This window comes from Quercus lobata, chromosome 11 (assembly GCF_001633185.2).
Source record: "Quercus lobata isolate SW786 chromosome 11, ValleyOak3.0 Primary Assembly, whole genome shotgun sequence".
Lineage (NCBI taxonomy): Eukaryota > Viridiplantae > Streptophyta > Magnoliopsida > Fagales > Fagaceae > Quercus > Quercus lobata.
In genome coordinates this window covers 3,483,867-3,535,752 of record NC_044914.1, presented here as the reverse complement: position 1 = coordinate 3,535,752, position 51,886 = coordinate 3,483,867, and the positions used below count along the sequence as shown (strand labels likewise).

The 51,886-nt window shown below is 34.1% G+C and overlaps 3 protein-coding genes and 1 pseudogene across 3 annotated transcripts; all 4 read left to right on the top strand.

Moving 5' to 3' along the window:
* Positions 1–15,820: 15,820 nt before the first annotated feature.
* LOC115969586 (ankyrin repeat domain-containing protein 54) lies at positions 15,821–23,706 on the top strand. Its single transcript, XM_031089262.1, has 10 exons — positions 15,821–16,083; positions 16,985–17,041; positions 17,159–17,226; positions 19,872–20,079; positions 20,158–20,255; positions 22,273–22,348; positions 22,458–22,517; positions 22,581–22,631; positions 22,754–22,832; positions 23,443–23,706. Exons 1-10 carry the CDS (start codon positions 16,003–16,005, stop codon positions 23,538–23,540), a joined length of 876 nt encoding a protein of 291 aa, XP_030945122.1. The 5' UTR covers positions 15,821–16,002; the 3' UTR covers positions 23,541–23,706.
* A 3,087-nt stretch (positions 23,707–26,793) lies between these two features.
* On the top strand, positions 26,794–29,232 carry LOC115966251 (NAC transcription factor 32-like). The gene is made up of 3 exons (XM_031085504.1): positions 26,794–27,335; positions 28,013–28,299; positions 28,413–29,232. The coding sequence occupies exons 1-3, from the start codon at positions 26,849–26,851 to the stop codon at positions 28,530–28,532; spliced, it is 894 nt and encodes a 297-aa protein (XP_030941364.1). The 5' UTR covers positions 26,794–26,848; the 3' UTR covers positions 28,533–29,232.
* Positions 29,233–33,951: 4,719 nt separating this feature from the next.
* On the top strand, positions 33,952–34,875 carry LOC115968993 (E3 ubiquitin-protein ligase RHA2A-like). The gene has a single exon (XM_031088549.1). The coding sequence runs from the start codon at positions 34,123–34,125 to the stop codon at positions 34,639–34,641; it is 519 nt and encodes a 172-aa protein (XP_030944409.1). The 5' UTR covers positions 33,952–34,122; the 3' UTR covers positions 34,642–34,875.
* Positions 34,876–38,250: 3,375 nt separating this feature from the next.
* Positions 38,251–50,281, top strand: LOC115967650 (annotated as a pseudogene).
* Positions 50,282–51,886: the final 1,605 nt, after the last annotated feature.

Genomic DNA, 51,886 nt, shown 5'->3' with positions numbered 1-51,886 from the left:
GAGTTTCTAACTTAAGGCTTTCAAACTTTTATCAAAATCTTAAAAATTAAGACACTATCTCTATCTTACTTTTAAACATTATTTCCCTAAACTTAAAATATAAAATAAAAAACAGTCTTATTGCACGTGCAAAACGCATGTGATGAGTCTAGTATATATATAAAACCTTGAAATGATACGCTAGTAATTTCTGGAATTAGAATTTTTTGTTCTCCTGATCAAACCAAAACGGTCTCTAATACTGTATTGACTACTTTGGTTTAAAGGAAGTTAAAGTAATGGGAGCAGCCCTAACTCTATTACACCTTATGTGTGCCAATGAGCTTCTTATCATACTCTTAATGCAAAAGAGAAAGAACTAATTACTGTGTTAAAATCCTGGAGCATTGATAGGTCTTTTATAAATTTGTTATTTTCTTAGGTTCAAATGTAGATGCAAATTTGAAAATCGAACATGGCAAGGATTCTTATCCTCAAGGAAAGCAGATCGAAAGCCAAATAATAAGGCATTCAACTAGTGTATTAGAATGGCAGATTAAAAAAGCAGTTTTTGAAGAAGTCTTGTCCAAAATCAAAGGCAAAACAGAAGGGTGGAAAGCTGTACAGGAGAATAGCCCAAGATCCTGACCTCCTAATTTCCGAAACCTTAAAACAAAGATACTCCCCTCATACAAGGCTAAACCAAATGCCTCATGTCATGGCCATGGGTCTGGAGAAATATAAGTACAGTTTAAAGACTTGTCCATTTATCATGCTAAGTGGAGGGACATCCCACTTGATCACCTCCTCTAGTTCCCAGAGTCAGCAATGATGGAACTAACCTTGTTGGACAGTTTAACAAGGTGACTAACCTCATTGAGACCAAAACCACAAGCTCTAAAGTCTGGAGAATTAACGTGATCTCTCTCTTGTACAACCAAGAACAGGCCACACAGATCCAACAAATCCAGCTTGGTAAGGTTTCAGATGGGTCAGATCAACTCATATGGCCATGCTGAAACTCTGGTCAAGAATGAGTAAAAGCAGGGGCAGCTTGATGTATTTGGAAGCATACTTTAAGGCCTTATATAGAATTTCAAGAAAAGTAAATGACAAAAACAGTACCAACCAACACAAAAGACAAAACATGAATAGTATCACAGCTACGCTACTCTTTCCAGATTCTCATCTACTTTCATGTGGAAAAGGTTTTCACCCTCAAGAAAAGCAAACTACCCCTAAAATTTCAAGAATCAATTTCAAGAATCTTTAGAGGATCCTAAGCTCTTACCAGTATATATATATATATATATATATAACTTAAAAAATGAAATATTACTTAAACTCTATTATCATGTTTTATATGCAAAATTATTACTAATTAGTAATTAACATGAATCACGTAAAAAAAATAAAAAAAATTTAGAAAGTTTGTAGACAAAAAAATTTGACAAAACTTTTCACACCTATTGATGTGGTAGATTAATAATGGTAAGTAAAAGAATGATGTTTTTTTTTTTTGGATAAGAATGATGTTAGTAGTGAACCTAAGTGAGAACTAATAAAAGTTTGTCAACTCAACTATTGTGAAAAATATTGTGAACTTTTTTTTTGTGTATTGCTCTATTTTTTATTTTTTGAGATGTACTACATTTATAATATTTTTCACAACAAATTCTAGGTGTTAAATTGTTACTGATTTTAATTTGAACCTACTACTAGAATTATTTTTTTTGCCATCAATAACAGCCTGTAACAATTTGCTACTTACGATTTTTTGTAAAAATATTGTGAAAAATGTTGTGAATGTAGCATTTTTCTCTCTTTTTTTCTTATTTTTCATTTAATAAAAAAATTATTTTATTTGTTAGCTAATATTTAGGTTTAATTAATTAAAAAAAGTTATCCTATTGATTAAAATTTGGGCTTCTTTTTTCTACTAGGAGCTTCACACGACCGTATCAACTGCATCTGTAGGGCCGGCACTGAGTTAAAAGTTAGAGGAATCCAGTGTGATGACACTTGTGTCATATCTAGCCAGAGGAGCTGGAGAATTTTTTTGAAGCAAACCTTTTACAATTTGCATCTCTACAAAGAAATCTAAAAAAAATGAATTGGCTCTACAAGCGATATGAGCCTGAATGGAGCCATTTTACAAATAATCTCTAGTGGCTTTATTGGCGCTGCAATGCATGAACAAAACAAAAGGAAGCCAATGCAATATACACCTTACTAACAACAAAATCTTTGATTGACAGGTACTAACAATATACACCTTACAAATAAAAATTAGGATAATTCATACGACCTCTTTTAAGGTTACATAAAATGACACTAGCTCCCAAACATTTCTATCAAATGATAATATCTCATTTATGTTTGAACAAATGTAATAGACAAGTTAATGCATCTAACATTGAGATTTTTTTTTTTAAAGAATATTTCAGTTTTGAAAAATATTCCTATCTAAACTATAGATGAAATAAGTAATAATACTCTCCTTTTTTAAGGTTTAGGGGACAAATGGCATTCCCCCTTTAAGGTTTGTATGAATTAGTATGAATGTTTTTTTTAAAAAAAAAAATATAATGTTTTAATAAGGAATTCGTGGTGTGAGAGGGAATTTATTTATTTGTTGCTTGGTGTTATTTTGTGAAACTTTTGTGGGTGGGTGCCATTTTATGAAATGCCAAGGAAGGTTAGTGTAATTTACCCTAATTTTATTTATCATAGTGCAAATTTCACCCTTAAAAATTTGAAGTAATTTTGATATTAATGACCTTAAATTTAATATATATTTTTTAGTATCTAACATTTTTATGAATGATTGGAATATTTTTAAAAGAATAGAATATTCTGTTATAGAAGTCGCAGTGTACGGTATTTTTTTTTTTTTTTTTTTGAGAAAAGTGTAGGGTAATTTTGATATTAATGACCTTAAAGTTTAATATTTTTTATTTTAGTCCCTAATATTTTTATGATTGATTTGAATATCTTTTAAAAAAATATAATATTCCATTAGGGAAGTCACGGTGTGAGAACTGAGAAGGCAAGTACGCATCCATTGCTTTGTGTCATTTTGTGAAACATTTAGGGGTAATTGCAAGGTTGTCAAAATCGGGATCCTACGTAGGATCATGGGAGGTAGGTAGAATCGTGGATCGTAGGATCGGATCGTGGATCGTAAAATCCAACATTATTTGAGAAAAAAACAAAAAATACACATTGGTATGTTAAATAATCATATAAATTATACATTCATTGATATAATTATCATACATCACTACATTCATTTGTAAGCATTATTTAAAGATGCCAAAAATCTCAAAATGTGATACTCTATTAGAATATTTTTTATTTGAGTCTAACTGACACTCTCTCTACATTAGAGTTGAAAAACCTTGGTCTATTGGGATTTTATTTTTAATTTGGGTCCAACTGAGCCTTTTGTCCAGTTAAAAAAGATTACAAGAAATCAAGGTCATTTGAGATCGTCAGAATCGTACGATCCTTCCGATCCTGAATGATCGCAAAGATCCTTGAAAGATTTAGATCGTTTTGGGTAGATGGAATCGTAAAATCGTAGGATCGTAGGATCCAAATCGGGATTTTGACAACCATGGGTAATTGTCATGAAATTTCAAGAAAGTTTGGTTTAATTTACCCTAAATTTGATTCATCATAGTGCAAATCACTCTTTTAAGTTTAGGGTAATTCTGTTTCTCAAAAAAAGTTTAGGGTAATTGTGATTTGTCTCTAATTACGTTTATGACATGACACTTAAAACGTTTTAAGTGGATATGTTAGGGAACTTATAGTTAAGACTTAAGAAGAGGACATTTAAAAATTTAAAAGAGAGAGAGAGAGAGAGAGAGAGAGAGAGAGATATCGCTTTTATTTTGTTTATATTTTTTGTTTCTTTATTAAAGTACACTTAAGGCCTTCTTCCCTTAAAACTTGGGACTTTTTCTTTTCACATTAGCCATTCATATTTTATTTCTTTTTACGTTTTTTTAATTTATTAAAGAGATATCACTTTATATATACACACACACATACTAGACTTATCACACACGCTTTACGCGTGCAATATTACTCTTTTTTATTTATTTGTTTGTTTGGTTTAGTGTTATAATGCTTAAAAGTGATAATAACCGTGTGTATTTATTTATTTTTAAAAATAAATGAGGTAAGATAATGTGGAATAATGTTTAAAAATGAGATAGAGAACTGTAAGAAGTTGAAAGCCAATGAGACATTTGAATTTATTGATTGAGATAAAAATTGTAATAAGTAAAAAAAAAAAAAAAAAAAATTGAGATTTGAACAAAAGAAAGATGATATATGTTAGTGTGGATGGATAGAGATTTATGATAACTGTATAAAATTTGGATAATAAAAATTTTAAAATGTTAAACGAATTAAAAAAAAAATTAGAAATTTCAAGATAAGAATGAGTAGTTTTTACTTGAGGTAGTGGGTTTATTTTTTAGAAGAAATAATTTTGTATATTTTTTTTTTATAAGGATAATTGAAATACTTGAATTCAAATAGATAGCAAATGCAAATAGGAATCAAACATCTGAATACAAATGGGTGATGACAATAACGGTTTTTTTTCCCCTTTTGTAAGTGAGATAATATTACTGTTTTAACATTTTTCTCTTTTTTGTAGGAAAAAAAAATTAAACTAAAGGGTATGTTATTTTAGAATTTGTATGAGTATATTTTGGTATGCCAAAAATTGAAGACGATAGGATTCTCTTCATTCAACTTGACTTTTATGTGGTTAAAAAATACCTTTATTAATGAATCATAACTTCATTTAAAAAGAATGTTATAAATGTTAAATAACAAATTTCATTCTGAATTCAAAAAAAGAATTTCTAAAATTTAGGATTTTTTCCCTTCACCTTTAAAAAAGAAATTACAGTTACTGCTTATCTTTAAAATTTATCATTTTTATTTATTTGAAAAATAAAAAATATATATTTCTAAATTATAATAGATTAAATTATTAACCTTCACCCAAAAAAATAGAAGAGTCTCTGAATACGTGTATTAATGTAAATTATTAACCTTTTACAATTTGCATCTCTACAGAGAAATCTGAAAATGAATTGGCTCTATAAGCCATATGGGCCTGAATGGAGCCATTATACACATAATCTCTAATGGCTTTATTGGCGCTGCACTGCATGAACAAAACAAAAGGAAGCCAATGCAATTTACACCTTACTAACAACAAAACCTTTGATTGACAAGTACTAACAATATACACCTCACAAATAATCTCCCATGGCTTTACTGAATTCCTGTTAGAAAATAAATATCAGGATAATTCATACGACCCCTTTTAAGGTTTCATAAAATGACACTATCTCCCAAACATTTCTATCAAATGATAATATCTCATTTATGTTTGTACAAATGTAATAGACAAGTTAAAGCATCTAACATTGAGAATTTTTTTAAAAAAATATTTCAGTTTTGAAAAATATCCCTATCTAAACTTTGGATGAAATAAGTAATAATATTCCCCCCTTTAAGGTTTGTATGAATTAGTATGAATGTTTTTTTTTAAAAAAAATATAATGTCTTAATAAGGAAGTCTTGGTGTGAGAGCACATTTACTTTTTTGTCGCTTAGTGTTATTTTGTGAAACGTTTGTGGGTGGGTGCCATTTTATGAAATCCCAAGAAAGGTTAGTGTAATTTACCTTAATTTTATTTATCATAGTGCAAATTTCACCCTTAAAAATTTGCACTATGATATTTGAAGTAAAAAAAAAAAAAATTTGAAGTAATTTTGATATTAATGACCTTAAATTTTAATATATATATATTTTTAGTATCTAACGTTCTTATGAATGATTGAAATTTTTTTAAAAGAATAGAATATTCCGTTATAGAAGTCGCAATGTAGGGTAATTTTGATATTAATGACCTTAAAGTTTAATTTTTTGTATTTTTGTCTCTAATCTTTTTATGATTGATTTGAATATTTTTTTTAATAAATATAATATAATATCATTAGGGAAGTCAAAGGCAAGTACACATCCATTGCTTTGTGTCATTTTGTGAAACATTTAGGGGTAATTGTCATGAAATTTCAACAAAGCTTGGTTTAATTTACCCTAAATTTGATTCATCATTGAGCAAATCACTCTTCTAAGTTTAGGGTAATTGTGATTTGTCTCCAATTGCGTTTATGATATGACACTTAAACGTTATTAAATGGATATGTTAGGGAAGTTATAGTTAAGACTTAAGAGGACATTTTTAAAAAAAATTAAAGAGAGAGAGACTTTTATTTTGTTTATATTTTTTGTTTCTTTATTGAAGTACACTTACGGCCTTCTTCCCTTAAAACTTAGGACTTTTTTATTTTTTTATTTTTTATATTAGCCATTCATATTTTATTTCATTTTTAAGTTTTTTTTTTTAAATTTTATTAAAGAGATATCACTTTTTATCCAATCTATATACACACACACTTTACGCGTGCAATATTACTCTTTTTTATTTATTTGTTTATTTGGTTTAGTGTTATAATGCTTAAAAGTGATATATAATAACCGTGTGTTTTTTTATTAAAAAAAAAAAAAAAAAAAAAAAAGAGGTAAGGTAATGTGGAATAATGTTTAAAAATAAGATAGAGAACCGTAAGAAGTTGAAAGCCAATGGGACATTTGAATTTATTGATTGGGATAAAAATTGTAATAAGTAAAAATAAAAAATAAAAAATTTGAGATTTGAACAAAAGAAAGATGATATACATTAGCGTGGATGGATAGAGATATGGATAGAGATTTATTTTAACTGTATAAAATTTGGATAACAAAAATTTTGGAATGTTTTAAAGAATTAAAAAAAAAATAGAAATTTCGGAATAAAAATGAGTAGTTTTTACCAAAGGTAGTGGGTTTTTTTTGGAAGAAGTAATTTTGTTTTTTTTTTTTATAAAGATAATTGAAGTATTTGAATTCAAATAGATCGCAAATGCATATAGGAATCAGACTTTTGAATATAAATGGGTGGTAAGAATAACGGTTTTTTTTCCCTTTTGTACATAAGATAGTATTATTGTTTTAACATTTTTCTCTTTTTTATAGGAAAAAATTAAAAAAAAAATGGTATGTTATTTCAGAATTTGTATGAGGATATTTTGGTACGCAAAAAATTGAAGACGAAATAGGAGAATCCTATTATTAATAGTGTGTGTATATATATATATTAATAGGTAAAGCTAAAAGAAAATCCAATTAAATTTCAAATTGGAATTCAATTAGAGTTTAATTTTGCGTCATGTGTCCCATATAATCTAAGTTTTTAAATTTTTGTGATTAATTCAGTCTAAAAATTGGAATTCAATTAGAGTTTAATTTTGCACTTCTCATCTAATTTTTTTTTTTTTTTTTTTTTTTTTTTTTTTTTTATAATAATTTTTGTGCCAAGTGAGTTAATTCAATATAGAAAATGAGGAGTTCAATATACATAAACCATAAAAAATATAATTGTAAGGACACGATTCGTAACAACCCGTAACAGTATTGGGTTCGCACGTAAAAAGGCTCAAACAATATCATTTGTAGAGCGTGGGTTTGAAAGGCTAGGCCTTGGTCACCAAACGGTGGGTTTTTCGTGGTGTTCATACATAATTAAAGTGTGTGCGCTCTAGGAGTCTTTCTCTAGGAGACGGGCTGGGAGGCTCTAGCTTTTGGCCATTTTTCCCAGCCCCTTCCTTGGTGCACTAACTTTTACATTATATGGTCCTTCTTGGTTGATCTTAGCCCTCCACTTGTTAGTCAGGCAGGTGCTTACTTCTGTACCCGTCCCATCAACTATCCTCTCTTACTTTCTGTTAGTTGCGATGATCGAAGTTACACCATCCAAGCGTCTTTTCTCATTTAACATGATCAGGATGCTGACGGGTGCATTTAATGCGGATGGGACGTATTTTCCTTGAACCAATTTTACACCGAACCTCCATGTGAGCCCCATTCCACTCATATCCCCTTCAGGGGACTGTTTGGGGATAGCCTTCATCGTGACTTTGCTCCTCCCATTGAAGTCCTGGAGTGCCGAGGATAGGGTCATCCTCAGCTGTTCCCCTTGACACCTCGGCCTTTGATCATTCGTCCTCGGCACGCGATCTCCTCGGCACGGGCCCTGAGCCTAGATAGAGCGTGGGCCGGATCGTAAGCTCCCTAGCCCCACAATAGCCCCTCAAAAATCCTGCTATCCGATTCCTCAGACGGATAGGAGGGTTTTGATGACATCAGATACCTGCCAATGTCCGTCAATCCTTGTCACCTATCGGTTCCCGAGACTTTTCATCTGCCCGAGACACGTTCCTAGAGCCCTTCGAAGGCGAAACGTGGCCTCATTAAATACGGACGGCTTTGTGTTTCCCATGTTCTACGGCATGATAAAGATCGAACGGTGGTGATCCCTTGGTCTTTATGGGCGGGAAAATGTGTGCAGTTACCCTAGAAAGTATAAAAGATTTTTTGGAACGATTCTGTTTCTTCAGTTTTGCACTTAAGAGTTCTAGCGCGTATATTCTGGGTTCATCTGAACTTTCGCCCAAACTCAAATCTATCTCCAGCACAAAAAGCCTGTCCGAAGCGTCTTTCTTCTTTTTATGTAAGTTCTCTACCTCTATTAACTCGTGCTTTTTCTTTTCTGGGTTTATTTTTCTTTGGTTCCTGTTCTTCTCTCGTCGCAGGTTGGGTTTGTTTGGTAAATCATAGAGATGGCTAAATTGAGACTGAGGAAGTTAGTCGATACTAAAGAGGCGATGAATAAGTTCATCGTCGATTACAGGATTCCTCCCAACGTAAGTCTAAGACATTGTAAGATGGGGGAGTGGCACTATAAGAGGGAAACGGGCGCGGTAGTAATTCCCGTCCTTGCCTTTGTAGAGGGGGGTATGAGAATCCCTATAGGGCCGGTGACGAAGGGTTACCTCAGACATTTCCGATTAGCCCCCACCTAGTGCGCCGGCAACGTTTTTAGGATTCTGGGTTGCGTGGACGCTTTAAACGAGAAGATGGGGTTAAAACTGACCCACCATGATGTGAACTGGTGCTATAACCTCCAAAAATTGAAGGGGAAAACCTATTACATGAAGTCGAGGGACGAAAGGGTTCGATTAATCCAGTGCCTCCCTGACTCCAACAAGGGATTGAACAAGGATTTCCTTATCGTCTCTGGTGAATGGCACGATGGCGATCCGTGCCCCATAGTAGAAGGAGAACCAGGTGGGGTACTGGGAATGGAAGGGCGATGACCCTTTACGCCATTCTAATCTAATGTTGTTCGGTAACTAACCATGCATACGTGTTTGTCTTTTTGTAGATCCACACGCCTACCAACGGCATTTTCACTTAGTCAACCAAGCGGACTTGGAGACTGTCTTGCAAGCAGTAGTTTTTGTAAATGACGGAGATAGTCAAGTCCGAGCAGCTCACAAAATACTAGGGTACCCTCCTGTTCAGAAGTCATTTGCGGACGCAAGGCACGTGATCAGTGCCCGCCGTCCTTGGCTTCCAAAAATTACCGTGGTCGAGACAGGATTTTTAATCTCCCAGGAACCATCTGTCCCAGAGAACATCCCACCGGTGGGCCCCTCTTCGTCTCATCAAGTAGCAGAGGACGAAGGCGAGCTAGACCGGCCCGAGGAAGGTTTTGGGGTATTTGACCTAGCCCACCAATCCGAGGATCCTTCTGGTAATATAGGTGACCCGTCCTTGTCCGAGGCGGAATTGTCGTCAGTAGGCACTTCTTCTCATGCCGAGATGGGACTCAAGAGAAAGCCCCCGACCCCCCTACTCGAACTCCTCGAGGGTCAACCTGGGAAGGATACGCAGGGAATGCCACAACCTAAGGCTCCTTCTCCACCACCTCAGCCCTAGATTGTCCAGACTAGGTCATCTTCCGCCAAGTCACAGCCACAATCCCCCCGCCCCAAACTTCTTGCTTCCTCACAACCATCTCTACCTCCTCGGCCGGAAGGCACTGATTCAAAAAGAAAGAGGAGCCCCAAGTGCAAGGAGACCATGGACGGGGGAAAATCCCAACCTTCTAAAGAGAAGGAGGAGGTTCCGCGTACAAAACAACTGAAGATTGGGCACCAAAGCAAGGGTAAAGAGACTGAAGTCCAATCCTCTCAAGGCAAGGGAAAGGGGATCGAGGCTCAGTCCTTGCCAAGTGCCTGGCTTCCTACCCCCATGCTTCACGGGGGTCCACTGCTGGAAACTGCATCCATGAGGGACCTTGGAGATGGCGAGGGTGGCTACGTTGCGGACGCACTAGGGAGAACTATGCTACTCCCTACTGACATGGATGGTCTGAGGAAAATGAGGATGTAGGAGGTCTTCCTCAGTACTAAGAGGTACTTAGGCATGCTAAGGTTTCTTGAAACCTAAAACTTTATTAATTCTCGCTCCTGGTTTGTCACTAACTATGCATTTATCTCCCTTGCCAGGCTCTCCAGGCCACTTACAGGATGGAGGAAGAGGTGAATAATAAAAGTAAGGCGGCCGAGAATGAACGCACCAAGCGCATAATGGCCGCGAAGACTCTCCAAGCCTCTGAGGATGAACTCGCCAAGGCCAAGGCTGACCTAACAGTTGCTATCCGTGAAAGGGATAGCGCCTTGGCGGGCTTGACTAGCGCCCAAAAACAGGCCGAGGACCAAACAAAACGTCTATTAGAAGCCGAGGATCAATTGCAAATAGCTAAAGAGCTGATCAAAGAGTTAAGTAAAAAACTGGCCGCAGCAGAGCATGACAAAGGTGTGGCGGAGTATGCCCGTGACAAAACCGTAAGGGTCAAGCAGGAGGCCGAGTTTGCCAGAAATGAGGCTGAGGTTGCCAAGGAAACGGCCGAGGATGATGATTATAATGCAGGGGTAGCCGAAACCCAAGCCATCCTCAAAGCCCAGATTCGTGGGGTATGCCGGCTTTATTGCTCCCAGGTTTGGGAGGAGGCATTGAAGCGAGCTGGGGTGAATGCTTCATCCGACTTGTGGAAAGCGGAGAATATATTCTACCCTACAGCCATCCGTGAGGCCACCTCCTCCAGCTCCGTGGCTATGGGTGACCAACCCGAGGAAGGGGTCACTCAGTCGGAAGACTTACAGGTCGGCGGCTCTCCTGGCAAGACGCTCAAAGAGGGAGAACTTCAGGATGTGATAGAAATATCTCAACATACGGATCCTGAGGCACCTAAAGAGGTTATTAAGCCCGTGGTTGGCACTCAGATGCCTAATGCTGAGGAGCCAGCCACACTTGCCCAGTCCCTACAGGTAATTCCCCTTGCTGTGGTCCCCAAGAGTACCGATACTGACTCTGTTCAGCCTTCCACTGAAGGGACTATCCTCCAGGGCATCAAAGTTGATTCCGTTCCGCCTTCCCAGGATGTGGCCGACGCAAAACTAAAGAAATAGAAACCCTGACTAGGCTCCATATTTGTTTTTAGTTTAACGATTTAACTTGTTTCTTTTTCATTTTGAAAACTTTGTAATCTAGTAGTAGTTTGAACCTGTTGAACATGTATATATGAAATCTTTTTCTTCCTTTTTCCTTTTGGTTACTTGTTAGTTGCCCTTGTCGATACTTACTATTGTTTATGAATTCTGAACTAATTTATCTTAACACGTATGAATATTTGTGCATGCGATACATTTAACATCATGTTTCAAAACTCTAGCTTACCTGCACCCGCAGAGCCTCGGACTCATTTCTAACCCTCATTCAACGAAGATATAGGCATCATTTTAGATGTCACGTGTAATCGCTAAGTCCTGCTTAGTGCCTAGGTTTCTTTAAAGTAGTTGGTTTCCCCATAGGTTTGAGTCCGAGGACCATGCAATACCTTGGTTCTGTCCAAAACTTACCATAGGTTTGAGTTCGAGGACCATACAATACCCTGGTTTTGTCCAAAACTTGATTTTGATAAGTAGTTGGTTTCCCCATAGGTTTGAGTCCGAGGACCATACAATACCCTGGTTCTGTCCAAAACTTGATTTTGATAAGTAGTTGGTTTCCCCATAGGTTTGAGTCCGAGGACCATGCAATACCTTGGTTCTGTCCAAAACTCAGTTTTCTCATCTAAGTAGTTGGTTTCCCCATAGGTTTGAGTCCGAGGACCATGCAATACCTTGGTTTTGTCCAAAACTCAGTTTTCTCATCTAAGTAGTTGGTTTCCCCATAGGTTTGAGTCTGAGGACCATGCAAGATCTTGGTTCTGTCCAAAACTCAGTTTTCTCATCTAAGTAGTTGGTTTCCCCATAGGTTTGAGTCCGAGGACCATGCAAGACCTTGGTTCTGTCCAAAACTTAGTTTTCTCATCTAAGTAATTGGTTTCCCTATAGGTTTGAGTCCGAGGACCATGCAATACCTTGGTTCTGTCCAAAACTCAGTTTTCTCATCTAAGTAGTTGGTTTCCCTATAGGTTTGAGTCCGAGGACCATGCAAGACCTTGGTTCTGTCCAAAACTTGATTTTGATATGGGGCCTTGGCTTTAGGGGGATTGGCTCCTCGACCAAGCCCCTAGAACCATCCATGCGATCGACGCTACAGAGCGTAGCCCCTAGTCAAGAATCATAGCCCTTAGTGGAATTCTATGCCAGAACATAATAACCGGCTGTTAGAAATGATAAGAGAATTGTCTCGATCTACCGTCTATGCCAACACACAAGCCTTTCCCACAGACGGTGCCAATTGTAAGGACGCGATTCGTAACAACCCGTAACAGTATTGGGTTCGCACGTAAAAAGGCCCAAACAATATCATTTGTAGAGTGTGGGTTTGAAAGGCTAGGCCTTGGTCACCAAACGGTGGGTTTTTCGTGGTGTTCATACATAATTAAAGTGTGTGCGCCCTAGGAGTCTTTCTCCAGGAGGCGGGCTGGGAGGCTCTGGTTTTTGGCCATTTTTCCCAGCCCCTTCCTTGGTGCACTAACTTGTACATTATATGGTCCTTCTTGGTTGATCTTAGCCCTCCACTTGTTGGTTAGGCAGGTGCTTACTTCTGTACCCGTCCCATCAACTGTCCCCTCTTACTTTTTGTTAGTTGCGATGATCGAAGTTACACCGTCCAAGCGTCTTTTCTCATTTAACATGATTAGGATGCTGACAGGTGCATTTAATGCGGATGGGACGTATTTTCCTTGAACCAATTTTGCACCGTACCTCCACGTGGGCCCCATTCCACTCATATTCCCTTCAGGGGACTGTTTGGGGATAGCCTTCATCGTGACTTTGCTCCTCCCATTGAAGTCCTGGAGTGCCGAGGATAGGGTCATCCTCAGCTGTTCCCCTTGACACCTCGGCCTTTGATCATTCGTCCTCGACACGCGATCTCCTCGGCACGGGCTCTGAGCCTGGATAGAGCGTGGGCTGGATCGTAAGCTCCCTGGCCCCACAATAATCATATATATATTCAATACTTAGAGATTATTTAATTAGATTCAAAATTAAATTTTGGTTTTGTTAGTTTTCCATTTTTAGTGTTATTTTTTATCTGAACTAATGAGCATTTTTTTTATACTATTTCTATTTAGGTATTTTGTATCCCAGGATCTTGAACATAACAAATTGTAATTGAGTTGAACGATCTCATGCACCTATTCCCATTTAATTTAGAAGATACTATTGGATCAATGTATTCTTTTATTTTTGTGTTGTATTTAGTAAAATTTCACAAACAATGACTATGAATTGATATTGTATATGTTGTATCCAATAGTGATTTTCAAAATTATATATATATAATAGCAGTGTAATGAAAAACTTGGCATAAGCAATACCATGAAAATTGCAAGAAAAAACTATTTTAGTACCTCTAAATGTTTTGGTCGAATTTATAATCTATATGTTTTATAACTTAAGTTAACAACAATAGCACCAATACAATTCATCATTCTCATGCATGAGCATGGGTAAAGTTGAAAGAAAATCAAATTATGTTTTAAATTGAATTCCAATTGTTGTCTAATTTTGCGCTACATGTCATATTTAAGTTTTATAATTTTTGTTCTAGGTGAGTTAATGAGATGCAAAAAAATGAAGAGTGTAATATAAATAAATCATCAAAACCCAATATAATAATAATAATAATAATAATAAAAGAGTAAACTCATGTGTATATCCAAAAGAAATTAAAATAAAAAAATAAAGAGAAAAAGAGTATAATTTGAATCTATATATGTGTGTAGTTGTAATTGTTTTTTTAATTGTACCGTGTATATGCTCGGATTATACACTAGTTTATATTAATAAGCAAAACTCAGAGAAAGTTAAATTAGAATCCAGTTTTGCACCATGTGTTTAAATTTATGTGGAGACCACATCATAATTATGCATGTCATGTGTCCATTTAAGTTTTTTAATCTTTGTGTCAAGTGAGTTAATGAGTATAAAATACTAAAAATCTAATATTAATGAACTATAAAATTAAAAAAAAAAAAAAAAACTAATCACATATACTCAATAAAAATTACCACACAATAAAGATCACCACACATTCTATCTTATTAAAAATTAGAGAAAAAAATGATTAAAAGTAGTATTAAATGTAGGTAAGAATTTTAAATGTCACTAATTACGTTTACTTTAAAAAAATTGACTAATTATTTATATTTTTATGATAAAAATTGTGTTTAATTTTAAATGTATCCATGTGTTACATGCTATTTTCATAAAAATAATTTGGCAAATTATTTATATTTTTATAATAAAAATTGTGTTTAATTTTAAATGCACTGATGCATTTGCATAGGTTACATACTAGTTCTATTAATAGTTTTATCTTTTGTGTAAGATAAATATAGCCCACACATCACTATATTTTTGTTTGTTTGTTTGTTAGAGCATTTAGATCAACTTATGCAAAAGTCATTGTCTATTTAAAAATAAAAACCAACTTTTTCTATTTTTAGCTAACAAATTTTCAAAATATATACATCTAATTATCTAATTTTCTTTATTTTTACATCTAAAATGTCAATCCTTATTTTTTTTTAATCGTTTATTTTTCTTCACACATAATAACCACTATCTACTAAGACTCAATTCACGATTTGTAGCAAAATCCGATCTTGTATAACTAATTTATAATCCGATGATTTTTGGGCTTCATTAACTATATTTTAGGGCTTTATGTTATTTTAGCATACCTAATGCAAAATGCCTAGATTACTAAACTGAAACGGAAATGGATAATGGAGATGGGAAAAAATAAAAATTTGGAAACTTAAGGACTTGCTTGGTAGCAAAATTTAAATACAATTTTTTTTTTGAAACCAAAAAATATTGCGTACTACCCTTGAATTTATTGTTTTCTATTTTTCCAATTCAAAACAAGATTTTAAAAAATGAGATGTTTCTTAAATTAAGCCGCTTATCTTTATCACAAAAAAAATTCTCACACTTCAAATTTGAAACTTATCATTAAAAAAAAGTACATGAGTTTTATTCCTTTATCATTATCCAAAAAAAAAAAAAATCTACATATTGCTTTTTATAAAAAAAATTTTAAAAACTCAAAAATAGATATGATCTCCTAATCATTTTTTTTCTTCAGTATTTTAAAAATCTACATATTACTTATGATGTAAAAATTATTTAGTTTCAATTCAATTTTTTGAAAATTGTTAAAAACAAAAACCAAAATTCTTTCTACCATACATATCCTTAAAATAAATGAATAAATAAATAAAACCCTTAAATTTTAGAGTAAAAAGTATACTTTATACAAAGGAGTGCGCCTAGTAACTTTTATTTTCCACTTTTTCTTTCTTAATCAGACAGTTGGAATTTGCTCGTCCTCGAAAATACTGAGGGTACTTAAGAATTACCGAGTACTTAAGGATCGCTTTCAAGCTTTGAGGAGAAGGACAACAAATGAGGTTGGAGGTGAATCTCTGAAACAATTCGAAACAAAGATCGGTTAGGAATTCGAACTAAGAATAATATCAAGAAATCAAAGATTTCTATCTCAACAGTATTGCTATTATGTCATTGGAGCCTCCCCCTTTCCAGGAAGCAGCGCGCTGCGACGTCTGCAAATGCAGCTTCAACACTTTCCGGCGAAGGGTAAATCCAAATCCCTTTTTTATTAGATTTTTGTGATTTTGATTTTACATGCGATTCATGTAATCCATTATTATAATATTCATCGATCTCTAATCCTATTTAGAATTAGGAATTTACTTTTTTTGCACAGTAATTATTTAGTTCATAATATTTTTACAACAAATACAAATTGGTAATAGTAGATAAAAAGTGATCTGGTCCAAATGAGAAGTAATAAAAATATTTGTTGCAAAAATATTAAATAGACAAATTGCTTGGGATGAGTTGTAGACCCAGACGTCTCGAGTTTGATCCCCATTAGGAGTTTCCATGGGGAGAATACAACCGATAGGTCGCGTATCGGTTGTATTCTCCTCACGGTGGGATTAAAGGGCCTTGTCTTGGTGAGGTTCCATGTCGTCTATATAATAAGAGAAAATGGGGAATTACATAGATAAAATGATTCATTTAGCTCAATTGGTAAAGTCTCTAATAATTATTTAGTGGATGGAGGGTTGGGATGAGTTGTAGCTTCAGACGTCCCGGGTTTGATCCCCATTAGGAGTTTCCATGGAGAGAATACAACCAATACACGATGTATCGGTTGTATTCTCTCCACGGGTGGGATCAAGGGGCCCTGTCTTGGTGAGGTTCCATGTCGTCTATGTAATAAGAGAAAATGGGGAACTAGATGGATAAAATGATTCATTTAGCTCAACTGGTAAAGTCTCTTATAGTTAAAAAAGAGATTTGGGGTCAAAAACCGATTGGTGTCTTGATTTGATGATAAAGAGCTATTATCGAGAGTGGATGTTATAAGTTGAAAATATCTCAAAAAAAAAAAAAAAAAGAAGAAAAAAGATCAACATATTGACCAATTGTCTTTGTCTATGCTAATTATGTTTTAAATATCATTTGACAGCATCACTGCCGATGTTGTGGGAGGACGTTGTGTCATGAACATTCATCAGATCAATTGGTATGATTTTTTTTTTTTTTTTTTTTTAGTGTTTTGTTCTGTGCTTATAGTGTTATTGTTTTAAGGAGAAATTTAACCGATAGCAGATTGATTGACTGTTGTTTTGAACAAATGCAGGCGTTACCGCAATTTGGCATTTACACGCCTGTTAGAGTTTGCGCTGAATGTTTTAATGACCGCTCTCGGTAAATCACTGAATTATTGATTTTCGCTAATGAAATTTGGGTGGAAATTGAATCCCATATGTTTAAATGGAAAATGAGGCATAAGTTGTGACGTGTTGTGTTAGCAAATTCACTATGATAAAATACCGATTGTCCCAAATGCTTAAACGTTTAGAAAATTGTGAATGCAATCATTTAATTAATATTCTAACACATTGCAACATGACTACTTTCAAGTTTTTCTTCTATGTTTTCTTTTTTAATTTTTTTGCCAATATGTACTTTCTAGTCAATTATACTCGTTTGAGTTAAGATATAGCTTACTGATGTATCATGGAGAGTGTTAAGATTGCTAGAACTCTAATGTGGAATTCATAGTTAAGGTTCACCTCATGAATATCTATTGTCAATGGGAGTTTTCTTGATCTGGTGATTGAGCACAAAGATTTTGGGTTATTATGCGGGCAATTACTTAGGGTATGACTGTTATTCAGATTTTACTGTTGTGTTTGTGGGCCTAATGGAGATCAATTGTATACCAACAAGGATAGTAACGTTATCCTTGTTCCTATAGATTCATAATGAGAGCAGTTGCCATATTATTTTATTTTTAAAGGGGATGCTGTGTGTGCAAGAGGATTTGTTCTATACGCTCTTATCTCTGTTATATGCATATGGATCCTTTTGATTTGGGGCTTGCCAAAATGTTGATCCTAGGTTTTCTGTCGGAGTGGAGAGGTTAATATATAGTGGTTATAGCATGCAGATTTTGTATCTTCAATTTTGGAGATTTTTTTGATAAGTTGAGAAATGTGTCTCATTTTTGTGGGATTTATGTCTCATCGGAGCATAAAACAGGAGCGATGGGATTCCCCTCTATCACCGAAATTTATGTCTCATTCTGCAAAATGTTGATCTCAAGAGAAATGTGCTTCAGGATATAATGTAACCTAGTCTAGGGGTACAACTTTCTTCAAATACAATGGTGTATAGCCTAGTCCCATATATGCAGTGCAGAAATCTCAGGGAATTGAGCATAAAAAAAAGATAGAAATATAAAGTAAACCAAGGTATAGGTACCAAGGGTTGCCTGGAATCAACACCAAGACATTGGAAAAATTCCAATAGAAATTTATTCATCATAAACGTATTTCCATTAAATCCCAATCTCCAGTAGTGTGGCTCACTATTTGGAAAAATTGCAGCGGGGCATTTTGTTACCAGGGGGAGGGGGCTGGGTATTGGAGTTTCACTCATTTTAACACTGCATTATTGGCTAAGTGGTTATGGCGGTTTGCTGTGGAGATGAATGCTATGTGGAGAATTGTAATAGCTTACAAGTATGATTTGATTTTTGGGAGGAGAAGGGGGGGGAACCCATGTGATTTCTTTGTGGAAGTATATTAGAGGTGGTTCGTGGTTGGGAGACTTTTTCTCAAAATATCAGATTTGAGGTGGGAAGGGGTTTTTTGATCCATTTTTGGGATGTGTGGTGTGGGGAACTACCTCTTAAGGAAGCGTTTTAGCTTCTGTATCGCATTGTAAGGAATAAGGATGCATCTGTGGCTGAGCATTTGTGTTGGCAAAATGGAAATTGCTCATTGGAATGTGCTTTTTGTTAGACTGATATAAGATTGGGAATTGGAGAGCTTGGAATCTTTTTTTGCTCCTCTACTCTACTGAGGTGGGTCATAATGAGGAAGATAAAGTGCTGTGGTTAGTTGCCCAGAGAGGTTCTTTTGAAGTTAAGTTGTATTATACAACTCTGTTGAGTAGAGGTAGTCATTCCTTCACTTGGATAGGCATTTGGAAGGTGAAAGCTTCTTCTAAGGTAGCTTTTTTTCACTTGGACAACTGCAAAGGGGAAGATTCTCACATTGGATAATTTGAGGAAGAGGAATATTTGTGTTATTAACAGGTTACATGTGTAAGAATGATTGGGAATCAGTGGACCACCTACTCCTCTGATGTTCCTATACCTCTAACTAGTGGTCTTTTTTGTTTAGTTTGTTTGGTATTTCTTGGGTTATGCCCAAACAATTGCTTCAGTTGCTAGCTTGTTGGCATGGAGGTGTTGGGCAACAGAGCAGCTTCTGTTTGGGGTTCCATTCCACAGTGGATTATGTGGATTGGAGGAAGCAGAACAACTGAAGTTTTGAAGGGAAGGAGTATTCTATCTTTGTGTTGAAGCACATTTTCATTCTGTCCTTTTTTGATTGGATGACTGCTTTGAGTGGTCTTGCCATACCTTCTTAGCTGGATTTTCTAGATTTATGTAGTTTTGGGTAGTTTTTTGTTTCCCTTGTACACTTCCTGTGTACCAGGGTAATGTTTTTTTGCTGTACTATTATTTATTTTTTCAATAATTGACTTCAGTCAAAGCGCAATTATTGAATTACAAAAAATAGCATCACTCTAGGAAATTAACTAAACTACTAATAACATAATTAGCTAATAGGACATAAAATGAAATCCGAAAAAGTAATAGTTAATATACGATTTCCTTCTAAACTTAAATCAAGATAAAATTATTTTCATGCTCCCTATGTCTTTTCCTTATGTAGGGGATTAATGCTTTGAATATGCCTCAGCATAACAGCTCATAAAGCTTCTATGTTTTATTTTCTAGAGGCATGTAATTAAGTTTGGCATTCATTTTGGCACAGGTCTGGGAAAGATGATCCACAAGCTTCTTTAAATGGGATTGGTCGTGTAACAGATAAAGTTTCTAAATTAGACATAGATGCAGATGTAGATTTGAAGGATGGACCAACTGCAGAGCATCAATCTGTGTCAGTCATTCCAGAGTGCAAGTGTGGAATGCCTCTATGTATTTGTGAAGCAGCCCCTTCCACTGATGCACTTCCTCTTCAGGTATAAATTCTTTAATCTTCAAATGCAATCTCCTATGTTGTCCTTGCATCTCATAAATTTGATTCCCTTTTGTGGCAGAGAGAAAATACTTCAACCTTCACTCAGACAAACCCAAAACCAAAGAAGCAGGACCCTATTCCAAGAAATAAAGGCACCACATCTAATAACAAGTTGAGGTATGTGCCTTAACGTTTAAATATCCAATCTCTGTTCTTCCTTACACACTGGATGCTTTTAAACTTTGGTTTTATGCATGAGCTCTCTGTAAATAGTTTAAGATATGAAGTAGCAGTTGTCCTCTGCAGTTCAGAGTTTGGACTTGAACCTTTCTAATTGCTACTATAGTATTCAGGTGTGAGTTGTTTGAAACCTAATTTCAGTTCAGGAAACTTTATCCGTGGTTTACCCCCCAGGGGGTGGGTCCAATGGACTGCCTTGGTGAGGTTCCATGTAGCACCAGAAGAGAAATTTTACTCTTATATTAATTGTTCTCTCAGCTGGATGGTGTTTAGTATGCTCTGGATACTCAGGTCTCAATTATGAAGCACCAATGAGCTATAGCTCAACTGACACTTCCTTCTCCCGTTATAATGGGATGGTGAGGGTTCAAAACTAATGGTGTGGATGTGTAACCTTTTCTGATAAGTAATGGTTTTTATTAAGAGTATATTTTTTTCATGGTCACAATGATAAACACAAAGTAACTAAAACAATTACAAAGAATTATGCAAAACAATTAAGTGATTATTTGAAATCTAACATGGAACTGTTATGTGTAAGTCCCCATGCACGATACCAATCAAACATAGTTAGAATCAACAAAGATTCCAACTGAGCCTTTAATCTTTCAGTATCTCCATAAGTGCAACTGCTCCATTCCCTCTATAATATCCACATCAAACACGACGAAACGAGGTTCCAAATATCTCGAGTGCTTCCCTAACCAATTCCTCCACTTATACAAGAGGTCTGCTACCCTCCTTGGCAACATCCATTGAATCCCTAACGCTACCTCCCACAATACAAATACCTCATCACAGTGGACAACAAATGATCCATTGGCACATACAACAACAATCAACTAAGAGAAACCTCTCTTGATAAGATTATCATAGGTAAGAATCTTCCCCCAAGTAGCTGTCCAGACACTCTTCCAAGGGAAGCAATTAACATTGGTACCTCGGATAACATCATGGTAAGAGCGAATGTCAAAGATACCACTCCCATTCAATCTCCATCTCATCTTCTCATCATCAAAGCATCTATGAAACCTCACATTCCAACTTTGTTCCTCCCCATTTAAATGGCTATTCAAGACTGTGTGAACTGAGGAGTCTTTGTCAACTGAGCATGCATACAGGTCAGGATACAAACCCTTTAAAGAATGGTTTCAGTGCCATTTTTCATGCCAAAATCATACTTGTGTAACTTATTTAAAAATTAAAAAAAAGGTTTCCATCTCTGTAGGGTATAAAAACCGTTCCTGCTGCATGTCTGTTTTGACTTTGACACTAGTGGAAGTCCAATTTATTCAATCTAGTTTTAGGAACTCGATGTCTTAATACAGTGTATGCCTTTCTAGTTTTCAAGTGACTTGTTTTCTTTAATACAGTCACATGATGATTTTTTTTTTTTTTTTTTTTTCTGCAAAATGTATTTTGTTTAAATTTAAGTGCTGAATGATGGTTTTTCTTCCTTTTTGTCAATCAATGGATCTTCTCTTTACAACCTTTATTTAGCTTGTCTCTTTAGTTCTCCCAAATTTTTACAACCCTCAATTAATGCAAATTTATTAAAATGTGAACTTCTAGTGGGAACATGCATGTCTTTCTAGTTGGCTAGAGCTGGAAAGACTAATTGGATATCACAATTAAAATAAGGGAAAAAAATGTCAATATGCATTGAGGATGTTTTGATTCTTTTCCTATATTGCTATTGCCTGTTCCATCGTACAAGAACTACTTACCACATCTCCGTTAGGTATTTATTATTTGTTTCTCTTATTTATATTTATGGGACTAAGACTTAGTTGTTATTCTCTTATCTATATATTAGATACTTCTAAATGCTTTTGAGGAAGCCATCATGTTTCTCAGTTTCTCATTATATGTAGATGATAAACTGGTAATTTTTTAACACATTGCCATTGTTCTCTCCTAAATTTTATGTTATTAATTGGTAGTTGTTTTGCAGTTCTGTTTTTAATCTTGGTCAAGCAACCAGCGATACTTTGAATAAGCCTCAGATGGATTATGAACCCAATGGGGAGGTATGTATTCTGGATCATCTATTTAAAGTCCAACTATGCAGAAGGATATATATATATATATATATTGTTGCTGTGGATTACTTACTTATTCAGCATGAGCTTTTGTTAGGGTTTAAGAGAAGCTATAAAGAATGGTGACACTGCTGCAGTCAAGAAACTTCTGAGTGAGGTATTCAACATTTTAATGCAGAGCTAAAATTTGAAATGGATTTAAGCTTTGTCACATTTGCAGGGTGTGGATGCAAATTACCACGATAAGCAAGGATTATCTTTGCTACATTTGGTACTGATCTCTCTCTCTCTCTCTCTCTCTCACACACACACACACATACACATACACATAAAATAAGTAAATTGCCATTGTTTAAGATGTTTGATTCTAACATCAGGATTTATTGGGTGCAGGCAGCACTCTTTAATCGAACTGATATAGTCTTCATCCTCATGGAATCTGGAGCAAGCATGGATTACAAGAATGCACAGGGTAATTAATCCTTGGTCAACTTACAAAATTTGTTTGACTTACTGACTAGTGGAAGTGCATACTAAAGATATTGAAGGCATTGCCTGGTTTGTTCAGATGAAACGGTTTCTGTACATCTGTGAAATGAAGCTAATTATAGAACTGCCAGATAAGATTTAAAGGTGTTTAAAGTTCTGAGTGTGTTTGGATTTGTCTGGGTCAAAACAATCTGGGAGGGCAGTGTTGTTGAATTTGTCTGGTACATTTCAATAAAACCCTCTCCTAAACATTTGCCAAAATGAGGAAGAAGAGAGAAAAGGGTTCATATATCAAGAAAAATATACCTTGTACCCTACATGCTCACCTTGCATATTGGTGCTTGTCCCTTGTGCAGCCATTTCAGAATGAGGTGCATATCTCGTGTAAAAATAATAATAATAATGATTCTGTAACTTTCTGTTATAACTTATAACAGAATGCTCTCCTTTGCTTTGTTCCTTTCCATCTTTTTCACCATGTGGGGGTGGATATTATCATGATTATGATTATGTAGCCAAGAATACTGCTAGTTACAAATTTTTGTTAGCAGCCAATCTTAGTTTTCAATTCTAACTGCCTGCTTCTTCTTCAGGAGAAACACCATTGGATTGTGCTCCTGCTACTTTGCAACACAAGATGCGAAAGAAGCTGGAAGAAGGTGAGGCTCTGCATGAGCACATTCCAGAGTAGTATATTCATTTTATCTTTAAGCTGTGTTCAAGTTGTCTGTAACTCAAGAAAGCGTTTGATAAACTACTCAATGGTTTTGTACTAAATATACTGTATGAATGGTGGCAATCAAGGCTACAATTCAAGAATGTTAATAAGATTTCCTTTCCACGGTGTTTGATGTTTATGAGTTAGAGTTCAAAGTTCAAACTATAAATTCATCTCCTGTTTGTAAAGGCCCGCTTGGATGCACAGATAAGATGGAACTAAGAAGAGATTGACCCATATTGTGCATCTTGTTTCTGATCATGCAATACATTTTAGTGTGGATAAAGGAATAGCATGGGAGCAGCTTAGTTACCTGCTAGTTCTGTTAAGCCAAACTATAAATTCAGCTACTGTTTGCAAGGGCCCATTTTTTTTTTTGGGGGGGATGGATGCAAAGGCCCACTTGGATGCACAGAAAAGAAGAGGTTGACCCATTCCCCGGTGGTTGAGGTCCAAGCATCAAAACACGTCTCACAAGATTGATAACGAAGGAAGAAAAGAAAGGAGCCTTTGGACACTAAGTTTATTCAAAAGATTTTTCAATCTATTAACCACTAATGTGTTGTGTACTAGACCGTTTATTATCTCTGGTGTATACAACAAAATTGCCTTTGTTCACCACAGAAGATTGCAAAACCACATCATTTCTTGGACATGAAACCCTCTTACGCTTATTAGTCATCCATTCCTCACCACTTCTTTGCCATTGCGACGAGCCTTCTTGGGTTGATCATGGTTGTAGATTAGAGTGAGGATTCAGAACAACCAACAAGTAGGAGGAAGCTCCAGTGATGGTTCTCAAAACCTGGATCTTGTGCTGTGTAGAAAGCCATAGATGGTTATGACTTCTGACTTACGAGCTATATCTATTCACAAGGTTAGACAGGATCACACTTTGTCGTTTTCATTTTATTTTTTATTTTTGTTAAGTGGATATAATGCATAGCGATGGGATTATGAAACCAAACGGATTGTTGGGATTTTGGACATGTATGGTTTCTGTCGAGCATTTCCTTTAAGGTTCCTTTAATGTTTCTTGTTGCTTAAGTTGTTTGCTTCTACCAAATGCATGTAACATTTTGGCCCACCAATATGCTATCACCAATTTGTCACCACTTTTACATTATTGTAATTAGCATACCACCGTGGGGGTGACTTGATGGTAAGAGTTTAGTTATAAAAACCATATCGGAAGTTGACCCGGTTGAAGAATTGGTTCACTTGTTCATTGGTTCAACTAGTGATTCATTAGTTAAATTGTAGGTTTATTAGTTAATTAAATAATATATTTTATAATTATAAAAAGCAACTAAAGTAAATAAAACCACTCAATTTAGGTATATTAATAAATAATAATAATTACATCATATGACATAAAGTTAGAAAAAAAAAATACATCATTCACATAAATCATCCAATAACCAAGTTATATAGTCCCAAAGTATAGAAACAACGTATCTCATAGAAATTCAAAATAAAATTTTAGTTTAATCATTAAATCCTAGGGATTTTACATTGGTGAGATGTTGGAGTAGGCCGTAGGATTGCTTTCCAACTTTTTAGTATGACAAATTTTGACTTTGTTAGTGCAAAAGTTCTTCCATTTTTGTCTCAATTTTCTTTTTAAGTTCATCACTTTATCACCTACATCTATAATTTTATCACTATCTCTTTATTTCTTTTGGTCTCATCACTATCTTTTAGTCTCTTTAATCTCAACTCTCATCTCATGACTTAACTCTTACTTTATCTGTTTAGTCCTTTAGTCTTTAATCTTTATCACTTTATATCTTTATCAGATTATCTTTTCAATCCTCAGTGGTTAGTAAATACACTTTTAAAAAAAAAAAAAAGTTTTATTTGCAAGTTAAAAAGATTAATTCATGCAATCTGTCAGTTTACCCAATTTGATAATGGATCATTGCATATTTGGTATTTTACGCCAAACTATTCCGGATAATTTTTTGGTTCACAGTTTAACTAGTCATTTTTATTCTTTTTATAACTACGGGTGAGAATTCTCTTATCATTTCACATGATGCTTGGCATGAGTTAAGTAGTGGCACTTCAACGAATGTCTTGTGCCCACAACGATAGTATCATCAAGGCCTCAATAGTTCACATGGTATTACCTTTTCTATCATAAGAGTGGGATCAATGAGTTCACACTGAAAACATTTCCTTCTTCTTCTTCTTCTTCTTCTTGTTTCTTTTTTTTTTCTTTTTTTTTTTTTTACATTCAGCAAAATATATATAACACATCTGTTAACAATATCATAGGCAACATTTTTCAATATTAAATTGTTAAAAAGCCAAAAAGGGGCATTAAATTTTTTTTTTCTAGATCTTGTTCCTATTTTTAGAAAAAGAAACAACTATATTTTTATTTTCCCTAGCTTATTATGTAGACTAATTACAGGGACAGGCTCATTCTCACATCCAATTATGCATTCTTCTGTGCTATTATTAATGGATACTTTCTATCCACTCCTATTTGCATGAACCCACCAATTCTAATCAATCACTCACAATCATAAAAGTCAACAAACTAACTATATTGATTTTGATAATTGTATTCTTATATATAATGACATTGAGTCAAGTTAAAATATTATTGTACAACAGTAGTATGAGAAATGTTTAATTCATTATTATACATTCAATTATAGAAAATGTGTCTTTTTTTAAAAAAAAAAAAAAAGGGAAAATGCTCTAATTAGTTACTATCAATAATTTCACTACAAAATACTTACAAATTAACGTGAAAGTAAACATAATTGGTAATAATTTAATAACATAATTAATGAATATATCTAAACTTCTTTTATATGATTGGCGTCCTAATATAGTGAGATTTTTATTTAGACCCCATTTATTCTAGTCTAGTGAGATAAGAAAAAAGAGAGAGAATCTGAGCGAGAGAGAATAGTAACGGTCAATAACAAAATGCTCAAAACGATGTCGTTGCCTCAACAGTATTTTATACAAGCCCAAAACGACGTCACACCATCTTAGATAGAGACACACACACACACACCCGCGTGTTAATGCTCGCTCAACTAGAGAACGATGCCGTTTCATACTCATCCAAGACGCCACCACCGTTAACAGAATTTGTCAAAATCGGTTATAAAATTAGTTAGTTAAGAGTTTTCCCGCCTCTTTGGAATTTCCCTTTACTCTGTTTCTTTGTATATAAAAGGAAAAGGCTCATCTTCTCTTCTTATTGTACTGTACACAGATTTCTCATTTTGATAATCTCAAAGTTACGTTTTGTGGCAATGTTTTCTTCTCCCGAGAATAGTGGTGATTTCGATAATTCACCACCTCCGCCACCACCACCACCACCACCACCTCCGTACGCAACAAGTCCATTTTATCATGATGATCATAATGAGGAAAAAGAACCTGCAGACCAAGAAGGGCATGCATCAAATTCATTTTATCATGATGAGGACAAAGAAGCTGACCAAGAAGAGCGAGAAAAAGAAGAAGAAGAAGATCCGGAAGAGCAACATTATTTAGCAGAGTTCCTCGATGATTTGCTGATGGAGCTGCAAGATGATGAGGATGATGAGGATGAGGAGGATGAGGAACCAGCACAGAAGCAGCAGAACTGCAACTTCGGGTATAAGTTTCGACCCACTGACTACGACCTCATCGTGCATTATTTGATCAAGAAAATCTTGGATCAACCCTTGCCTTGTAATCGGGTTGTGGATGATGAAGATGAACTACTCTATCGCTGCACCCCAGAAAGGATTGCAGGTTCTTCTTCTTCTTCTTCTTATGTAGTCACTATGTATAGTTTAGTTTACATACATGTATGCTTTATTGGGTTTGTTTTTAACTTTCTTTGATTGTTTTTAGCTTCTTTTGCTAATTATAATTATAATCTGAAAGAAAGAAAGAATCAATGACAAGACATTTCATGTAGTAACTAGTTTACTTGCATGTATGTTTTACTACGATGGACAGACATTTCATTTAGGGTGTTATACCCATACTATACTTGTCATTCTGAAAGAAAGAAAGAATCAATGACAGGACATTTTATGTAGTAACTAGTTTACTTGCATGTATGTTTTACTAGAATTGACGGACACTTTATTTAGGATGCTATACCCGTGTTATATTTGTCGTTTCATGTTATAATTTTTCAAAAATTGCTCATATTGTATCCGTGTTAAATTATTTATTAATCTGAACGAAAGAATCATGGGCTTGCCACATTATGTACTTACTAATTTATATACGTGCTTGGAAGTTGGAACCTCCTTTAATCTTCGTTGTATACCATCTCTTTTTTAAATTTCTCTTAAAGTCGCGTATAAAAAAGATTTTTCATACAAGTTTCATGAGCAATTTCTTAAGCTTGCTTTTCTAACTTCTTTTTACATATATAAAAAACCAAGTAAAATCTAACATTCTGGATGATCTAACAGAAAACAACAGCAATTATGGAGAAACTGCATGGTACTTTTTTACTCGAAGGAAACAACAGTATCGAAAAGGAAAACGTCCAATTCTAGCATCTGGTGATGGATATTGGAAGGCCATGGGAGATGACAAGGAAATCAAATCCAAAGAAATTGTAGTTGGGTATAAGAAGAAATTTGTTTTCTATAGGGGAAATCCTCTAAGCGGTGACAAGACAAATTGGATCATGAAAGAATATAGAATTACTCATCCTTCTATAGAAAGAAATCCAAGAATTAAAAATGGCAAGAGGGTAAGTAGATTTTTTTTTTTTTAATCTTATTTGAATTTCTGTATTTTTTACCCCAAACATCATTGTTGTCATCTGTTGTAGATCTAATTATTATTGATTTTTTGTTCTTCCAGATTGATAAATGGATTTTGTGTAAGCTTTATAAGAGAAAGGAGGGAATATCAAGGAAGAATCGTACCCAAAAGGCATGTTCCAAATCTCATGCTAATGAAATGATAGAACTGAGTCCATGACAAATGTTGATCCGAAAACAGAGAAAGTTGATACTGTCCAAAATAAGTGTCAGAAGCTTTCAGATGACGATGAGCCAATAAGCCATATGAATGATTACTAGCAAGTAGCAACTTAGTGGCTCTTTGAATGTTTAGCATGAACCAAAGTTTTTTAGTATTAATGTTTACCCATTTACATAGTCATCAGCGTGTGAAACATAGCTTCTAAATTGTTTCACCATATCTAGTTACATTGGCTGAAGAAACTGTTTGGAAGTTTGCAAAAGAGAAGGTGAACGGTCCTCACAGTGGAGTGTAGAATGCTATGGTTTGCTGTAATTGATGACCAGAAGACTTTCTCATCTAATGCTCTAGTTTACAGTAGGTGCTCTGTAGTGATGTAATGGCCTTTGTCATTGGCATTTGTTTGTCTTTTTTGTTTCAATCAGTAAGCTTGGCTGTACAGGAGTTGTTTTGCTGTGTCAGGGCTGAATAGCTCTGTTGTTTAGTTTGGATTCTTTACCTGTTGTTCCTGTGTTTGGTCTGTATTGGCCTGTTGTGTACTTTGATTGATCCCAAAAAAAAATGGTGATCGGTCCTCTCTACTTCCCAACAAATCCTGCAGCAATTGTGATTTTGAACTTAATGAACAATATTTGTTCTTTGCTGAAGTTTATTACAGATTGTAAATCCTGGTTTTTGATTCATCTCAATAAGTATTTTGAACGATAACATTTTAGTATTTGAGAGTGTAAAATGGTAATAAGATCTGTATTTGATATTTCATTTAAAGGTTTAACAGTTCAATCCTTAAGTCTATTATTGAATCAGGATGTTAACCAAGCAGTGCTCTGTTTCTCTATGTTTCATGACTTGAATTTTCAATTTTGTAGGATTCTGTTTCTTTGAGTTGTGGTCTGGGCTTGTATAGTTTGATTGACTACTTTGGGCTCATTTTATCCTGTTCTGTAGTTTGGCCCTGTTTGGCCTGTCTGTTTTGCTATATGGCCTGTTTCTTTTTAATAAATATCTTACTGTTTCATCAAAAATTTAAAGATATAAATTTTCATTTCTGGAAATTATGAATCCTTTTTTTGAAATCTGTTCACCTTTTTTTTTTGCTAGGTATGTTTTGAAATATCTTTATTTCTTTATTTGATGTGATTGGGATAATAAATAATATTTCTCTTTTTCCCCCTTATATATATAAAATGGTAAATCACAAAATCTTTCCCATTATATATGTAAAAAGAAAATAGGTAAAAACTGACATATGAAAACTTGGTGTTCAGTGTTTCACTTTAACTCAGACATATTTATGAATATTTACTTTAGAATATATATTAAATTGATATAATTTAGTTTGGCTTGGTTTACTAGTTTACTTTCTAGGGTGCCAAGATACCAATGTCACGTAGAATGTGACATTTGGCTGGGTAATTACACATGTTACGGCACAAGAGAATCAACATAAAGAACTCACATGTCAATATATTCAATTTCATAACACAATTCCATCTGGTTTCTGAAAAAACCTTAAATAACCAAAATTGTTACAAAGTTCTCATGGTTTTCAAGAATCAAAATCATTACTTGTCAATAAAGTTTCCTATCAATGTCCCAAACATCATTAGTCAAGTTAAAAACATCTTTAAAAATTGCAACAATGCAATAATTTCATGAAATACATCATCAAAGGATATAATCAACAATGCTTATATTTTCTATGTCAACAATTCATGCACTTCCCCATATGCAATATAAAACATGATGCACTTTTTATAAAATAATCATATACATTAATATTACAATACAACACTTTTTAGGAAAATATTGTTTCCCTAAAAAATTTCTCAAAATGTATATAACCCAAAAACAATGTTTTATGCAATATGACTATTTTCAAAAATTTCATTAAATAGCTACTTACCTTGCAATCCACAAAAAGTCTATTTCCAAAGCTCCAAAGGGGGTCAACTAGAACCTAAATAATGTCAAGCAAACCTATCATGATAAGTATCAAATTTGAAATTCTGTCTAGCTATTAAATAGAAAGTGCTAATTAAGCAACTATTTTAGGCAAGCCTATATATTTAAAAATTTGGAATTTCATCCTATAAACTCATTTAAAATAAAATCCCAACACCTTATAAGTTGCTCCCATATACAACATATTCAAGAGAGACCCAAGACATAAGATATATCACAATATCCATCAAAACAAAGCCAAACTAAACTCTTCACTAGCTCCAAATAAATTCAATAGAAATAAAATTTAGATTTACCAATCATTTAATGTTAGAAATCCAAAACCCTAAATTTTCACCATGAGTAAACTCAAATGGCCTTCATTTGTAAAAACTATAAACCCCTCATCACATAAGTCCACGAAATCAAAACCCATATACTTAATCACAAGAGTATCACTTCAAAAGTTTATATTAGAAGAACCTTTAGCACAATATGAAAATCCACCAAAATAATAAGAGTTTTTACCTATAATAAGAGTTTTTACCTTAAATAAAAGAGATAAGAAGCTTTAGAGGTTCCCATGGATTTTTCCAATAAAACTTGCCAAAATAATGATGGTGAAGGTGATGATGGAGTGGTGCACTGGTGGGAGAGTGAGAGAGAGAGAGAGAGAGAGAGAGAGAGAGTAAGGAGGAGTGTGTGTGTGTTTCTGTTTATGTGAGAATGAAAAAGAAAAGAAGGAACCCTATGGCCGGCCAAGAGAGAGAGGGAGAGACATTTTAAGATGAGAAGTGATATGTCCACAATGTTTTCACAACACTTTCACAGCAAATCATAAATGGTAAGTTGTTATTAGTTCTAATTTGAATCGAATGCTAAAATTACTTTTTTTTTCCGCCAATATAATCACTCGCAACTTTCTACTTAGGATTTGTTGTGAAAGTGTTGTGAGAATATTATGGACATAATATTTCTCATTGTAAGATTGTAGGGAGTGGGGTAGGTGGGGTCAATGGCCTTGCAATTAAGGCATTCAACCCAGATGGCGATGCTCCAACCAGTGTCATATGTTGCATAATCCCTTGAGATTTCACTAAGTGTGTGTCTATATATATATATATATATATTTTTTTTTTTTTTTTTTTTTTTCAAGTGGGCCTAGGTTTTACAATAGGGCAAGGATTTGTTGCAAACTAAGTTGCAGCAACTCTTACAAAATGCACACATGTCAATACCTAAGATAAACACTTGTCTAGAGTTTTTTCTTAAAGAAAATTGTTGGTAACCCACTTAACCTTAATGTTAACACCTCTCTCTCTCTCTCTCTCTCAGTATTTCGAAAACAAAAATCAGTCTAATTTTATCAACCTTCACACCATCTCCTTTTTTAGAAAAATATTTTTTTATTTACTCTTTAAACATTCATCACTCCCTTAGAATTTTGGTGAAAAATTTTGTCCTACAAAAAAAAAAAAAAAATTGAAGAGCCTTTGAGTACACACAACGCTTGTGTGTAGAAACTAATGTTGATATATTTGAGTTGGGAAATGCTAATAGATACTTTTAGGCAGAGACAGAGCTACAGTTTGTCATTGGGGGGCCATTGCCCCCCTCCCCCCCTGAGATTTTGAAAAGACCAACAACTATATCCTATATATATATATATATATATGCAATAGGCTTGAGTTACAATTTAGGTCCAAGAAAAATTAAACCTGCCCCCCTATCTCCTAACTCTTGGCCCCTTTTTAAAAAAATATATGCCTAACTCTTGGCCCCTTAAAAAAAAAAAAAATGTGCCTAACATACCCATTTATGTTATTTGTGACTGTATTGTTGTTGTTGTTTTTAATAATTTTTCTTTGTGAAATATGTTGCAACACTGTGAAGTGTTGGGTGTGTGTGAGTGTAACCTATTATAACTTATAAAGAGAATAGATAGAGTGAGTAATTACTAAAAAGTTACCTAATAAAGTTAAAGAAACTTATAAAAAAAGAAGTAAAGTTAAAGAAAAAAAAATAATTGTACAGTTAATAAAAACATTTGGTTGGCTAATGGGTTGTTGGGGGAAATGCATTAGCTATAACAAAGTAATAAATTTATAAATTGAAAACTAAATTGTAAGGGCAGGCTTTGGTTCCTGAGCCTAAAAGATGAATGGATTAAGGACCAAAGAGCCCAATACAATGAATTTGTAGAGAGTGGGCTTAAAAGCTAGGTTTCAATGGATCAAACAACAGGCACAGTGAATCAAAGATAGTAAGAAAACCTTCCTCGGCTAAATCCGAGGAGAGTGGTCCTTATGTATATCTCTCTTAAACTTGAATACAATTCCAATTCTTATTGCTACAATGTTTCTCTACTGATTTTTCCGTCCCCATCCTTGAAGGGTCTCTCACATCATATATATCTCCCTTCAGGTGATCTTGGCCCTCTATTTATTAATCGTCCAAGCCACTACTTGAGTGCTTGTCCTATCAGATATCTTCTCAAACCCCTTGTGAGTTGCGGTAACCAAGACATTATTTTCAGGGGTCTTCTTCACATAAATGCAGTCAGGAGGTTTGGTGGGACACATTAAATGTAGGGGCAACCACCATCCCTTCAGTCATGTCAGGGCTAACCCTCTCTCCGAAATTCTTTCTCAACAGTAAGACCTCTCCTGGCAACGTGCCACTAACGTGGCCTTACCGCCTAAAGGGGTGATCTCCTCGAAATGGCATGGCCTCCTCGGCCCTAGGTATGACACGTGGCAACACCATTTTTACATAAATTATGAATTGATAAGTAATAAATTTATAATTAATTTCTTATGCATACTATCCAAATTCTTATATTTGTCTTTATTTAGTAATAATAATTAGTCCTTTTGTTCTTAAAAAAACAAAAATTAGTCCTTTTGTGAGATTCAGTCTTAGAAGAATTTTGCTCCCCTTAACTCAAAGCTCTAGTTTCGTCTCTACTCTTATATCAATAGTTAATAATCCATTTAAATAAAAGTTTTTAAGAAAAAAAAAATTTCTCTTTTATTAAATTGACAATAATTTAAGTTTTTAAATAACAAACCTAGAAAAAATTCTTGGATGGACTCCCTGCCCATATCCTCTCTCTTGGAGAATTATCTCCAGGAATTAATAGGTGTATAATCTTACATCGTATGTCTGAAAAGTGAGAATCCTACCGACAAGAGAACAACAAACTTATATGTATGCCCCTCAAGTTGGAGAGTTGCTTTAGCTTTAACCTAAACTATAATTTATCATAAAGATTCATATATTAAAAAAAATTATCATAAAGATAACAAAAAAGTTTCAATGATAGACCCACCGCCCTTGTGGATTACACCTAATGCATACACGCGGAAGTGACTCAATGACTAGGCGGCGACACTTTCGCTTTATTCTTTGTTCCTTGCAGATAGAAAACGAAAAAGAGAAAGAAAAGTAAAGTAGTAAAAGCAAGCAAATGACTCCACTCCACACCAGTACCTATCTAATCTATCAACTTTATACGTCTTTATAAAGAAGCTTCAAGCCATTTGTGAACTTCCCCCCTCTTCTTTCTTCTCTCTTCTCTCTTCTTCTCCTTGAAATTAATCCTGTTTTGGCATTTTTTTTGCTGGCTTATTCTCTGTTTCAAATGGGTTCCTTTTTGGAAGAGTCCTCGGGTTTGCTAGTAACTCATCTACTATACAAGGCAGCTCTTATAATTGCAGTGGTGAGATGGGTCTTCTTGTACTGTTGGGCTTTCAGAGTCAGAAACAGGTCCTCTGATGAAGCTGAGGCAGAGGCAGAGGCAGAGGCTTCTTCTCAGATGATAAAAGACAATCTCATACTGACCACCTTTGGTGATTTCACCGAGAGATTGGCAGAGGAGAGTAAAAGTTGTGACACTTGTGCTGTGTGCTTGAACAAGTTAAGAGTGCAAGATGAGGTAAGAGAGCTCAGGAACTGTTGCCATGTGTTCCACAGGGAATGCATTGATAGATGGGTAGATCATGATCATCAGAATCAGACCACTTGTCCACTTTGTAGAGCCCCTTTACTGACTTCTTCACAATTGCAGAACAGCTTGAATAGTTGTGGATCCTGCGGATCCCAGCAGCCCAGCTGGGCAGTTGAAAGAATTCTATACCTCTTTGGGGACGATCTGCTCTAAAGTTTTAACTTGATTTGTATAAGAGCTCAGCCCAAAACAGAAAGGCCCTTGATGAGTTGATGCAGAGAAGAGTTTTTATTTTACTGTGTTGATAGAAAAGGGAAAAAAAAGATAGGGAAATTCATTGTAGTCCAACAATGCTTGGGATTTCTGTATATACATGTACTTTTTACAGTCAATACCTATTTTGTATATTCTGATAAAGAAAAAATAAAACCAATTTGTATTCTCTCATTTTCAAGCTCTTTTTTTTTTTTTTTTTTAGTTGAAACATGAACCAAGATATACGTCTTTTAAGAAACATTAAAAAAAAAAAAAAAGATTTACTTTTGCATCAACGCATTTACGATGTTCCCGTTGCATTTAACTCAATTTTTAATTACACTAGTTGTGAACTCTCGTGTAATAATTATCTTATCGGGGTTTTATTTATTTATTTATTTTTTACAATTTAAATTAATTTAATAAATAGTAATATATTTTTTAATTATATTTTTATTTATTACAGAAACAATCATAAATATAATATAAAAAAATCATAAATCATAAATATAAATTTTGTCATGCCAAAATGAAAAAATACAATTTTTCTCAAAAATTCAAAGTGCAAGTTAACGAAAATTTTCATTTTTTAATAAAATTTATTTGTAACATTTTGTGAATCATTAAAAAGAATATAAAAATTGAAAATTATTCTTTTAGTTTTAAACAAACTTTCTCAAACCTTATTTTTTTTTGCCTACAATCCAAAACACGAAAAAATGCAACTAAGAAAATTAATAAAACTTAACAATGATTAATTGAACCAATTAGGAAAACAATTTGTTGTAATTTCATCCACCCAAAACATATTATCAAATAAATAATTATTAGCAAAGTCTAAGACTTAAATTTCTATATATGCATTGTTATAATAATAATAATAATAATAATAATAATAATAATAAATTGCCAAAGCAAAAATTTGTCACCCCATCCAATTATTTTCGTTTGGTTAACCTTTGCTTTTCTCTAAATAAATGGAATTATAGTGTACTTCTAATATAATTATTAAAAGTATTTTGTCCACCACAAACGATTAAAGAATAAACAAAAATTAGTAAAGTCTTATAGTTAACATCTAAATTGAGCCCTATAAAAAAAAAAAAAAATCATGCTATGTAATAAAATAAATATCAATTTACAATAAATACCAAATTATCCAATTCATGTTATATAATAGAATAATATTATATTTTAATATGCTATATTTAATTCTTTACAACACAATAGGATGACATTTAACAATAAAAAAGAAAAAAATTAAAAAAAAAAATAAATAAATAAATAAATTGTATTAACCCAAATCAGAGTTTTAAAGAGTATAAAAATTTATCAACCTAAAGCAGATATGTAAGAAAAATAAAAAAATCCACCAAAAAATTGAGAGAGAGAGAGAGAAACAACCTTTTTGTTGTGAGAGAAAATTATGCATAGAATGGAAGAGATAGCGACAAATTTATAGTTAGAGGGTGTGAATAAGAAAAGACAAAATAAAAGAAGATGAAATGAAAGAGGAAGAATGATATTAATTTAGAGGGCAGTGGAGAGATGAAAAGGTAAGGAAGGGAGAAAGGTTGGAGAAATAGTGTGGAGATAAAAATGTAAAGGAGGGAGAAAGGTTGAAGAAGTATAAATATTTTAAAAAATAAATGTTAAAAACAATTATAAGAAAAATGGAAAAAAAAAAAAAAGATAATAATGTGGACGCTGATATGGTTCAACTGAAACGTAGTAATAATAAATGTTATACTTCAGTTTTTAGAAATATATAGATTACTGGTCATTTAAGAAAATTTCAAATTGACCACTGTATACTCTTAGCATGATGGTTATTCTACAAGTATAAAGTTTGTGTAACGTCGAGGATAAAGGCTGGGATTTAAGTCTTTAAAGAGAGTTTTGCACATATATACACTTAAATTAGACTATAGTGTAATTTTTATTTTTAAAAAAATAAAATAAAACATACATATACACATAGATCATACTAGAGTATAATTTCTATCTTATATAAAATAAAATAAAAATTCCAACTGAGAATTGTTACATTTACAATATTTTCACAACAAATCATAGGTGATAAAATTGTTATTGGCTCTAATTTGAACATGTGGCGAGCAAAGTTTAGCCAAGTGAACTTTTTACCTCACATAATTAATTTATAAAGATGGGATGCTAATCAACCTTTGTTACCCTTGTTTAAGTGTGTTAAGCTTGAAATAAAAGGATAAGTGCTAAGAATGAGAATGAGACAAGGAAATTGATTAACAATAGTCTCAGATTGCTTGTATTATGTTCCTCGAGCTTGGTCTGAGGTATAGATTTTACACTTGTTCTTAGATTATAATGATGTTCCTTTCTTTTTCTCTTTCTTTCAATTTTTTTTCCTTCATAGAGGCTTCTTTGCCTTAGATAGTCACCTAGATTGTATCTAGGCCTTCCATTTGGAGGGCTAGGGTTCATTTCTCTTGATACTTGTCCCATTAAAGCCTTACTAGAATGTTTTACACTAGACTATGAGTTGTAATAACACTGTTCAGGTGTCATTTCCACATTAATACGGTTAATTAAGTGGGTTCAGAGTATTGAATGCAAAGGTAATGAATGCTATCTACATTTCTCCTTTTCTTACTTGAGGACAAATCTTCATTCTCTTCCTTGGTTTATGCCTGATGGTCTTTGGATCTGGGTTCGGCCCTCCCGTGGACATGTCGACATCTTCAGGGTTCTCGGATATTATAATCTTCTCGTGCTTGTGGTGAGTTGTTATATTCACCTTGAGGGTTCACTGTCAGTACTTTCTGAGGTCTACTCTTTTGACATTGGCCTCCTGTCACTTGTTCCTGTTCTCGAATTATTGTCCTCCCACGAAACCCATTGTTGAAATTATTTTTTTGTCTATCAGTAACAACTAATAACAACTTACTACTTAAAATTTGTTGTGAAAGTATTGTAAAATTGTTTTGGACATAACCTTTTATATATGTATATTTATAATTAATTTATAATTTTATTAGGCATTTGTGTATCTTGCGATACACAATTTGATACAATGTGTAATACCAAAAAAAATAAAAAATAGATTCTAAATTAGACAACTATCCCCCCAATCCATACAATTTTCCCAACAACTAAATATGTTTAACTATATAAAAAAAAAAAAAAATCACCACCTGTCCACTTTTTTTTCCTTCATAAAAAGAAAACTACTCATTCTTTCCCCAATCCGTACAACTATGTAGGTTTAACCATAAAAAGAAAATTTTAAAAACTCCGCAACCACACAACCAAAAAAAGACCACATGCTTCACGGTCTCTCCCACTTTCCTCACTCCTCTCCTCTAGTGAGGGTAGTTTTTATAACTTACAACATTTTCTTACCCAATAAAAAAGAAAAGAAAAAAGTTTTAGGTTTATTTAATATACCATTTCAAACTTACATTTTCACATTTTTTTTCACACATTTTTTCACTTATATATATTTCAAAAAATTACCATCAACATCCTCAAACAACTCTTCCAAATACCCCCTTTAACCTTTGCAGGCGCCTAAAACAAATTAAAATAAAATAAAAAGGAAAAATAAAATTACATTACACTTTTTAAAAAAGAAAGGAAAAAAAACTTCTCTTTTGTCACTTCTCACTTTCCCGAGAAAATGCCGAAGAAAAGGCGGGTTCCGGAGGTACTATGGCGACTATTCCGCCACCGCGCGCGGACTCTCGCTTCCACAATCGTATCGCTCGTTTCTCCTCTTCCGCCGTCCTCGTGCTCGTGCTCGCGCACAGGTTCACAATGCCTCAGTTGTAGTGGCTCCGAAGCGATGTCGTTTTTGGTGAGAAAAGAGGATCCTCAAGAGTACGTGAAGCTGTTGAATAAGTGCTTCGTTGTGGCCTCTGAAAACGCTCCTCCTCTCTCTCCTTTCCAATCCCACTCTCGCTGGCCCCAATCTCAGGTACATATATATATATATATATATATATATATGAGTATGTGCGCGCGTGTACGTGTGTGTGTTTAAAGTTAAAAGACGAGAGCTTTTGGTCCCTAAAGTTTAAAAACTGAGCGTATTTGGTCCCTGAGTAGTTGAAATATCAAAAGCTCTAATTTTTTTAAACTTCAGGTGACCAAATAGCTCTCGCCAGAAACTTCAGGTGACCAAAAACACTCATTTTATTTGAAACTTAAGAGTTAAGAACCAATAGCACTAAACTTTACTTGATAAAAAATGCTCATTTTTTTATTTTATTTTTTTAACTTTTGTTCCTTGAAGTTTAAAAAATTATAAATCTTTTGAAATTTTAAATACCAATAGCGCAATACAGACACGGATACGATACAGTGACATGAGCAATTTTTTTGAAAAATTATAAGTAATATAAGATGGCTGGTATAACATAGCAGATACGGTATGAAACTCTAAACGAAGTATCCATGCTTCCTAGCTCGCGAGAAACTTTGGGGACCAAAAAAGCGCTTATTTTTTAAACTTTAAAGACTAATAGCGCATGCTAAACTTCAGAATAAAAAACGCTAAGCAAGTAAACTATATATAGTTTAAACTTTAGGGACAACGCTCGCTAAGTAAACAAACTATATAGTTATGGATTATGGTAATACTTAGTGTAGCTTCATGGTAGTGAGTGAGCTTAAAATATTTTAAGTTTCTCTTTATATATTATATGGATTGATGGTGGTGGTACTGAATGTTTTGTAGGTAGTGTTTCCATTTCTGGGTCGGTTGTGTCGTACTCTCATTGATTAAATAAAGTCTTGAGAAGGGAATCACATTGCACATCTAATATGTAAACTACTGCTCATTATGTTTTCAGATTGTGCAAAGGACCATTGAAATCATGATGCATGAGCAATTCAACTCTATCAATGTAATTTGCAAGGCTTATGATAAGGCAAGCATTCGTTTGTTTATTTATTGTGCAAACTTCATATACAATGTTTAATTTTGCTATCAACATTGTCAATATCGTCCATTTCATTCTGGAAATGGGGTTGGCAGTGTTTTGTTTTTTTGGGTATCCTCATTATTTATTTTTCTAGCAGTAGTTTGTTAACATTTCATATTTGCCTTATTTCTTGTTTAAAAATATTCGTCAATATGTAACAGATTAATCGTGCAAGTCCCATTGTAGAACTTCTATCTTCTTCAGTTTGGTGTCTTCTTTCACAAAGGGTATGGTTTGCTAACTTCTTCTCTGTTGTTTCTTGAACTACATCACCAAAATTAAGGTTAAAATTGCATTTATGCAGGTTGGGGATGATGTCATGGTTTATCTTTTAAAGTATACATCAATATTTTTGCCAGTTTCTTCTAAGAAGCACCAACAAGTAACAGGTCCTCCTATAAGTGATTTATGCCTCAAGCAGTCAAAAAAGCGAACATTGGAGTCTCAGCATCAACATACTTCACTTGATAAATGTGGTAATGAGTCTAATGACTAATGAAGACTTTGTAAACACTTGTAGTTGTTCTGTCAACATTGTCAGCTGAATCAAAATCCCCTTTTACGGTACCTAGGAAAAATAATGTTACATAAATATTTATTTTATTTTTTGTATGTATGTCTATATATAAATGTGTACAAATGCAGGCACAGGCACACATATCAGCATTAGCTTATATATATATGTGTGTGTGTATGTATGTATGCACACATGCAGACACAGGCACGCAAATCAGCATTAGGGCCATAAATTTGCAAAATTCATTGTTAATATTTTAGCCTTATGCGTAAAATTAAGTTCAATGAAATTTTCTATTCAGAATGAATGATTGGTGAATAAAAATTATTTTAGATTTAAATAATATATTAATGCAACCATTTTGACATTAAAACTTTAATGCTATTAGATCACTATACACAGCCACATCAATTTTTCAATTTGAATAAATTATAAATAGAATCTGATGGTACATATTGCCTTTCTTTTTAATATTTAACAACCTCTGTTTTTTGGGATAAAACGTAATTGCCGTAGTCTCTTTCTGACCTTAGGCCGGTTCTTTCTTGGTCTTTTCTTACCTGACTTGTTCTGACTTTAGGCCAGTTCTTTCTTGGTCTTTTCTTACCTGACTTGTTCCCATCTATTTGTGGATGTTCTTTTTTAATAGATCCTTCCATTTTCTTATTGTCCTTAATTCCTTTTGCTTTGTGGCTATTGTGTTTGCATTAGATTGTTCAGTCATATATAACATATCATTTCTTAAAGATTAAGAGGAGTCCAGATGATGATTTAGTCCAAACTTTTCTCAGGATCCAAAAAGAAGAGGGCTTTAGTTGACAATGTTAACCCAGTGCTAGAGATACAGAAATGCAGTAATTCTTCTAGTGTTGATGATCCATCAACTTCATTAGATCATGTTGGCTCCAATGTTAGGAGTTCTTCAAGTCCAAGATCATTTAGTCGGCTTCATGGAAACAAGCGTTCTCAAGCGAGTTCATCAGAAGTAGCTGTACCAATTTCTGGAACTGTTACCAATAATACTGAAGGGGATTTAAATGAGAAACTTCAAGAAAGCTCAAATCACACAGCTGCAAAGTCTGGAAAGCGTTCAAGGCCATTTAGTTGGCAGCGTCGCAGAAATAGAAGGCGTTTAAATTTTGAAGAAACCAGCTCTTTTGCAACAATTCATGTGGATAAAGATGGCGTATCTGGGAGGCTCCAGCATGATGCAAATTCTAGCTTAAATAGTTCTGAAAAGGTGATTGATTTCCTATGAAGGATCCTTCAGTCAAGTTCAACGTTGGTTTGATATATTGGAGGGTTTCAATTTTTCCCAAAATAATGGGATGAAGGGTGAGTTTGTGGGTTCAAGACTCACTAAATTCGTGTGTAACTCACCAATAGAATAAAAAAAAGATTTTTAGTACATGAAACCTAATTACTATTTGTTGCCTAACCTAGAAGGCTTTAAGATATATGCTGTGTGTGCCACCCTTAGTATGGATACAGTTTTATATAATTTATCCCCACATAAATTGATAAGTAATTCGTACCTTTATTTCAACACATTATGGAATTCTTTTAAACATCAAACTTTTGTTATTATTGTAATTAAAGATTATAGGAGCGTGAGTGACATAACATCTGGATTAATAGTGATGTGGTTTGCCTTCTTATTATCAGAATAAAGGGGTTAGATGCAGAAATAGTAATCTCCAAGTGAACAGAAGACATACAGCCAAACAATCTCAGCAGGTAGTTGTGGCTTTGTACTCATGGTGCCTGCTTGAGCATGAGAACAAGATGCAGTATGTCACAGCTTACTCTTCTGGTAGATGAGAATCTTAAAGAAAGTAAAAGAAGTTGGAAGTAAAACACCAATTAGGAGATATCAGTACCCTAATTAATATTAACACATACATGGCTAGAACAGTGTTTGTTGGCATGGAGATTCTAAGATAGATAAGATTGTCAATTACAAAAGAACCCTGAATCTCAAAAGGGTTAGAAAGATTAATGTTTGGTTGATATATACCCATATCAAGAAGATTGAATGACTTAATGCCACCTCCTAGTGAACATTTGGATTCTTCCAATGCAATGAAAATGTAAAGACATTTCTCCCTGCTATTACAGTTTATTATTATTATTTTAACTTTTAACCTTTTCCTTTTGGATATGATCTATTCTGCAGATGCCTTGTTTTTCAGTATCACAAGCTCCCAAGCCCCTGGTAGTTGCCAAAGGGGCTCATATTAACAGGAAATTCATGTTTTATAACAGGGAATGTTCTTCATCAGTTTTTCCAGCAAAGCGTATCCTTCAGTTTAATTTTAAACGTACATGTACTTAATTTGTCTCTTCGTTATAAAATTGCTTGTATTTCCATTTTTTTCACCCGACTTTATAGACTGAATGATCAGTGACAAACGGATAATATGTTATCTTTTTATGTTGTGCAATTATGCTTTCTTATTTTTGGAAAAGAAACACAGTTTGAGCTTAAATTTGTGATGTTAAGAGCTTCTGTCATGCCTTTTCTTTGGTGTAAAAGAACACAGTACCTTAATAACCTTCAGATATACTAAATTCTCTGAAGCCCAATTTTTCTGGTGCAAATTTTCTTATTGGCAATATCTTTGGCTTAAATGCAACTCAGGAAATGCTGTGCAAATCAGCATGCCTGTAAGTGCAAATTCATATACTGTGATTGCAGAACCTTTTTAATTGTATGATACCCTTACAGGGCTTTTCTGATTTGTCATGGCAAAATTATTGTTTTATTTTTATTTTTATGTGGCATGCATGTTGATTTCAGTTTGATTTCTAGAATCCAAATTTTTTCTTACTGTGGAATATTGATCCCATAGTTCTTATAATCTTTTACATAAGGAATCATGAAAAGCTCCTTTGCTGGATATAACAGGAAATTTATGCATGATGTTGTTCCAAACTTCAAGTTATGAAATAATGAAAACGAGTTCCTCAATCAGTATCAGGATTGCAATTAAAAGCTCTTGAATGGATTAAGGTTAAAAGGGACACTAATGGCACAGTGAAGTCTCTTTGTGCTAAAATCTTACAACCAATGTCAACTAATTCGCTCTTTAGACTAGGGCCTGGAATCTATGATGATTACCATTACAATGAGTTTCTTTGGATGGAAGCCGTACTGTGTCTTAGAGCACAGATACATGAAAACTTTTTCTGAAGTATAAATGTGGGACATGTTTATGAGAATATTAGGGCAATAAATAATTGCAGTTATAGCCAATATATCAGGTTTTTAATTTAATTTAATTTAATTTGGATGGCACTGCTTTAACTGCTTGTTTTTGGTTTTGAAGGTACCGCTCACTCATTAAGTTGCTTAAGAAGCTCATACGCAAGGCACAGCGTTGCCAACGTCTGAGATTATTGAATAAGCATTGCGCTGTTCCAACATTGGATGCTACTGTAAAATCTGGCACTAACTTTGAGGTAAATTGTGTGAAGGCATATTTAGCATTCACAATTTCACATTCTGAGGTTACACCTTGCTCAGTTTCATATGCGTTTTGAATGCATTGGTGCATAGTATGCACACCTTGATAGTTGTGCAAATTGAAATTATGTATGTGATTTTTTTTGAGTGTTGGGTGGTTTTTATTTTTATTTTTATTTTTATTTTTTTGTGGGGGGGGGGGGGGGGGGGCGGGGATTTGTTATATGGGAGAGCTCATTATAGAATTGCACTGTGTAATGTACATCCCTTAAGCTATCTCACTAATTTAAGCACTTCTTGCATTCCTCTAAGAAAAATATAATTCTTGCGAAATTGTTATTTTAGGGGAATGAATCAGAGAAAAATGTTCCTGAGAACTCTCATGGATCTAATACTTCGTATTATGTGGATATTGAACCTCAGTTTGAAGCAAATAAGTCTTATTGCTTGAGAAGTCAGGTAGAGTCATTTATATGGGCAGTTATTAGGAGTGTAGTTCCCACAGAATTGCTAGGTTCCTGTCATAACTGGAGAATGTTTAGGAGGAATATTGCCAAGTTTATTAAACTTCGAAGATTTGAGAAGTTCTCATTAAAGCAATGCATGCATAAATTAAAAGCATCAAGTTTCCTGTTTCTATCATCTGAACAATTTTCCTGTTGCTTGAGTAATCAAGTGCTAAAATGTACAACGGGGGAGAGTATAGACATGCATAAGGGATCCAGAATATTGGACAACGCCACACATGTTTTGAGACATAAACTCCTGGAGAGCTGGATCTTTTGGCTCTTTTCATCTCTAGTGGTGCCACTGGTGCAAGCAAACTTCTATGTCACTGAAATTGAGCATGGGAATCAAGATCTATATTATTATCGGAAATCAGTTTGGGAGAAGTTGATAAATAAGTCCGTCACTTGCTTGAAAGATCAGGGCTATAATGACTTGGATGCTGCGACTGTTAGACATATTATAAAAAAAAGATTATTTGGTTTCTCGAAGCTAAGATTTCGTCCAAAAGAAGATGGAATGAGGATGCTGTCAAATCTAAAAGCATCATCAAGAATGCCATTACGAAAGTCCTCTTTGGAAGATAAATCTTGTGGAATGCATGGAAAAGGAAAATTTTGTTCCAAGAAAGTTGAATTTAATTATTTCAAGTCTGTAAATCTTGTTCTTCGTGATACACATGCTGTTTTAAAAGGTATACAGTTGGAAGAACCTGAGAAGCTGGGAGCATCAGTTTTTGATTACAATGATGTCTACAGAAAGTTTTGTCCGTTTCTAATTGGTCTGAAAAATAGGTTGGTAACTGTGCCTGGTGCATTTGTTGTTGTTTCTGATGTGCTGAAAGCATTTGATTCTATTGATCAGGATAAGCTTCTTAGTGTATTGAAAGATGTCATACAGAAAGATGAATATCTTCTTAAACAGTCCCATCAAGTAGTCTGCACAGATAAATCTTTGTGGGTTCATAAGAACCTTGTATTGATGGATCAAAATATGAGCACTGCGAAAGTCACATCCTCTATTCCCTTTTGTTCACTGCATACTGTCTTCGTTAACCAGGTAGCTATTTCAAGTCACTCTTCAAGGAAAGTTGTTGATATTTATTCTTATAGATCTTTCCTATTTCCATTGAATATTTTAATGATTACTGCTTTTCTTTTTAATGAGATTAGTAACATAGTATCAGCTTTCACTACCTGTCTAACTACTACCTTCATGCATAATGCTTGTGTATGTCATATATTACCTGCAAGATACAAATAGTCTATAGAATCCTGTAAGCACCATAAGCAATTTTTTGAGTTGGATCTTATTTTTTATATCCTTCTTGTGTGACTGGCTTTGCAAATCAGCGGAAATGTTTACCTTTTTTTCTTGATCAATCTGGCTTTTAGTTTGGGGTACTAGAAGTTTTGATGTTCAAATAAAGCTCTACTAAAAGAAAATAGATTTGGTACTTACAGAGATATCTTTATGTGGTTCCCAGCTGAGTGTGCTACCCATTGGGTAATTTTGGTAAGATTGGCGGGTGCTCATTTGGTTTTAGTACCAAATGACAAGGGTATTCTAGTCATTTTTGTTATGGCCTGGGAACTGGTTAGTTGGTAGGGACTCTGTTTAGTTGTCCACTCGGATAAGTGTATTTAAGTAGCCAATGAGCTCTAGCTCAAATGACATCTCTTTCTTTGTGACTGTAAGGTGTGGAGGGTGTGGTCGTGGGTTCAAGGTCCATGGGGTACATATGTTACTTAGCAATAATTGAAAAGAGAAAAAGAAAAAAAGAGACTAAAGTATACTTTCGGCCCTTAAAGTTTGGGTTGTTTTCATTTTTGCCTTAAATGTTTAATTCAGTTTTCATATTGGCCCTGCCATCCATTTCTTTAGTAATATGATTGTTAAGTGTCGTTTATTTTTAACTGTTGCATCAAATACTAACTCTTAAATGTTGTAGAATTCAGGAATTTTATTTTTTAGGCAGAAAAACATATTATGGATGGTCTCATTACCAATGGAAATGGACAACAGGGTCAATATGAAAGCAAAATTAAAAATGAAGGGCCAAAATGAAAATTTTGAAACATAAAGGGTCAAAATGAAAACAATCCCTAAATTTAAGGGCTAAAAGTGTACTTTAGTCTTTAAAAAATGTATTTGGGTCATTGAGATTTAGTCTTAGATTTTCCTTGGTCCCCTACTGTGCTCATTTACCAAGCATATGCAGCCTATGTCAAGATATCCATTGATGTACATTGCATGGGATGGAGAATAAAGTAATTTTAGCCCCATGTGGAGTATCTGTGTGGTGCAATAAGATATTTGGATGATCAATGCGTCAATGCTGTGATGAATAGGTTTGACCCTTTCCTCTTCCTTGTTACTCCCATCATCAAGCTTTCATCCTAACTGATGTAGGATCACAAATTTGTATTCTTGATGATTTCTTGAATGGTTGACAGCTGTTTGGTATTAAAACAATGAAAAGTGCATGAAATAAAGAAAGATAAAATATTAGGCAATTTTGCCCCTTTTTTTTTATTCCTTAGTACACTGCCTGTGTGCTTTGGTTTCCTGTATTGTTTTCTTTTTTCAATGAATTTATATTTCTTATAAAAAATATAAAAAAAAGAATAAAATATTAGGCAATCACACCTAGGTTTTCCCAAGCAATCACACTTAGGTAGGAGACTTTTGAAGTAAAAAAAATGAAATGCCTCTTTTCTGAATTTTTCATACTTGTAAATAAATAATCTCTTTTGAGGAAGCTAAGTTTTGTTTAATATTTTTTATTCTTACAGGAGTGGAGCAGGCATGTGAAAAAACAAGAGTTATTTTTCAATTTAAAGGAACATGTTAAGTACAACGTACTGCAATTAGATAAGAAGTTTTTCGTTCTAGGTGTAGGTATTCCTCAAGGAAGTATTGTGTCATCTCTGCTTTGCTCATTTTACTATGGACATCTGGAAAGAAATTTGATCATTCCGTATCTTGAGAAGGCTGGTGAAGCTGCTGCTAAAGATATATCTAGAAGACATATTTCTAATGATGTTTCTGCAGAGGAAAGTAGCGGGGATGGATATATACTTCTTAGATTCGTTGATGACTTCCTTCTCATTTCAACCTCAAAGAAGCTGGCTGCTAGCTTCTTTTCCAGGTTGCGAAGAGGATTTCATGCGTACAACTGCTACATGAATGATGACAAATTTTCTATCAATTTTGATATTGGAGACTTATCAGGGATTCCATCAAGCAGGGTTTATGTGGGTGAAGATGGTATTTCATTTATTCGATGGAGTGGATTGCTTATCAATTGTTTCACTTTAGAAGTTCAGGCAGACTACTCAAAGTTAATTTTCGTATATAATTTTACTTCTTGTCATTCTACTTGCTAGATGTATCTTATAATGTTCTGTTTTGGATTTTGGCCTCAGATGTCAAGATTAGGACCCAATCATTTGAACCTTTGAAATCATTCCATATCATTGTCATGCTACTCATTAAGCGTATATTTGATACTCTCGAAATTGTTACATAGCATTCTTAATTGGTTTTATATCTCTTTCTTCCAAACAATTATGCTTGAGAGTTTCCTTTTGCTTGATTTCTTTTTTATTTATCATTATTGGACCTAATTCTTATCAAATTTCCAGCCACAAATTATCAATATCACATCCTTAACAACTTCTTCAATATGTTGTGTGAGTTAAATGTTTAAATTGCAAGCAGTAGTCAAGTAGTGTCCAGTCCTCTTTGAAGTACTTTTGTGATTTTTGTTTAATAGGATTCATTTAAGATAAGTTTGTGGTTGGGATCTTAGAATGAAGCTAGGTCTAATAGTTTGCCTCACAGTTTTGGGCTCATTTAAAAAAAAAAAAAATGATATTTCATTGTCTTGTTATTGAAGCTCTACATGTTGCAGTTAGATTTGCTTTTTGGTTTATCTAATGTAAACTTTGAATCTCAGTTTTATGAAAGTTCAATTTCTTCCCCAACTAACTTGTTCCCTATACTAAACAGGTATCTGAATAACCATTTAAGTTCGACTCTTACTGTCAGCTGGCAAGGTAAACCAGGTCACCATTTGAAGACAAAGCTATGTGGCTTTATGAGACCTAAATGCCATCCTATATTCTTCTGTTCAAATATTAATTCTGCAGATGTTGTCAGATTAAATATATATCAGGCTTTTCTGGTATGTGCAATGAAATTTCATTGCTATGTTTGTGACTTATCGTACATATGCAAACTTCGCAAGGGATTCTATCTAAAAATGATTCAGAAATCTGTGAGGTATGGATGTAATCCTTGTTTATCTTACAGTGTATGTGGTTGTTAAACTTGGTTTATTGAGATACAGTTTTCCTGTGCTGATTTTTGTTGATATTTTAGCATTTGTGAAGCCCCATGTGCAATGGTCACGTAAAGTAATTGAATGGCTGTCTATGCTTTGATACATAATCTTTTAATTTAACAACTATAGAATTTAATTTTCAACATTTAATGATACTTCTTTTCTACTATTGTTTTTCAGTTCATTGGCTTTGTTGATTGTCTTGTTAGGTATATGTACAAGCTCATAAAGAAACGGATACGTTCTGCAAACTGCTATTCTGATATCCAGCCTATACTTCAGTTGGAGGAAGAAGAAGTTGGATGGCTTGGATTATATGCGTATATCCAGGTACTGAAGAGAAAAGAATCACGGCATAAACAGTTGCTATCTTCATTAAGGTGTGAGTTGGCACATAAAATACATGCAAGTGAGCCACTGCCTTCTCAACTAAAGTATGCAGTTGATGCCTCACACTCGTCCTTAATTTGGAAAATTAAGTATTAAATTCTTGAAGGTATGTGACTAGTATAATGATGGAACTTTTTTCTTTTCATTTTCCACGTTAGCTGTCAACAACTTTGGGGACTGTATTCAAGCTTATTTGGTTATTCTTTTTCCTAATGCTTAGTAAAAAGTAGAAAGTCGTGCTAGAGACTTAACAAAAAAAAAGAAAAAAGAATGTTATGTTTATTTGCATGGAATAAAGCTAGGATGCATTGACAGTCCAATGTAGTAGTCATAACCGCATTTGTTGCAACAGACAGAGAAATATAAGGGAGATATTTATATTTTTATTTTGGAAAATTCTGCTTATAAATCTGTTCAACGATAATTTGCATTCTACACCCAACAATTTGTTATTGAATATTTTTTAAGTTATATACTTATTTATGATATATTGTCGACTAAGTACCATATGTTAAATTGTCAATAACGCACTGATCTAAAATTTATAAATTCTTCTAATCCCTTAATCCCATCTTCAATCTGAATAGAATAAATAGATGCATGTATATGTTGGTAAAGTCTGAAACATGTTTTCATTTTTGTAGACTTAAGACTCATTGTTTTCTGTTATACCTTCTTTTCACATAAAGATGGACTCCACATGACGATCCTCCACTTAGTAGTTAGAACTCATTTTTGTGAGAGGGTGAGGCATACAAATGGAACTTCAATTCTTTCTTACCCAAAAAAGAAACAAGAAAAAAGAGATCCAATGTATATTTTCCTATTATAGGAAATGTAGGAATGTCTTCGCATCTTTTTTTTTTTTTTTTCCAAAAGTAAACTCTTTGCATCTTCATTGAGAACCGATTATTATTTTGGATTGCAGGTCTCACCTAACTAGAACATGGCAAGTGAATCTAAGACACATCTGGTGAGGAGCAAATTTTTGTACAGACAGATTGGCCAAACAGGGAGCTTCTCAAAGGGATAGAGAGATCTCTTATGATACATGCCCTACATATTTGCTAACCTGTCTTTTTTTGGACTTGATGGGATTCGACACAGCCCGAGTATGTCGCTAATGATGATGCTGTTTTGTAATTTACCTGTGTTTTGTGGTCTGTAATATACTAGTCTGTATATGGTAGTAGTATGGTTGTAAGGCTGTCATCCCTTTCTGCTGTTTGTGATGGTTTGCTCTGTATATAAGTGATGGTTTTACTTATATTTCCCTTTTGTGCAAAAAGAAAAAAAAGAAAAAAAAAAGGACCAATTTAGGGGGTGGAAGAAGAATAAATGGAGCATGGTATCTCCACATGTTATCTATATACATTATTTATTTTTACCTTGCTTTAGGAAAAATTATAAATTATTAGACATGGTTGCGTAGTGGGACTTTTTTTCTTTTTCTTTTTGGTAAACGTCTTTTGGGGATTCATTCCTCGGTATAAGAATGTTATTGGACTACTAATTTATCAATCTCTTATACACATTCTAATGGACAGAAACTACGTTGGGATTACACAAATCGCAAGATTTGATTTCTCTTAATTATATATATATATATATATATATGTATATATTCTAAAGCAAATGATTCAAGGGCTTTGATCGGTAAGAGAGGAAAGAGAGAAAAGATTATTTGCATTGTTTAGCGGTGTGGAAGATGAGGGAATTTAAAAAAAAAAAAAAAAAAGTGCAAATTTGATAAAAATGTAGTGTAAAACTCTCCAATTAAATATTGATACATCAGATTTTTCACATTAAAACACAGTGCCCGACCCTCACAATAACAACCCATTAAAAATAAAGTATAATTCAATATTTACTAAAAAAAAAAACCATTGCCCTACTGAGAGTCTGAGACTGAAATGATTTGATTAATTTTTAATTATTATTTATTTTATAACAAAGCCCAAACGAGAAGTCGGTGAAAAAAAAAGACCATCTGTTCATGAACCATCTTTGGAAGTACAACATTACTGATCAAAATCCGATTAGATAAATTGGACAATCTTGAAATTCTTTGTTTCAAAATTTAGGTGCCTATTCCAATATACAAGGTGAATAAAGAAAGAACAAGACACATTGGATAGAGGTGAAAAAAAAAATGTATATATAAAATGAAACAAACAACCAGAAACACAAAAAAAACAAAATCATCCATTGATTGATCCTCATATCCTTATCTTTATAGCATCAGCAGCCTTTGCATTGGTCAACACTCAAAAAGCTTCTTAGCCACATCAAGATGATCAAACACTTGCAGGGCAGGCTCCACAATTACACAATCGTCATCATCAAGAGGAGTTTCATTGAGATCAAACGCTGGGGCAGACTTCACAATTACACAATCCTCATCAAGAGTGGTACTGTCCACATTGAGATCAAGAGGGACATTGAGATCAGGGATACCAAGTAGTGGAGCCATGCAAGAACTCATCGATTCTTCTTCTTGTTTTCTTAATTCTTTCAACTTCTCATTATTTTGAGTCTTCACATTGGCTATCTCCTTCTTAAACGACTCTATACGTTTAGTGAACTGGTTGATAATGTCAAACAAAAAGTAATCTCTTTTCCTTTTCAAATTCTTTGGCTTCTTGTGGGGCAAGCAATAAGAAACTGGGGTTTCACTTTCACTTTCACTTTCAGTTCTTGAAGTCTTGTCAATGCATGCTGGCACTGAAGGTAAAGTGGACCTTGGTTTGGTGCAACCCCAGGTGACTTTGAATGTGTAGCGGCTAAACTTCTTAGATTGCAAGATTACCGAAGGAAGTTGAAGCAAGATTTCACAGACCTCAAGTTCTTTGTTGGTAAACAAAGAGGAAGTAGTAGGATTGCCATTGTTGCTGCTGCCTTTGTCTTCCGTTGTTTTCTCTGCTCTATGTAACAATGTAAAGAGGAAACCAAAGAAAATGGCCAAATTTTTTTTTTTTGGTGGGTTTAATTCAGAAATATATTTTATATAG

Bases quoted from the DNA above. Each gene is read 5' to 3' on its own strand.
- LOC115969586 (XM_031089262.1), top strand. From the start codon at position 16,003: ATGTCATTGGAGCCTCCCCCTTTCCAGGAAGCAGCGCGCTGCGACGTC. The intron at 22,632-22,753 runs GTACTGATCTCT...TATTGGGTGCAG, and splicing joins GATTATCTTTGCTACATTTG to GCAGCACTCTTTAATCGAAC. The intron at 22,833-23,442 runs GTAATTAATCCT...CTTCTTCTTCAG, and splicing joins GGATTACAAGAATGCACAGG to GAGAAACACCATTGGATTGT.
- LOC115966251 (XM_031085504.1), top strand. From the start codon at position 26,849: ATGTTTTCTTCTCCCGAGAATAGTGGTGATTTCGATAATTCACCACCT. The intron at 27,336-28,012 runs GTTCTTCTTCTT...ATGATCTAACAG, and splicing joins CACCCCAGAAAGGATTGCAG to AAAACAACAGCAATTATGGA. The intron at 28,300-28,412 runs GTAAGTAGATTT...TTGTTCTTCCAG, and splicing joins GAATTAAAAATGGCAAGAGG to ATTGATAAATGGATTTTGTG.
- LOC115968993 (XM_031088549.1), top strand. From the start codon at position 34,123: ATGGGTTCCTTTTTGGAAGAGTCCTCGGGTTTGCTAGTAACTCATCTA.